The sequence below is a fragment of the Papaver somniferum genome, chromosome 4 (assembly GCF_003573695.1).
Source record: "Papaver somniferum cultivar HN1 chromosome 4, ASM357369v1, whole genome shotgun sequence".
Classification (NCBI taxonomy): Eukaryota; Viridiplantae; Streptophyta; class Magnoliopsida; order Ranunculales; family Papaveraceae; genus Papaver; species Papaver somniferum.
Window position 1 is genome coordinate 70404415 of NC_039361.1, and position 72089 is coordinate 70476503.

At 39.4% G+C, this 72089-nt stretch overlaps 1 protein-coding gene across 1 annotated transcript in view; it reads right to left on the reverse strand.

Annotated features, from left to right (window-relative positions):
* The window catches only part of LOC113272668 (glycine-rich cell wall structural protein 1.8-like), a 792-nt gene extending 198 nt beyond the window's left edge, over positions 1-594 (reverse strand). Inside the window, exon 1 of the mRNA XM_026522475.1 lies at positions 1-594. This exon is cut by the window's left edge and continues 198 nt beyond it. Coding sequence (XP_026378260.1) covers positions 1-594 — 594 coding nt within the window.
* Between the last annotated feature and the right edge of the window lie 71495 nt (positions 595-72089).

The window sequence follows — 72089 nt, forward strand, 5'->3', positions numbered from 1 at the left end:
ACTGATATCGCCGAAGAAACCGAAACTACCACCATCTCCACTACCAGTACCTCCACTTTCAACACCATAGCCTCCACCAATGCCAGGACTTCCACCTGCACCACCATAGCTTCCATCAAAGCCAGTACTTCCACCTACACCACCATAGGCGCCTCCACCAATGCCATTACTTCCACCTACACCACCATAGCCTCCAACAATACCACTACTTCCACTTGCATCGCCATAGCCTCCACCAATGCCAGCAGTACTTCCATCTGCACCACCATATCCACCAGCGCCAGCATTTCCACCAAAATCATAAAACGAACCACCACTGACACCAGAGTAATAACCCCCAGCCTGACTCATACTAGATTCATTAATGGGTGAACTGAATGGCTTACTTAATCCCTTACCAGCCTCACCACTACCACCAAAACCAGCACCGGCACTATGAGAGAGACCCTGAGGTTGGTAATCATCTTTGGCAGTGGTAGTACTAGCACTATCAGTGTTGCTAGTCATTGGTATTCCTCTCCCTCCTTCAACTTCAGCACCATAGAATAAACCTACAACAAAGATTATGATGATCATGAGAGAAAAGAACGACATCTTTCTATTTGTCTCCATTGGAAACCCTACCTCTCAACTTTTTTTTTAATCTCACTCGCCTTCTCTCTTATCTTTGCCTTACTGGTTCTTCTAACAATGCTTACACCATTGCATTTTATAGAGTCTCAAGGTATCTTTTGAGTTCTGCAATGGTGATGTAATAACCACATGTAAGATTCAGTATTCATTAGTTTGGTCCTACGCATTCAAAGCTGCGAAAGAAACTTGAAGGCGTTGTATGATGTGAATAGAAATTTTCCTTTATTTGGTTGCTTGATATATATGAACTTTGATGTCTAATTTCATGCAAATACAACTACATATATATTTCGAAGAAAGTAGCCCTTCACAGAGAAAGAAAACAACTGGAATTGTAAGTGAAAGATTAATTGTGCGACGATGATGTTCACCTAATTATCTACTGTTGTCATAATGGATTGATTAAGAGTATAAGTAAATTGATTTTATTTTCTTTATATCAGTATATTGGTTTTGTTTATAGATTTTCTGTATTCAATCATATGAAGTTTGCTCGAATTAAACCAGCGCTCTGGAATGTTCCAGTTCTCATAAAAACACATTCGATTCATTTTTCTTGAAAATCATCTTCATAATGACACTCAAAGTTATACTCCAACATCACAAATCTTCTTGAAGTTTTATAATTTTGGTGATTACGTTTAACCTTCTTCCCATTTAAGCATTTTCTGTAAAGCCAAGCATATGGATGGAGTTAAGTCACTTTAATAATTGCATACTTGTTGTGTTTATGTTCTACATCTCATCATTTTGACTATATGATTGCAATGTATGCAAGTGAAATTGATTGATTTGATGCGTTCCATAGGGTTTATGAAAATTGAGTTAATGTGTAGCTGAAGTTTTGCCGCAAGACAGTGACATGTAGCGTCGGCCCATTGGTATTTGGGAGAGTATGTCAACAACATTTCTTTGTTGTTTTCTGACTGCATCGTGTATTCCTCGTAGACAACATTCTCTTCCATCCTTTAAAACATAGATCATTGATATCCTTCCTTCCTAGTTTGCTGTCTAGCAGGGCCGGTCCTGAAATTTTTTGTGGCCCCAAGCAAAATGAAGCCTCCAATCCTACAATAGACAAGCCAAAGTTCCTTTACTTTCTAGAATGCCTAATCCGTATACTTGTATATTGCTGATTCTGCAGACAAAATGAGACCATAAAAGTAAATTATCTACTCACGTTAGTTTAAAAAAGATTATGTACGGTTAACATCGGAGAAATTCGGTCAATTGCCCATATATTTTTAAAACATGGTTCTAATAGACGAGTAAAAATTAGTATGGTTGAAAGGGACACCAAAAAAAGTAGCAAAAGTGAATCTGGATTCATTCTGACTTAAACTTAAAAAATAGCGCGGGTGAAACTGGATGCATCTTGATATAAATTAAAAAAAAATATATTTGAAAATGGGTAGGACAAAACTGTTTACATCCCGACTGTTTTTACATTCTCGTAAACAGTATTAAATTTAACATGTCTTTTTCACCAAAAAATTATTGTTATTGAGTTAATTAACCAATTTTGTGTTAACATTATTACATAATATTTTTTTTGATTATTTTGATGCGCAAAACAAAATTGAATTAGACGTTTATTCATTTATAGTCTTCTGCAGTTATTTTAATTATGACATGAAAATTTCAGTTTATAGTCCCATGGTCTCTAATATAGGCAATGTAAATTGTTCATGTCAATTATAAACTTACGCATTGACTGATACAAGACTTCCAACAAAACAACGCCTCGAGTACATGAGAGATTTTGCCTCTTCATCCAGGGAGTCTGGTTGTTTAGTGAAAAGTAATTGTTCTCTCGATGGGTATCTAATTTCTCTGTGAAAGGGGATCTTAGTATTCTACCTGGAGTTAATGATTTGATTTTCTCCATCCCTGTGGGTTTTCTGTTAATTGTGATTCGGTGCTTTGGTACTATGGATCTGATGATTGTATGTCTAAAGAAAGGTGACGATCTTCTCCGGAAGAATTGGTACCCAGCTTTGATGGCATATCTCCTTTTGGTACCCAGCTCTGAGGAATTTTCCAGCGACCTGTGGAAGAAAAGTATCAGTGTTGGCCTGTTGGCATATCTCCTTTTGGAGCTTGGTTTCATCAGATCGCTTAAAGAAAAACTTCTACCGAGTTGTGGGTCAAGTTCCAACGATCCAAGCTCACCCGTACGTGTGCGGGGTGTTACTGTTACTTTTGTTACCGTTATTGTTCGATGGCCTAATCACTGTTATCGGATTCTACTCTGGGGATTATGGTTGCGAGATTCTAGTCACGAGATTCTGTTCCTCATGCAAATCACTTGTCACGTCGTGTATGTGTGCGTGTTGTAACTTTGGGCTTAGTCCTGTTTATTTATTAAAAAAAAGAGTACATGAGAAATGAAAAAATAAAAAACTAAACAAAAACCAGTTTCATTATGATACAATGGAAATGTCATTCGATGATGATGTTATTGATATGAGGTCAAATAAAAAACTAAACAGAATCATTATCCTACAATGATAATATCAACGAATGATGATGCTATTGATAAATTTAATAGACTAGCGAAACAAGTTATCGTGGAATCACAAGCGATGAGACGAAGTTTGTTTTTTATTACTTTTCTATCTTGTCTATCGGAGATATAAAATCTCGAGCCAATTATTTCAATTGCACCCAACATGATAGAAACAACAAGATCAGATCACGCAACTACAAAGATAATACTTGGGTCTGACTTCACAATCCTAATGAAGTCTTCAAGTCGTTAACCTATTGGGTCTCGAGAAGTAACCTAAGGTTAGATGAGAATCGACTCTAGTTATGCAACTAGTAACACACAGGAGGTGTGGGGATTATGTTTACCAGTTGCTAGAGTTCTCCTTTATATAGTTTTCAAATCAGGGTTTGCAATCCAAGTTACCTTGGTAACAAAGCATTCAATATTCATCGTTAGATGAAAAACCCTATTCAACCAACCTAATTAATATCTTTCAACCGTTAGATCGAACTTAGCTTGTCACACACAAATGAAATGTACCCTCATTTAGGTTTATGTAGCCGTACCTAAACTGTACACCATGTTGGTTCACAAATAGTTAATCAAGGTTAGCCATATGATTACTCTTATATCAACCTTATTCATCTTAACCATAACTAGTTCAAATGACTCAAATGAAACTAGTTAAGAGTTGTTCAATTGTTTATAAAAACAAAATTGAAATCAAATCGGTTTGATTCACTTGAATCAATCATGAACATTATAGCCATGGTTTGCAAAGATTGCATTCCTTATGATTTAAATGTTTAAGTTCATGGACTTTACCGATTTGACAAAGTAACCAGCTTAAGTATGCGTACTTAAGCAACCGGTTTTTGAGTTTGTAAAGTTTCCAATCTTAGCAGGAATTTTCGGTTCAAAAACTTCCGCTAGTATGCGTACGGGTGCGCATACTTAAGGTGACTGGTTTGTGAGTTTTGCCAAAACCAAACTCAGCAGAAATTCTCGGTTTGAGAACTTCCGCCAGTATGCATACGAGAACGCATAGTTAACCTGTCTCCTTCACCAAATCCGTATACACACATATGCATACTCTTGGCTTCCGGTTTATGGACTTATACACTAATGTGCGAACACACTATATGTGCTTATATCCAAATATGGTTACATAATCAACTCTTTATTTCAATCATTGAAACATTCTTCTATAATGTCAATAGCCGTTTTCACACACTATCAACATCAAAGCAATTTTCAAGATATTGAAATAATCATTATTGAAACCTTCCAAGTCTTACACCAAATGATTGTATCACACAAACCATGTAAGATGTTACTCGACAATTTTCTCATGATATAAGATGAACTTGGTCGAAGCGAAAGCTTACCAACACATATTTCGAGAAATATGTAAGCGAGATATACTCAGCTCGAAATGTCAAATGTGTATAGAGAAAACTATATCGTAACACAACTTATGTCTCAATATAGGAGATAGTAGAAATAGACTTTCCAAGTGATAGATAATTTCAAGTCTCCACATACCTTTTGTCGAACAAGTTCCACAAGCTCCCCTTAGTAGTTCTTCGTCTTCAAGAGATGAATATCGAGAGATCTAAGCTCAACTACACTATCTATGTCCTAGTCCGAGACATCTACAAATAGGCTAGAAATCAAGACTTATAGTTTTGATCACTAACATTGACAAACATGCTTGAGATAGCAACGCATGCGAGTTTGACCAAGCAATGCTCAAACAAACTTAGCTTGTTATACACAAATGAAATGCACGTTCATTTAGGTTTGTGTAACTGTAACTAAACGTGTACACCTAGTTGGTCCAATGGTAGTGTTTATGGGTGAAAACTGTTTCTATGGTTTTTGGTAATTTTGAGTGTGTGTGGATGAGAAACGAATCTAAACCCTAAACAAATGCACTGCATGGGAGTGCTTTTGATTCGAGAGATCAATCTATAGAATTCTGGCCTAAACCAAGAAATGACCGTTCCAGACTTGCTTCGGTCACAAAGTGAAGGAGATGGGGTTGATCTTAGGGAGGGAAGCGAAGAAGGTGTTGGTTGTTTATGACTTGTATCAGAATGTTGAACTGGCTTGCACAATGTAAGCTATCAGTTCTGGGTATTTTCTGGATACGTTGATTATAACACTTGGTTTTTCTGTGTTGTTTGGAAATAGGTGAAAGACCTATTTATACAAGTCATTGAGCGCAACCCTCATCTCATAGGAAGTGGAGGAGGTGAAGTGATAGAGTAGTGGGGTCGTGTATGAGTGGTGATTGTCACACGATCACATTTTTTCCCACTTCCCTCATCATTGTTAACCATCCACCTTTTTCTGACACGTTCTTGTAATGGCGCTGTAAACCGCCAGACCAATACCCCAGTAAGTATCCCCCAGTTTGTGACATGCTTGATGTCTCGAATGAGTGGATCGTGGGACCCACAGGAAGTAGCATACGGTGCTAAGTTAAATAACTAAGTTATTTAAGAAATCTATATTCATGAAATATCGTGTATGCTCGATGCATATAATGCATCAAAAAAATTAACATGTATGAAACATCGATGTTTTAAGGCTTCACCGAATAAGTCGTGGATTAAGCGTCTTAAAATAGCATCACGTCCAACCATCTTCGAGTGATCGTTTGGAGGCCGCATGTACAAGCCATCTCCTAGTCCTCCATTTGGAAGAGTGGTGGACGGTGATCATCGAGGTATTTCATTGGTCGTCTAGCTTTCAACCTAGGTTGTCCGACCAAGCTGTCAAAGTTGGACGGACGAGATGGTTTACGGCATAAATCTGCGACCGTTGATGGAATTTTAGGGTTTTTAAGAGGTGTGCAAGCATCCCTCTTTGGCTTGATCGAACTCAAGCATGGGCGTTAATTTTGGTGGGACCGGTAGGTCATGCATGAAGGCGGCATGTTGTTGTGCACGCCTGTACCTCTCCGTCCCATGAAGGCTCGTTTTGAGCCACTCAATTTGACTGGAAAAGATGAGTGGCCGTGATCGATTTGCGACAGAAATCCATTGCCGCAAAGGATTTGGAAGTCGTGTGACATGCCACTTTGGAACGCGTGTTTAGAGGTGCCGAGTCCTAGTCTGCCTAGGACGGCATGCCACATGCAAAGGTGGGCCCATCGTGATCACGTTGACACTCTCGGTACCTCTTAAGTCTATATCTACACCTTCCATCCAAGCTGGCGAAGATGGATGGTCGTGATCAAACTACGACATGTATGCAACGACGCAAACCTTAATTAAGGTTTTTACACAGTCACGCACGCATGACTTTGGCCAAACGGTTTGGCAAGCCACTCTTCTCCTTTGGAGAAACCGATCATGTGGGGCCCACTTTGGGCTGACGGTGAACATATGTGCACCTTCCTGATGGTCCTAGGCGCGATCTAAGCCATCCAAATATGCTGTCTAAGTTGGATGGTTGTGATCGTTTTAAGACACTAGTAGAATTTCCGCGACTTCTTAAAGCATCACGCCAGCCATGTTTCGAGCAAAACGTTCATTGCTCCATGGCATTGTCTTAAGAAAGCCGATCGGGTAGGTGAGGAGCGGGCCCGCCAATGTGTACATTAGCGCTTCATTGATCAATCGCGGGACGATCCAAGTCGTCCAACTAGGCTGGCGAAGTTGGACGGTCGCGATGATTTTGAGACTGTTTTGGACAGCCTTCGCTCGTTCGAGCCTTTCCCAAGACAGTATGGCCACCCTATTTTAGGGATGGCGTTAGGCGGGCGTTGGGAGTATAGTGTGGTGTTCGATCGGCTAGGGCATAAGCGGGCCCGCCGGTGGTCATCATGGTGATCGCCTGCTCCTGCTAAGGTTCGTCTAGGCTGGTTAAATCATGGTCAACTTGTGTGGCCGTGATTGTTTCTGAGACTGATACGGACAGTCCATATTTCCCTTAGGAAATTAAACATGCTCGATCGGGCTAATTAAAGCGCGCCGACACGATATTCTCTTCGTTAGAGAATGGTTTGGCCTATACGGGTATTTCGTGCACATCTCGATATTGACACTTGGAGATTCATGTTACTCTGCTGAGAGTAAACACTCAGTCATCATGCTGCGCCAACAATGAGAGTTCGCACAGGAAATTCTAAGCAAATCATGCATTAATTAATAATGCTATAAATTCACAGAATATTTGGGATTGTTGCTACATGTACCATTCTGGGCGAATTTTGTATATTTATTGAATTGCTTCAAATAAATAAAGCGGAGAGGTTTTCTGCGCTCATCGCTTATCAAATGGCTTTATCATTTGCAGGATGTCAGCATATTAAATTTGGTTTTATAATTTTATCCCTAAACTAAAATCCACCATCAACATTAAGTCCCCTGCCTAGCACGTAATAATTGCACTATTGTGGGGTAGGCATTAGATGGTGACAAAAAAGATAAAACTTATGAGATAAAGTTAGATGTTACCAGGATAGATGAGTCTTCCTGTCATTGGAATATGTCACGTTCAAGAGGCGTACAGGTGAGCGTTGAAGCGTCTTCCTCTGAAGAGAGCATTGAAGATGCTTCTTATGGCGAGCGTTGAAGCGGCTTCCTATGGAGAGAGCGTTGAAGCGTCTTCTTCTGACGAGCGTTAAAGCGTATCCCTCTGAAGAGAGTATTGAAGAAGCTTCTGGAGCGAACGTCTAAGCGGGTCCCGGAGAGAGCGTTGAAGAAGCTTCTTATGGCGAGAGAGTTGAAGCGCCTTCTTCTGGAGAGAGTTAAAACGCCTTCTTCTTCTGGAGAGAGTTGAAGCGCCTTCTTCTTCTGGAGAGAGTTGAAGCGCCTTCTTCTAGAGAGTGTTGAAGCGGCTTGTTCTTCAGTTTGACTTCCCCTTGCTAATTACATGCTTCTTAATTGACCCTCTCTCTTGTGTTGAAGAAGTCCTTGACTCCGTAGTGGTTGTTGCTATGGTGAAGCGCGGGCATTAGCAGTCTTCATATAGTGGTAGATCTTGTCTCGTTATTAGAGGGAAAAGCTAATGATGGAACCGATAGCTTCCTTGATGTTGCCTCATGGAATGAAAAATAGGGAGACAGTCCCCTGCCCACGAGTATCTACTGAGTCTTCGACTTGATAGACGTTGTCTCGCTGGGTTCATGAGGCCGTATTTACTTATGCATTGAGTTTCATAGACTCCAGGAACAACACTGGTATTTGACAATACGTCTTATCTCTTGAGTATATCCTCGTCTTTGGGCATCTTGGAATCATAATGATAGCGTGCTTGCATCTCTCTAAATTTGCTATCTTTGAGATGGGCAGTGCTAAGCAGTCCCCAGTCACACTCCTTTGTCATTATCATCTTTGGATCGTGTCTTTGAGGAGTAGGGAAGTTCCTTCATGCGAATGACTTAACTAATAGGTTCTGCAAATATGATGAAACTGGAGAATCTGTATGTACCTCTCAAGTCCCAGGTGCAATCTCCTTTGGTAACGCAACTACTTCTTCTACGGGAGACGAAATTCTGAAAGCGTCTCTCATTGATGCTTCTACCACCGATACGGATATGTAATATCCTGGATGTTGTTTTATCATTGTGGCAATCGCGCATGTGGTACTGGAGTTGGAGTTGGCGATTTTGGATCCGCAGGATGTTGTATCTCAGTGGTTTTCCTCTTGCTGCTTCAGCGAAACTGCTTACAGAAGGATGAAGGTTGTATTGCCTGTTGGTGAGATGTATGCTTCCACGAACATCATGAGGCTCTTCATTACTGGCAGGCTTGTTCTTTCTAGCAGGGCAGGTGCTGTCGCAACTGAGCGTTTAGCAGCTTTACGGAGTTCAGAGGATGTCTGAAAGCGCAGGTTCTTCGACAAAGCACGATAGACAGGTACCATCCTATTATTGCACAATTACACCACTTGTTGTTCAGTCACATTTGGATTGTGACCCTCCAGTGCATGTGACCTCTTGACATAATCATTTGGATGTTTGTTGTTTCGCTGAAGCATTCCTCTTAAGTCTGACAGAGTGATTCATCCAAGCTGCGGATTCTTTCTCGATATGATGATGCGGACATCGCTATCTTCTTGGGGATGCTTCCTTGAGGTGTCGGCTCCAGTAGATCTGAAGATGTCCTGGGCCCGCTCTCGTCGGGGCTGATATGATAGGAGAACCCTTTCTGATGATTTGGAGACGACAATATTCGTTGAACCTTCCGAAACGCTTCCTGTTTTAGTGCGGTCCAGACGAAACTTTCTCCTTCTTCATCAAGGGGGTGAATGAAGCAATGAGCTGGGCTAAACCAGGTATAAAACGTCAAATGTAGTTCTCCTTGCCCATGAAGCTTTGTATATCCTTCACCATTAATGCAGGCGGCATCGTGAGGATAGCTTGGGTCTTGTATGGGTCCGCCTTGATCCCCTCAGCAGTCACCTGGAATCCCAGAAATTTGTCTGAAGAAACACTGAAAGCACGCATTTCAAAGGGTTCATCTTCAATTTGGCACCTTTCGAACATTTGCCGTAGGACTCCTGTGTGGGCCGCCCGAGCTTTTGATTTGACTACTATATCATCCACGTAGTCTTCAACTTGCTTATGCATCATGTCGTGGAAGATTGACGTCATAACGCGTTGATGCGTTGCACCAACATTAACCAAATGGCATTACAGTATAATAAAAATTTCCGAGAGGAGTTCGAAAAGCTGTCTTACTCGCATCATTCTCGTACATCCTTATCTGATTGTAGCCGCTATATCCATCCACGGAGGAGAAAACGTCGTGTCCGTTAGTGGCATCCACTAACATGTCGATGTTAGGTAGAGGAAAATCATCTTTGCGGTAGCATCTGTTCAAGTCTCTAAAATCCACGCAGCACCTGATTTTTCCTTTTTACCGGAACCACATTAGCCAACCAGGTTGGATAATGAATGGGTTTTATGAAGCCAGCAGCTAGCAACTTCTGAATCTCAGTCTTGATTTGCTCTTCTACCTCGTGCCTGAACTGCCTCGGAGATTGTTTGACCGGCTTGGACCCATGTATGATATGTAGATGATGGGTGACCAGTTTTTCACCTAAACCGGGCATTTCTTCATACGTCCATGCGTACGAGCTTCATGCGTTCATTCGTACACAAGTTTGAGCTGATGGAGATAGGCCTAGGAGATTCCTCATTCCCGATGTTAACGACTTCAAGCTCATCAGTGGTGGAGTTGGTGCCATCTTGAAGTTGTCGTGGAGCGTCTAGCACTTCTTCTTGTGGCCCGTCGTTGTTGTAGCATTCCGTTGGGCGGAGAGACTGGGTAACAGTCTCCCCTGCTAATTGCTAACATCGGCGTCGGTATACGGTTTTCCTTCTCTGGTCACGGCTTGCCACAAAAGTTCATTCCCTATTAGTATGAGCGTGGGTCGTGGCTTCACACGATGAAGAAGAATTGGGATTCCTTGTCAGCGAAGATGCATCATGGGGCTTAGCCTTCAATGATGCAAGTTGGTCCTCCTCCTGGATTGACGCCCACATGGGGAGTGGGATGCAATGAATGTTGTCTGATCCTTTCAGCGGAGCTTCTCTTGGTTCAAACAATTCCACTCCACATATTGGTGCGTAAGGAGACAATGATGCGGGAATACGAACGACTTCTTTATTCAGCATAGTCTTCAGGCACTGGTGATACGTCGAGGGGACGATCCTATTTTCATGAAGTCATGGCCTCCCCAACATCATATGGTAGTCCGGCTCCTTTTCTATGACTTCGAATTTCACCCTTGATCGGACTGTCCCTACAAATAAGTTTAGATTGACATACCCGTACGTGTTGATTTGGTTTCTTTTAAAGTCTGTCATCGTGGTAGGCTGTCGCACGATCTTGCTTGGGCGAAACTTGGCCGTCCTGAGGGTCTTGAGAGTAATCACATCCGAAGACGCTCCCGTGTCGATGAGGGCCTTCTTGAACTCTGAATCCTTGATGCGTGCAGTAACGTGTAAGCCCCGGTTGTGACTTTCTTCCGCCATCATGTCCTCTTCTGTAAATGTGACATTGTTCACAGACATCTCTAGTGGTGTTTTCGAAGCTTCTGGACGCAAAGGAGTTAAATGCACGTCTAGGGATATCTGGTTGATTGCAGCAAACGTCTCCACCCGCTGATTCTTCGAGAGGTGTAAAAGTTTGTATAAACTTTCCACTAGAGAAGCCGCTTCCTGATCCACCGGCCTTTGGTTCATAGTTAAACTATTGACCTAAGGAGGATTTTCCGTCGTCCGTTCCACCATTTCTGCTCCTAAAATTCTCGTCACGTGTACCAAGCAGGTGAACAAGTTGTCAATCGCTCCTTTTATCCGGTCCACATTTCTTGCCAAAATTTCTTGTCTCCGTGCAAGTTCAGCCAGAGTTGGGATTTCTCCATCAGTTGAAGCGACAGAGATAATGGGGGTATTGAAATATGAAAATTCGTTATAAACAGAATTGTTCAAAGGAGGGTGAGAAACATTACCATTTGAGGAATTCTGGCTGAGATCCGTCGCGGTAGAATCATCCCTGAGGCCAACCATCTTTTTTGAAAATCTTGAGATTGCAACCGAGAGATTAATCTCCCACTGTGGTCGCCAATTGTTTATGGGTGAAAATTACTTCTGCGGTTTTTGGTGATTTTGGGTGTGTGTGGAAGAGAAACGAATCTAAACCCTAAATAAATGCACTGCAAGGGAGTGCTTTTGATTTGAGAGATCAATCGATACAATTCTGGCCTAAACCAAGAAATGATCGTTCCAGACTTGCTTCGGTCACAAAATGAAGGAGATGGGGTTTATCTTAGGAAGGGAAGTGAAGATTGTGTTGAGATTGTGAAGGTGTTGGTTGTTTATGACTTGTATCAGAAAGTGAACTGGCTTGCACAATGTAAGCTATCAGTTCTGGGTATTTTCTAGATACGTTGATTACAACACTTGGTTTTTCTGTGTTGTTTGGAAATAGGTGAAGGACCTATTTATACAAGTCATTGAGCGCAACCCTCATCTCATAGGAAGTGGAGGAGGTGAAGTGATGGAGTAGTGGGGTCGTGTATGAGTGGTGATTGTCACACGATCACATTTTTGCCCACTTCCCTCATCACTGTTAACCATCCACCTTTTCCTGACACGTTCTTGTAATAGCGCGTTGCACGCTGTAAACCGCCATACCAATACCCCAGTAAGTATCCCCCAGTTTGTGACATGCTTGATGTCTCGAATGAGTGGATAGTGGGACCCACAGGTAATAGCATACGGTGCTATAAGTTAAATAACTAAGTTACTTGGCTTAACCGAATAAGTCGCGCATTAAGTGTCTTAAAATAGCATCACGTCCAACCATCTTCGAGTGATCTTTTGGAGGCCGCATGGGCGAGCCATCTCCTAGTCGATCATTCTATGTGGAAGAGTGGCGGACGGTGATCATCGAGGTATTTCATTGGTTGTCTGGATTTCAACCTAGGTTTTCCGACCAAGCTATCAAAGTTGGACAGACGAGATGGTTTACGGCATAAATCTGCGACCGTTGATGGAAATTTAGGGTTTTTAAGAGGTGCGCGAGCATCCCTCTTTGGATTGATCGAACTCAAGCATGGGCGTTAATTTTGGTGGGACCGATCGGTCATGCATGAAGGCGGCATGTTGTTGTGCACGCCTGTACCTCTCCGTCCCATGAAGGCTCGTTCTAGGCCACTCAATTTGACTGGAAAAGATGAGTGGTCGTGATCGATTTGCGACAGAAATCCATTGCCGCAAAGGATTTGGAAGTCGTGTGACATGCCACTTTGGAACGCGTGTTTAGAGGTGCCGAGTCCTAGTCTGCCTAGGACGGCATGCCACATGCAAAGGTGGGCCCATCGTGATCACGTTGACACTCTCGGTACCTCTTAAGTCTATATCTACACCTTCCATCCAAGCTGGCGAAGATGGATGGTCGTGATCAAACTACGACATGTATGCAACGACGCAAACCTTAATTAAGGTTTTTACACATTCACGCACGCATGACTTTGGCCAAACGGTTTGGCAAGCCACTCTTCTCCTTTGGAGAAACCGATCGTGTGGGGCCCACTTTGGGCTGACGGTGAACATATGTGCACCTTCCTGATGGTCCTAGGTGCGATCTAAGCCATCCAAATATGCTGGCTAAGTTGGATGGTTGTGATCGTTTTAAGACACTAGTAGAATTTCCGCGACTTCTTAAAGCATCACGCCAGCCATGTTTCGAGCAAAACGTTCATTGCTCCATGGCATTGTCGTAAGAAAGCCGATCGGGTAGGTGAGGAGCGGGCCCGCCAATGTGTACATTAGCGCTTCATTGATCAATCGCGGGACGATCCAAGTCGTCCAACTAGGCTGGCGAAGTTGGACGGTCGCGATGATTTTGAGACTGTTTTGGACAGCCTTCGCTCGTTCGATCCTTTCCCAAGACAGTACGGCCACCCTATTTTAGGGATGGCGTTAGGCGGGCGTTGGGAGTATAGTGTGGTGTTCGACCGGCTAGGGCGTTGGGAGTATAGTGTGGTGATCGCCTGCTCCTGCTAGGATTCGTCTAGGCTGGTTAAATCATGCGATCAACTTGTGTGGGCGTGATTGTTTCTGAGACTGATACGGACAGTCCAAATTACCCCTGGGAAATTAAACATGCTCGATCGGGATAATTAAAGCGCGCCGACACGAGATTCTCTTTGCTAGAGAATGGTGTGGCCTATACGGGTTTTTCGTGCACATATTCACACTTGGTGATTCATGTTACTCTGCTGAGAGTAAACACTCAGTCGTCATGCCGTGCCAACAGTGAGAGTTCGCACAGAAAATACTAGGCAAATCATGCATTAATTAATAATATTATAAATTCACAGAATATTTAGGATTGTTGCTACATGCACCATTCTGGGTGAATTTTGTATATTTATTTAATTGCTTCAAATAAATAAAGCGGAGAGCTTTTCTGCGCTCATCGCTTATCAAATGGATTTATCCTTTGCAGTATGTCAGCATATTAAATTTGGTTTTACAATTTTAGCCCTGAACTAAAGTCCACCATCAAGAAGTAGTTAACCAAACTGTTAGCCATATGAGCACTTTCATATCAACCTTATTCATCTTCACCATAACTAGTTCAAATGACTCAAAAGAACTGGTTAGAGAGTTGTTCAATTGTTTATATATCATAGAAATATATAATACACAATCGAAGCAAAAATTAGTTTGATTCACTCGAATTGATTCATGGACATTATGACCACGGTTTGCAAATATGCATTCCTTAGTTTACATATGTCTTAGTTCACGAATAAACCGTTTTTAGAGAATAACCCACTCAAGTATGCATACCGGTACGCATACTTAAGTACCCGGATTAAGTTTGTTTTCAGTTCACAAACTCCAGCAGATATTCACGGGATGTGAACTTCTGGCAGTACGTGTACGGGTACGCGGACTTAGATTACGGACATCCTGAGCCAGTAAAGTACGAATACTTTTATTTCAGGGATTTTGGACTTACACAAGTATGAGTGCACATACAATGTTTAGATCCATTCAAGGTTATATATTCTAAACTCTCATTTCAATCATTGAAACATTCTTAGAGGATGTTAAATAGAGGTTATTCACACACTATTTTACATCAAAAGCGATTTTCAAGATATTGAAACAATCAACATGACTTTCGTCGCTTATAAAGATGAACTTGGCCAAAGCGAAAGATTTCCAACACATATTTCGAGAAATAGATAAGCGAGATAAACTCGGCTAGAAATAGCAAATGTGTATAATTGAAGTCTATATAGCAATAAGACTTTTTTTATCAAGATAGGAGATAAAGTAGATAGACTTTTGAGTGATAGAAAAGTTCAAGTCTCCACATACCTTTTAGTCGATGAAGTTCCACCAGTTCTTTGAGTAGTTCTTCGTATTTATATGATGAACTTCGTGGAGTCTAGAGCTCAACTACACTTTTTATCCTAGTCCGAGACTTAGCTATAAGTAGACTAGAAATCAAGACTTATAGTTTTGGAAACTAAACTTGACAAACAAGCTTGAGATAGCAACGCTTACGAGTTCGACCGAGCAGTGCTCTAGAAATCTCCCCATTTGTCAATTTTTGTGACAAAATTATCAATACATATGGAATACAAAATAAATAAACTTTGCAGCTTCTCTTCCACATGCATGGTCTCCTTGGTTCTTCAATATTACTCGAAATCTTCGTCACTTCCAGTGATTCCGAAGATATTCAAATCAGCATCATCGTTGTTGAAGATCCGTAGCCATACCAATGAGAAAACAATAGCTCTCAATCATTGTTATACAGTGTCATAGTATTATTACACAGCATCAAAGTTCAATCGTATCACAACTTCGACAACAATACTATGGTGATATATATCACTCCCTCTTAGTCAATGCTTCATCTCACATAAAAACCAATCCCCCTTACATAATGATCCCGAAACCATATGTATTTGTAGTGTGAACTACACATTAATTCTCCCCCTTTTTGTCAATAAAATTGGCAAAGGTACGAAAACTAGTGGGATCCTAATGAAATTTCCATAGAGACACTTCATGACCAAAAAAAAATAACGCATATCAACTTTTTAGATACAATCATATAGCCGAAACTAAATGCATTCATCAAGGAGTTTATAAAGATATAAGATAACCCCTATAATATTCCATAGCGGCACTCCCCACAAAGATTTGGCAATTAAGAACAAGTTCAATTTAGAACTCTCCCCCATAAAATGTCATTCCCGAAAGAACAACAAGAGCAACCTTACTTTCATAAGAAAAGAAGCATTTCTTTGGACATAACAAATCACATAAGAATATGAATTTGTATCCAAAAACTCAATTAAATTAACCACAAGAGAACCCATGATTAACTTAATCGTAAATGCTCAACATAAGAGAACTTACGGAGCCACACAATATATACATAAAAAATATGGATTAAGTAAGATCAATACTGCGGAATAAACAAAGATTCATTATATCTTTCATTACTATTTGCACAATGACATACAATAGACTTAGTTTTTGTAAAAAAAGTTCATCCTTTCTTCCATCAATATGTGCATAATGACATAAAAGGCTTAAATTTCGTTTGTCAAAAGTTCATTTAATCTTTTATCAATACTTGCATTTCGACATATGAAAGACTTAACTTTTGACCATATACGGGACAATCATAGTTCACGCACGCAAACACACATATCCCATAACAAATTGCAATATATAAAACCATAAAGATTAGTACTGCAAAATCATCTTCCAAATAAACTTTAGAATATAAACAAATAAATCTAAAAACATTGAAGATGAAAATCGTTGGACATAGCTATGTGTAATCACAATAATGGATATTCCAAACTCTAGTTATTCTTCTTAAAAACACAACAATAAAATTCTCATAAGAAATTTTTCTTAGACATTGAGACCTCTGAAAAATTCTTTATCGTCCTCGAACTCCTTGTCGTCAACAACCATGGGAACATATGGTTCGTGAAGAAAGGAGTCAATTCCAACAAACCTTCTAGGCTGATGATGTCGAACCAAGGCCTTCTGAATTTCAACAGTTCTTATAACAAAAGCCTTTATTTGTCAAATCTCCTTTCTTGTCTCCTTCAACTCTTCAATAACATCAGAAAACTTCTGAGAATTTGAATGAACATCTCTTGGCTTCCTCACATTCCTTTTTTTTCTTTTCAAAGTTGGAGGTATCGAAGATTTTTATTTTTTTTCATGATTGACGGCTTAACAATCATATTAACATCTTTTCCATCAGAAGACATGATGCTTGGAGTATCCATAAGCGTACGGATTTGTGAGAGGAAATCACAATTTAATCTCAACAAGCAGTCTTAAGTTAAAAAGAGTTTCAGGGAAGGAAAAATATATGTTGGGTTACGAAACCTTTAAACACACAGGTTCGTGTACACACATCTCTCAACCCTATAAAAGGGAGAATTGTTTATTTTAACCCTCTTTTATTGATTAACCAGAGTCCTTTCCAATATCAATTAGATATGAAAAGTGGCATGAATTCCAGACCTTACAACGCTCTCAGAGCAAAAACAACCAAAATAAAAACAAAACAACTAAAGATTTTTCTTTTCTTAAAGCCCGAGGTGTGCAAAATCTTGTCTCTTTTAATCAGGCACATGAGACAAGATGCACTAACCAACACAATTTAAGTTGTGTTGTGATGAACAACAATCTGTTCATCATATCCCTTTCGATCGGAATTCATAAAACCCTGTTTCTCATGGTTTTTAGACCATATATTTCTTTCCAATGGTCTTTTCTTATCCTTGGAAACTAATTTCATTGACGAAGATAAAATATTACATACCTCTGCGGTCTTTTGAACAAGTTTAAGCTTGTTTGCTAATAGATTTGCTCTTCGTTGAAGTTTGTTGATATGTCTCAATTTGTGTTTGTACTTGTAACACTTTTACGGTTCATGACCCTTGAGAGAAAAATATGAGCATGTCAACCTGGACTATGATTCAGGTATCCGAGATGTGCAAGCTACTAGACACAAAGTAGGATCTGAAAAATTAGATAGAGAGTTTCCAACAGAAAGGTCAACTTTTTCTTCCAGATTGGTTGAGTTATATTCTGAAAGAATATCAAGATTGGTGTATGTATTGCTACAATTATCAAAATAAATATTTTCACAAAGAAGTGCAACACTTGATTTTTCGTCTTCATTAGATTCATAGTTGTCAGACATTTCATCAAGAGTTGCAGCAAGACCTTTGTTCCCAGTGTATTTCTTTCGATTGGGACACTCATTTGCAAACTGACAAAAACCTTCGCACTTAAAGCACTGAGGATTATCCTCGTCATCAGTCTCATCGTTATCCTTATTTTTAGGAGGAACACGATTATGGGGTTTATCTTAGAAATTAAAGCACCGCAATTGCACCGAAATTTTGTAAGCCTAAACGATTGATACCAAACAATAAAGAAAGATAACAATAGTTTTTCTTAACCGGAAACAATTTAATCCCACACACAAACAATGGAATGAACATCAATTGTACCGAAATTTTGTTAAGCAAAAACAATAAATATACGCAATAAACTCAGGCTTTTCTTAAACAGGAAAACGATTAACTAACAAAGTCGTTACCTCAAATTTCACATCCTTTTCTCCAATAATGTTTGCATTTTCTTCCCAGGGAGATTTGATACCGAAATATTATTATTTTTATCATCCTTATGTAAGACAAATGAATCAACAACAACCAACCTTTACTAGAGAAAGGTTGAAAACCGGTTTTAACTTTTGCGAGCAAAAGTTGAAAACCCTGAAACACATATGCTTTTATGCTAAACCAAATGATTCAACATATTGTGACTTTTTCACATATTGTTTTAATCAGAACCCCTCATGATCCTTTGATAAAGCCTACCAACATGGGATAGAACTTTATCCTGCTAAACCAAAAAGTCATCCAAACCATAATGGTTCACATCATATGAGATCGAATATTAAGGCCATGAAAACCGACATCAAACATCCCATAATCATACATAGCAATAAAATAAAGCATTTAAGCACAAGCTATGTAATCGAAAAAACTATCATAAGAAAAATTATAAACCAATAATTTTATTCATAATAAGATAGTTTTATTCATAATAAACCTAATACAATCATTGGAAGAAATCAAAAATTGATGTCTATTTTTTCCTTGAACAAGAGTTTAAACTTATTCGTCCTTGTTATCCTCTGTTTCTATGATTTCACCAAGGTTTTCTTCAAACATTTCAAGATTGGTAGAGTAAAAACTAATCATTTGAAGATCACGAAAATCTCTATAAGATGCCCAGCAAACAACATGAAAAATAATTTCCTTTTGAGCAACAGAGGATAGTTCCTTCAGGAGTTCCTTTCTTCCTATCAGTTCAAGAACTCCTTCACATAGGCTTGTAGCGCTTACTTCAGTAAGAGAGGGAATGATCTGATATGAGCACAAATTAGAACAGATTTCGAATATTCCTTTATTAGAGGAATCCAAAACACTTTCCACATCCTGGATACAGTATGCTCCCACAAATTCGTTGTATGATCTCTTATTCAGTGAAAAGGATTATATGAATTTTTATAGTTAATAGATCATGAAATCTACAGGAGTATATCAAATCAGATATATCATTCTTTAGGTTTTTCATATTGAAAACCATGAAATCTTTCTCAAAAGGAAATAACTGGAATTACCCATTTTAAACAAATTTCTATAACCCAGGAGTGCTTGGGCACAGAGAAATTTGTTCTTATGTAACAGTGCATTATTTTTTACTGATCTTCCTCTTCCATATCTTGAGATATGATGTGTCATCATAATCGAAGAATGGTTCAGAGACTTTTCCTTTTACAGGATGAGAGACAAATATTCTCCGTTTAAAATCATTTTTCTTATGCCCCTTTTTAAAACATTTTGGTATATACTGGGTAGACCAGGAATCAACATAATAGTCCTTTACTCCGTATGATAAAAGAGTCGAGGAACAAAGTTTATTTTTCCCAATTCCTTTGAAACAAAACGAAGAGCATTTTGGATTTTACGAATCTTGCACATCTTCTGTATATGATTTTTACTACCACACAAATAACAACGTTTGATATTATGACAGTTGTAATGTTTGTTGTTACCTGTTTGTGAAAGGTTGTTGAACGTTCCTTTATCTTTATGTACTCTTCTTGGCTTCGATCTTCTCTTTTCTTCATCACCTTTCTCCTTCTGGTATGAGTGATCATCAATCGTTTGTTTGTCCCTATAAGTTTCTTCACAGCTGGGTTGAGCACCTTATTTTGGAGAATCCTCTGTTTCAGTACACATGGATTGACAAACATTATTTCATTATTAGGAACTACAGTTTTATTGCCTTCATATCCTAAGCCACGTGTGTCTCCACGAGTTCTTCCTGATTCCAACAAAGAGGACAAGTTGTTTGAACTCGCATTAATTTTTATCATCTTAGAGATTTCCTCTTTTAATGAATTATTTTCATCAAGAGTAGAGTTAAGAGTTTCATCTAAACAATTTATGTTGGAAAGAATATTGTTTTCTTTTTCCTTGAAGCGCTCATGTTGAGAGTTCAATTTTACTTTAGTGTTGTCAAGCTCTTTTTCCAGAAGACAAATCTTTTCTCGAGATTTTTCCAGATCTTTTCCACAAGTTTCTACATGATGACGTTCAATATTCATCCTTTTTTCGTAGTCACAAACTTGTTGTGTGATTTCTTCTTTTAGCAATTTATGCTCTTCATAGATAATTTCAAACTTTAATGTTAAATCTCGTTCTCTTTCAAGTGTTGAAAGAAGTTCATTAGAGCAGAAAAGAAATTATTTACTCAATTTCTTTAGTTCAGAAGTTTTCGCACTTGATCTTTCATTAGAGATATCAATAATAGAGGTCAAAAATGTCTCATTAGAGATCTCATCAATTGAGCAATCTGAAATTGAAGAACAATCTCCTTTTGAGCACATATCTTGTGATACGTTAATTGAGCCTTTCTTTAGTTTTCGCTCTCGCTTAACTTTGCTTTGGCACATATCTTATAGGTTGGATCGCACCAAACACATATTGTTAGATCTTTTCGTGTTTGCCTGCTCTGATACGAATTGAAAAAATGAGGGTACCCAAATATACCTCAATCTAAAACTTTTACACCTATAAGTCGTTTCTCCGAAAGTGATTGTATATAGACCGAGTCGAGACAATACAACTAATCGATTCACACTCCGCGTGATCGTCTATGGATACAAGATCGAAACAATATGACAACAAGATAACTTGCGTGATTGACTATGGATACAAGATCGAGACAATACAACAACGAAGTATGTTTACTTGATAAATAGTTCGGACTTAACCAAACACAATAGGATTACTATCAAGTAAATAGGAATTAACGTTTGTGTATTTTACTTCTAATTATAATAAAACAATTATAATTACGGAAATAGAAAAGTAAAAGACACAGCAAGATTTTGTTAACGAGGAAACCACAAATGCAAAAAAAACCCGGGACCTTGTCCAGAATTGAATACTCTCAGGATTAAGTTGCTATACAAAATCAAGAACAACTTCGTATAGTTGAGACCAAGCAACTAAACCTATAGTTCACCTAGTTCCGTATGTATCTCTGCACCTCCAACTTGTTAATAAGTCACGCACTTGGAACAATTCCTTTGGTTCGTAATCCAAACAGTAAAGGAACAAAAAATTTGTTTGGTAACAACTCTTTTCAACCAAGTGATATGAGTTCGACAAAAGTCTCTTCCGTTTATCCCAATAAACTCCTTTGTCAGGTCCTTAGATCTATCCAATAACAACTACCAAAGTAATTGTCAAGATTTTGCAATAAATACTTTGAATCACAAAGAATTGTATTTATGCCGATCTACTTAGCTAATCAATCCAATCTACCACAAGGATAAACCGATTATAGTTGGATCCTATTTACCCGAAACAAGTATTGTGCACACCAAAGATTATGAACCCGAATCAGAAATCTTCTTCGTCTTCAAATCTTCTTAGATCTTCAATAAACACCTGTTCACAATCAAATTGAATCTCTTGTGATCAATCACACACAGAATGTAGTCTGTTAACAATGGATTATCATAAGACGTCTTTAGATCTATGATAAGTGCATAATTCACATGATTTTAATAATTATTCCATGCTTGCTTTAGTTAGATTTCTTGCATATTATCCTTGTATTACTCTTGTTTTCCATTTTATTTGTTATTTAGGTGAATCATTCAAAGTCAATGGAAAAGGCTGCAAGAGATATATAAAGTGAAGTTCTCCAAAGATCCAAGTGTCTAAAGCCGAAAGAAGTGGAAGAAGTGCGACGAAAAGGAGCAAAGAAGCTCGAAAACATAAGAAGGACTAGAATACTAAGTTCAACTCATCCAAATTCGGGATTTCTTATCACCATCTTGAAGAGAATTTAATTATGATTATAATGTCAAAAGAATGAGGTCATTCCGAGTTCGGACGAAGAAGTTACGACCAAAACAGTTGAGACGAAAAATGGCAATCTACAACACCACTTTCGTCCTTGCTTTAGCAAGGCCGAAAGTAACCATATTTCGGGCAGAGATGATGTATTTTAGACCCCCACTTTCGGTATTGGTAAATCAATACCAAAAGTATACATATTTCAGGCAAAGAAGGTGTTTTTTAGACCCCAACTTTCGATATTGCATTGGGGAATTTGATAATGCCGACTGAGACAAGCCTATTGGGTCCCTTTTGACGTATTTTGACTTCCAAATCAAGTAAAATTGGTCCCGGATGGATTCTAATACCTATATCTCTTGAAAAGTATATAAGAGGACCTTCTAAACATTAAGAGAGGGTCTTGGACATTACTTTGCAAAGCTTGGAGAGGAGAAACAATAACGGAGGCAAAAGCTAGGGTTTCGGAGCGGTTCTCATCAATCGTAACGATATCTCTTTATTTTTCTTATATATTTAACAGGATGCTCCTACATCTATGAGTAAATAAACCCAAAATTGATTGAGGATGAATTCTAAGTTCTAGACAAAATTTGAGTTATTATATTAATCTATTTTGAAGTTCTTCATATGATTATCGCTTGTTTATACGATTATGAATGTTTATGATTAGTTGGTAGATTGTTTAGGTGGGCAACTGAATTGATTTATTGATTTAATCTAATTCTAGTATTGAGTTAGGAGATAAGTAATCGTCGAATAATTCGTACACAAGTAGAAAACATAAGACCTTGTAGAGGGATTCTGTGGAGCAATTGTGTGTATAAACAATACTAAAAAGTGGACCTTGATCTAAGAGTCTAACTAGTAGGATCAACCTATAAATTCATAAAGCTTAAAGCATTCGATTGGGTTACACCTTGAGTGATCTACTACTTGGTGGCTCTGTTGAATAAAATCTGGTAGTCGAGAACTTCCGTGTCCAGTGACTTAAGGGATTTAGAGGATAGCACTGATCTAGCTGCTTTTCTACGGTTGGTGATAATATGTACTAAGGATGAACGGATTGATATAATAACTTGATGACGGTTTAGTAACAAAGAAGGATTCCTCGATCATCTCTCTCTCTCTATTGCTTACAACTTAATCTTTTAATTGCTTTGTTTATTTACTTTAAAATCTAAAAACCAAAACCCCCCATTTGTGACCTTTTTAACAACTAAACTCCCTGATCTTCGTGGAATGATCCTTGCTTCCATTATATTACCAGTTAATTGTGTGGAAATAAGTGATTTAATTTGATTGCACTCACGACACGCATCAATCTACAAACACTCTAAAGATCCCTGTCGAAACTTCGATCTAGTTTGAATGAATCTTATATCAGAAGAGAAGATTCTCAAGCATAAACAAACTAGGTGCAATCAAAGTTCAACAACCGTTAGTCAATCAAATCCATCGAAAACTAATAATAAACCGCAATTATCTAGTTTCCCACCAACGGTACTAATAGAGCTTCTCAATCTCAAAGAAATCTTTAATCCGAGCGGCCGTAAGATATTTCGCCTAATTAGGTTACTTTCCTCTCCGAATAGGTGGCTCCACCAGTACATCACAACTAGGTAATTTTGTTGGATCTGAGGATTAGTTTGCTTGAAATGCAAACTTTGATATTTATAGACCAAGGAAGTTTGGACACCAAGGAATTTCCAAAACCGAAAATATTCTCAAGATATGAAATATATTTCCAAATTCGGTTTCCATAATTCCTGGAAATGCTTTGTCCAAATATTGACCGAAATCTCTTAGAAAATCTCCAACTAGTAAATGCACATTACTAATTTTTATTTTCCAAATATAAAATTAAAAACCTTAATTAAAAGATTCTCAATTTATTTTCGATCCGGGATTCTCCTTTAGCTATTAAGGAATATCTTTGAACAATAAAAGATAAGTGTTACTGCACATGTTCAAAGTATGTCGACATCTTTACTTTGTAAGTCCTCTTTCATACTTACAATATTGGAATCGATTTGAAACACTTCCAAACAAGTTTATAATTGGTTCATCTGACTTCCAAGAACTATATGATTGATTATCCTATCAAATCACCAAACATGGGTTTCATGGTTCTACCTCCATGTGGATACTAGAATTAGTCACGCTCGTTACCAAAACTTGGTTGAATAGGTACTAGGATCGGTTCCCACATATATATGGTATCTAACTTGTATTTGTTGCACATGTCCATAGGATCGATTTCCAATATCTAAAAACGTGTTGCACATGTTCATAGGATCGGTTCCCAATAACTAGAAACTTGTTTTACCTCTTACAAGGATCGATTCCCCTCTTCTGATCGGTTGCACCTCTTACTAAGATCGGTTCCCCTTTGCATAGAGTTGGTCATACCAATAAACCAAATCGATCATACCATCTCAGGTGATTACTTAAGATCGTTTCACTAATAAAAGTCATACCAATACAAAAGTCAGGACTTGTGAATAGTTTAAGCAAGTCATGAGCGGTTATACTAATCAGAAATATTTGTAGTTTAAAATATATGCAATGAATAACAATACCAATACGCCTAGCAATTTCCCTTTCGATTCACAAAACAAGTTCATGAATTTACTTCTTTTAAACGAAAGTAAAACCTTGTTTCCTAGGATGAAATCTTCACCTCATACCCATACATAATCACAATAGCATTCAAACGATTATGTCGATGTCTTATATACGAAGTTCAAAAGATAAGCGTTATACTTCGTATTGTATTCCTTAATACTACGTCTAACTAGAGTATAATCATTCATAGCTTCGCAATTATGTTTTCCATATGCACGACTAGAAAGATACGTTAGGGAATGAAACAGTTCAAGTCAAATATTACTAACCTCAAGTGGAAGGATGATGTTTCCGTTATAGCTCCGTACTTCTTCACATTCTTCAAGTCTTCACGTAATACTTGTAATGTCTCATATCTAATACTTTCAAGCTAACCTATACGAAATTGACTCTAGTACATAATCAAACGACTCTTTAAATGAGTTTTGGTTCACTAAAATATGACAACCAAACTTGACATACCAACGCTTGGTGGGTTCAACCGAGCTATGCTCTAACATTTTCCACCAGGTTAGAGCATGCTTCTGCAGCTTCAATCTCTCGAAAGCAATCTTTTCATTTTAACCATATTCAAAGAAAGAAAAATATGTCTCTAGACATTCAATCCAATCATCCAACTTGTTAGAGCATTGCTCGGTCGAACTCGCCTGTGTTGCTATCTCAAGCATGTTTGTCAATGTTAGTGATTAAAACTATAAGTCTTGATTTCTAGTCTATTATAGCTAAGTCTCGGACTAGGATAGAAAGTGTATTTGAGCTAAATAACTCCAAGGAAATCATCATACAAGACGAAGAACTACTCAAGGAACTGGTGGAACTTCATCAACTAAAAGGTATGTGGAGACTTGAACTTATCTATCACTCAAAAGTCTATCTACTTTATCTTCTATTTTGAGACAAAAGTCGTTTTGCTATATAGACTTTGATTATACACATTTGCTATTTCGACCCGAGTTTATCTCACTTATATATTTCTCGAAATACGTGTTAGTAAGCTTTCGCTTTGTCTAAGTTCATCTTTACCTAGTGACGAAAGGCATGTATGTTTCGATCACTTTGAAAATGGCTTTGACGACAAATGGTTTGTGAATAACAATTATATAACGTCCTCTAAGAATGTTTTAATGATTGAAATGAGAGTTTAGATTATATAATCATTGATGGATATAAGCATTGTGTGGTAACACATATATGTATAACTCCTTATTCCTTGAACTTAAGTATGCGTACTTTGTTGATCAGGAAAAACCGGAACAAGAGATGTGAACTTAGTCCCCGAATTCAGTCCGCGAACCCAGTACGCGTACTGGCGGAGGTTCTCATCCCGAGAATATCTGCTGGAGTTTGTGAAATCCTTCCGGGAACTTAAGTCCGCGAATGAAGCCCGCGTACTTGAGTTAGTTATATTTAAAGACGATTATTTGTGAACTTACATTTATATTAACTAAGGAATGCAATTTTCAAACCGTGGTTATAAAGTTCATGAATCGATTCGAGTGAATCAAATCGTTTTTGCTTCAACTGTGTCTTGTATACTTCTATAAGATTTATACAATTGAACAACTCTCTAACTAGTTCATTTGAGTCAGTTGAACTAGTTATGGTGAAGAAGAATATGGTTGATATGAAAGGGCTCATGTGGCTAACCATTTGGTTAACTATTGTTGAACTAACAAATGTACATGTTTGGGTACGGTTACACAAACCTAAAATCGTGCATTTCATTTGTATGTAACAAGCTAAGTTTTCGATCCAACGGTTGAAAGATATTAGCTTGAATCTAATCAGTTTTTCATCTAACGGTGAATATTGAATGCTTTGTTACTAAGCTAACATTGATTGCAAACCATGATTTGAAATACTATATAAGGGAGAACTCTAACAACTGGGAAACCTAATCCCCACACCTCCTGTGTGATACTAATTGTATAAGCTAGAGTCGATTCTCCTTTAACCTTAGGTTTCTTCTCGATACCCTGTAGGTTAACTACTTGAAGACTTCATTGGGATCGTGAAGCTAGATCGATACTAATTTCTTGTAGTTGTGTGATCTGGTCTTGCTGATTCTATCGTGTTGAGTACAATCGTAACGATTGTCTTAAGATTAATATCTCTGATAGGCAAGATATAAAAGTAGTCACAAACATCTTCGTCTCATCGTTTGTGATTCCACAATATCTTCTTTCGCCGCGTCGATTAAGATTATTGTGAGGTGATTGATAATACTAGGCTGTTCTTCGGGAATATAAGTCTGGGTTATCAATTGGTTCATGTTCACCTTGATTTATCAAATGACGGAACAAAGCATGTAGGTATTTCTGTGGGAGACATATTTATCTATTATCGTAGACTTTTCTGTGTGATACAGATTTGTTTATTAAAGTCTTCGACTTTGGGTCGTAGCAACTCTTAGTTGTAGGTGAGATCAGCTAAGGGAATTAAGTGTGTAGTATCATGCTGGGATCAGAGACGTAAGGAGCGCAACTGTACCTTGGATCAGTGTGAGATTGATTGGGGTTCAACTACAGTCCATACCAAAGTTAGTTTGCAGTAGGCTAGTGTCTGTAGCGGCTTAATACAATGTGTGTTCAATCTGGACTAGGTCCCGGGGTTTTTATGCATTTGCGGTTTTCTCGTTAACAAAATTCTGGTGTCTGTGTTATTTCTATTCCGTATTATATTTTGTTATATAATTCAAATATCACAGGTTGTGCGTTAAAATAAATCAATTAGAATATCCAACCTTTGGTTGTTGATTTACATTGATTGACACTTGAAAATTGGTCTTTGGTACCGTTCAAGTTATTTCACATAATAATCAGGCTCACGGATTTCTATCTGTTCGATTTGCTGATTACATTGTGAAATAGAGATATTAGACCTCTTTGATATACTTTATTAAGATTGAGTCTAGTTGATTCTCTTGAAAGTATATTGGAGTTAGTCCATACAGATTTTTAATCGAAATTTTGGGTGAAGTTGTTGGATTAGAAGAACACGTTTTTCTAATCCAACAGAATCATATTTCATCAACACTAAACAGATCACATGGCATACCAGTAGCCGTTGGATTAGAAGAACACGTTTTTCTTTTTGCACATGCAATCCCGCATGTGTGCATAGTTTGACCTGTTAACTAGGATGGATGGAAAGTGTAACTGTGGGGAATTTGTCCATAACTTTTATTTGATGGGGCATTTTCCCAACAGGGCGTTGTAGTATAGGGAATTTTCCCAACCATCCAACATCTCATGGCAGTTCTCACTGTGAACGTATTCACCTGAAAGCGAGGTATTATTCACTGCTTATGCTCCCTCAATGGTCATATCTCTACCTGCAATTGAAATCACTTCCTCCACCACTATTTTCTTCTTAGTTATGGTTGCACATTCCTTGTGAAGGATACGTCTTATAACATCATCATATGTTTCTCCTTCCTTCCCAGCTTGCTTGTCCAAAGAGAGTGCTAGTGGATCAATACCCTGTTGTGGATGATATCCATAAGCAACCCCACATAATTCCTTAGTAATTGCGCAATTGGGAATCTCACCTTGCAGCACAAACTGATCGCAAGTCTTTACACTCTCTCTTGAGTAACACATGTCCATTCTAAGGTTTTCTGGAGAATCTTCAGTCACTGTATTCCTCCCGATCTTAGAGAGAATTCGACCTCGGATTCTACTTTTATAATTTCTGCACAAGTTTCCTTGTGACAAAAATGTCTCTTGTTATACATGTCAAAACTCAAACCAATACTTTCTTGCCTTTCCATAGCCTGAAAAACAGGTGCGAAAAGTCGTCTACCATTTTCCTCACAGCCATAGCATTCAATTATTATCGTTTTTTGGTAACACACGACCAAAAAAACAATAAAAAAGTACAACATCACGATAACAAGACAAATGCCATGTATACTTCTTTGAGCATCATAATACGAAGCCTTAACAGAAGAATAAACAATTCTAGGAACACTAATAGAAACTGGCAGACCTGTGTGTGAAGAATATGCCAGCGCTAAGCAACCTCCATTCCATGAACCTCCGTGTCGTGAACCATCTCCCTCACTTGGTAAAAACTGCTCCAACACATCCATAGATGCAATGGCAGGTGTTAGACATTCAGTTGTCCATCTTCTACCTTTTGTTGCAGGCCATCGCACAACAATGTCCTTCATGCGATAGGCTGTCATATGACTCGTGTTGCTTCTTTATTCTTCTAATACATCTGTAGCTATTGTTATCCTCTGGGAGTTCGAGAAAACTCTCCCCCGAATCCTACTGATATAATTCTCTCTACAGGTTTTGTTATGACAAACCATTTCCTCTTGCTCATAAATAGCTTTCATGGGTTTAGGGAAATATCATGAAATCAGGGAATTTTCATGGGATGAGGGAAATAATAAAAATAATAAGGAACCATGAGGTATGGGGACCGGCCAGGGTCTAGGGCATGCCCGGCCGGCTAATGAGCTTGGCCCACGACACCTTTCCTAATTTTTATTATTTCTTTGACTTGAGAGAAATTTCATGAATTCAAGGAGTTTTTTCATGAATCGAAAGATATTTTCTCAAATGAAGAGATTTTCATGAGATCAAGGAAAAATAATAAAATATGATAAAATATAAAATTGGGCGTGGGACTGACCACGGCACGACCGGCCGCCCGGTGGGCCCAGTCCCCTAGCGCCTTGATTAGCATTTTATTATTTATTATTCTCTTCCTATTTTGCATAGGTTCATCATTCCTTCGTGTTTTGTAATGCTCGTCCGTGCATTCAGGTGCTCGTTTGTGCGTTATTGTTGAATACACTTGCATCATTCTAGCCGGGGCTTACTCGATAGTTGCTCAGATGCCCGTACGTCGAATATTTATCACTAACCCCTGGAATTCTGCTGAGAAGAACCACGAATTGAAGTGACGAAATATTACGAGGAATCGTAGAATATTGTTGAATATTCAGTTAACGGTTGGAGAAAATTAATTGATGGCTCTATACTAGCAGGCATGTTGTCTAGGAGCATTAATTATCTGAGATTCCAGAGATATGAGCTTGTTGAAACGTCATATTTCTCTTATGTAGTCAGGGAAAACCTTGTTGGATCCTGAAGACGTTATTGCTCTATACTAGCAGGCAAGCTGTCTAGGAGCCGTCCAATCTTTCGATTCTATATAGAAGTAATTACTGAAATTGCTCAGTATTCATGAGATGTGTCGTTTCCTCAGCTGAGAGACTACACATCTTCGTATACTCTGAGAGACATCATTCTCATTCATAGATTTTATGGCATGATCTTTCATGCTTCAATGAGAGACATGAGCCTCAATACTCATCTGATTGCCAGATCAGGAGCATGTATAATTATGGTTTTACAATTTTAACCCTTGTCGAAAATCCACCATCTACAATCATCAACAAGAGGAGCATCACAATTTGAAGGAAAGTTGAAGACGTTCAAGGTTTACAAGAAGCGGTATAGAAATGAGAAGATTTCAGATTCAAGTAAAGCAACAAGACAAGGAGCATAATTTTTACAAGTTGAAGACTATGTACAGCGAAGATTATCAAGATGAGAGTTCAAGAAGTTTATGATATCGAGACATACAAGTTGTGAAGAATCAAGCGGTAAAGTACTTACACCATGGCCTATGTACTTGCATTTTTATTTGTATTTCATTTTCTCTTATTTCTGAAAAAAAAATGAAAAAAAAAAAACAAGAGAAAATTTTGTTAGGTTTATTATTAGTTTTATTTTGTTTTGTTTTCATTTTGTATTTGTTTTATTTTTCTTGTCTCATAAATAAAAAAAAAGAGAAAAAAAAATATAGAAAAAAAAAAGAAAAAAAAAGAGAGACAAGAAAAATTCATTGTATCAATATTTTGGTTTGTGTTAGTTCGTTTTTGGTTTTGTATTCATTCAATAAACCCAATGGAAGAAGAAATATCCATAACGAAATTTCAAGCAATAAGGAATTAGAAGAAAGAATCACATTGTCAAGATTCTACGAAGTTCAAGAGTTATCATCAACAGTTGAAGAACGAAGACGTTTCTATGGACGCTGTGAGAGTGGTGCTAACTGCATGTCGAACAGATAGCGAGGTAAGTAATCATATTCTCACATTCGTTAAGTGGTTGATTTCCTTTCTTAGAGATCGTCAGAAAAAAGGTTTTGAAAAATGATAAAAGATGTGGGTTTTCAAAATAATTCGGAGGGTTTTGCCTTCCTACCATTCAACGTGTCGCAGGATTCTCTCTTCATTCCTACCTGGACACATGTGTGACTCATAAAAAGCTATTTATTATTGAGAGAAACTTCATAAAACCTTTTCTTGTGAGGCAGAGTCGAGACTTTTGATCACTCCGAACCCGAATTTCTTTCGAGAAGGGATGGTTATTTCTCTCTCAACTTTTAAGGATGAGATTGTGTTCATATATATGTCTAACTTCTTATTACTAGTGTGCAGAATTTCTATGTCTTCTTAGCGCGTTGGATGATATCATTTCGGAGAACTAGTAAGTTGGAAAAGTAGGTTTTGTGGGTATATCTCTAGTAAGACCTCACAAGACTATAACTCGTCCACTAGGGACACCTAGGGGTTCAAAGGCTTGTTATACATGCTAAGTGTGACCGTAGCCTCGACGACACAGATTGTACGCATGGTGTAGAAATTGTTTTGTTTGATTTGTTCGAGGACTAGCAAAGTCTAAGTGTGGGGGAATTTGATAGGTGTTGTAAAACATCTTAATTATTATCTATTTTTATGCTTTCTTTGCAAGTTTTCATGTAAATTATGTATTTTAGGTTTGCTTTTGAGTTTTATAGGTGTTTTAGAGTCATTGGAGCAAAAGAAAGTGTAACTCGTTAAAATCCTGGATTTCATCTCATCATCTTGGGGAGAGAGAAAAGACGAAGCCAGTGGCGAAAGAATGTGGCCGTTCCGACGTCGCACGAGAAAGTTATGAACTGACAGTACATGTAAAGGGGTGCCATTTCAGTTGGCCCTTATCCAGTAGTACATGGGTGGCTATATCAATCTTTACTCCTGCACAAAACCTGAATTTCAGAGAAGATTTATTTCTTCTATCATTAGCTTTCTTTTACTCCACCTGAAGTTCAGAGAGATAAAATGGTGCGGCTGCTGTCTGAGAAATTGTTGGCAGTGGTAAGCATCTGGATCAAATTCAAGGAGATGAGGATGTGAAATTTAAGCTCAGCTGGGAGGATGAAGAACATAAAGAAATTCTGAGTTTGAAGAGATGAGATCAGGGTTTTGTAATTTTGAACCTGAAGTTGAGATATGAGAGAAATCGAGAATGAATCCGAAGAGAAAGGGGTTTGAGATGAATTAGAATATGGGTGTTTCTCAGATTCAAGTTTACATTGAAGAAGCTATGGTGCTGATGTTCAATTCATAAGAAGGAAATTAGGGTTTGAAGCTGTTGTTGTGGACAGATGAGAGAAATGGAATCTGGTTGCTATTGAGAGTCAAGAAACCAGAGATGATTCTGGAAATGAGACCGAGAAGATGATGCTGCTCTATCTAGGTTAGAGAATCATGATAAGAAGAAAATACTGATGATGTTGATGTGAACCAGAGAAGAAAGGGGTCTTGAACACAGAGATGACGAACTCAGATGAAGAGAAGGATTAGGAGAAGAAATTCAAGCTTCTTCTGTTGAATCCAAGATGGGTATTTGTTGAATTGAACATTATATGAGGTTGGGAGCGAATCTGAGTTGAGCAGTGAAGAACATTGATTGCAGGGTTAGATGAATGTTTAGGACAGGGGTTCGTGTGTTAATATTCAACGGTTTACTGAGACTGTAAAGTCTGTCATGTTCAGGTGGTGGATGCCTGTGATTGATTAGACAAAACTGGTACTGGTAGTCTGTGAAAGAAGATGAGAATTGTGACCTGAGCAAGTGGAGTTGTTACTTCAGTGGAACAAGTGGAGCAGAGACTGAGAAGTGAGATTTGAATTAATGCTTGATCTCATGAACGAGATTTGGGTTCTCTGTGACTGATATGGAGAATGGAGGAATGGATTTCTTAGATGTATGCTTAGGATATGAAGCAGCTGATGGCCTGATGGCAGAGGAGTTGGTGCTGTAAATGGAATAGTTGTGGTGATTGTCATGGGAGAGCAGAGGTTGTAGTTGCAGTTTAGCGACTGGTGGAATTACAGGTTATGCCTTTGGTGGAGATTGTGCTGAAGTTATAGATGAATGTGTAGGATTACTGCATAAGAAGAACGAAGTTGCTGTTGTTGCAGGGAATTGCAGATTGTGGATTCTGGTGGAGTCATGAGCTGAGTTGATGGAAGTTGAAATTGCAGAACAAGGGATGGTGTTGCTGATTGAGCTAATGGGAACTCATGGAAAAGCTGGTGGTGGTATCTGGTTGTGGTGGATGCAGTTCATGCCATGAAGATGCTGTTGCTCAAGAAGGGTATGCGCTGGTTCTGTAATGAGCTGAAATGCAGAGATAAAGAACAAGGTTAAGAGGGGCTGGAGCAGATGTTGCGGCTGAGATTGTAGGAGCAGAATTGTGCAATTGCAGTTGCAGGTGCCGTGGCTGGGAATTTACAAAGAAGAATGTTGTTCATTACAGGGAATGGAGTGAGTAATGATGCTGAGCAACACAACGGCGCAGCTGAACTGAAGCTAAAGGAATGATGTTGTGTTGCAGAAAGGATGCTGTTACAGAAATGTAGAAGTGGTTGTATGCAGTGCTCAGGTTGCAGAGCTGAAGTGCAAGAATGAAGCATCAAAATGGCGCATGAATGAACCAGCCTGTGCAAGATGGCATTGGCCTAGCTGAGTTAGACTCTGACTCAGACATTACTTATCTGACTAGCAGCTGATTCATCCTATGACTGAGTTGACCAGATGACTCGGTTGTGACTCAGTTGACTGGTCTTGCTTTGACCCATTTGACCGGTGTTCAGTTTGACTCTTACCAGTCACCTGAAGATGATTTCCGACTACTTGCCGGCCAAGTTCCGGCGATGGGACCAATTTTCCGGCGACTGTTTTTGGACAAAGATTTTATATGGGTATTTCTCACATATGGGCTTGGTGGATATCTTTGTATTAGATTTTGGAGACTTGATCCAGTTTTGGAAGGGAGAAAAGCTACAAAAGGAAAAGTCTTCTACAACTTTTGGGATTACGTAATATACTTGGAGCTTTGGAGGAGAGCGGCTATTCTACTAGGGTTATGTTCATCTTCTTTTATTCAATTACTATATTTGTGATGAACTCCATAGCTTTGAGTAGCTAAATTAATATTATTGGTTAAGGATGTAGTCCTATTTCTAAAACTTGTGCTTGAGTTATGTATTAGTTTTCTCTCTTGATTATCATTCAAATCTCTACTGTTTTTAATAATCACATGATCGATGTATTGTGATAGGACTTAAATGTTTGGTTAGTTAAGTGGCCAATTAATTGAACTTGCATCCTTGTCCATAGCTAGTTTAGGGTTTTTCATCGAGCGATAACCCCAAATACAAGTAGCATGATATGATTACGGTTTGTAGTGACACACTCTTGTAATCATATGTAGAGTTTGACCCTTGTCCGAATTGTCATGCGCAATGTATGACAATTGCATTGATTAGCCAATTTCTGAAACTTAATGCTCCTAGGAATTGAACTTAATTAGCGCAAGGCGTTAGGTTATTCTTTAAGTAGAATTCACATACGCATCTCTAATGTGTGTGCTGATGAACTTAGAAAATTAATAGATTTATCTTGCTCTCTTGATACTCTAGGCTTTTGATGATAAAAAGATCAAATTCTAATTCTAATCATATATTAAAGTACATGTTTAAGATTGAAGATGAATTCCTTGACCAATATCTTCCTCTCATTGATTATTTTCTATAATTTACTTTGCTTTTAATTTACTTTTATTGCTTTGCTTAAAATCAGAAATCCCCCCCAATTGGTTACTTTAGGAAATTGAATCCATAATAACTACAATTGCCTCTCTGTGGAAACGAACTCTTTCTTATCATATACTATGGGAAAGTGAAATTATTTTTGACGCATACGACAGCGATCAGTCCATACAGATTGTCGAACGAATTATTGGGTGTGGTTGTTATACCCCCGCTTTTTCAATTGGTATCAGAGCAACCAAACACGCTAAGACCTCATAAATCTGTGTTTGTAACAATCTGACTCTAAGGACAGAAGTGCTATCTCTAGAAACGTACCGCCAGCCTTCGATGGCTCTAATTACTTATGGTGAAAAATTGTTATGCGTGTCTTTCTTCAAGCACGTCATTTCCAATCATGGGTTCATGTTGTTAATGGCTATAATCCTCCAATGGTTACAGTAAAAGGTGTAACTATTCGAAAGGATATTGGTGAGTATGATCCTGTCGAGATTCTCGCTGCAAAGCAAAATTCTGACGAATTAAATGCTATCATCCATGGCATTACCCCAGATATTCAGCACCATGTAACTACATGCAATAAGTCTAAAGAGGCTTGGTATATCTTAGAAACCGTATTTGAAGGGAATACTTCTGAGAAAGAAGATGGGCTTCAAAACCTAAATTCTGACTGGGAAAACCTGCTTATGGCTGATGAAGATTCATTTGATGAGTTTAATCACAAAGTATCTGAAATTGTTAATGCATCTTTTGCATTGGGTAAGACTATTCCTGAAAAGGGCATTGTGATGAAAATTCTCAGATCATTGCCAGCTAGATACGATTCTAAGAAACATGCCATCCTTGAAGGAAATAACCTTGAAACTCTTTCCAGAAATACTCTTGTTGGGAAGTTAAAGATCTTTGATCATGAGCATATATCCAAATCTGGAAAGAATATTGATTTTAAAGCACAAAAGAACACTAAATTACTTGACAAAAGTAAAAGTGTTGGCAACTCTGGGGATGATCATATTGAGACTGATTCATCAGATGAAGATCTTGACAACTCAGTCTCTCTGATCACAAGACAGTTTACAGATATTTTTTTGAAGAGAAGTAAACGGTTCACCAGAGATAAACCCAGATCATCAGTTAAACCTCATGATCGTGTCCCTCCTAAGAACAAGGATACTGTCGACATTGATGATGAGGATATGCCACAATGCTTCAAGTGTAAAGGTTTTGGTCATTTTACTAATGAGTGTCCAAATCATAGAAAATACACTGGAAACAAAGGTCTTGCTGCAACTCTTGATGAAATGTCTGATCACTATGATTCAAATGAAGATGAAAAATCAAGTGTTGCACTCCTTGACGAAAATATTAATTTTGGTAATCGTAGCAATACGTACATCAATCTTGATATTCTTTGTGGATAAACTTCTTCGACCACTTTGGAGAATAAAATGAATTTTATTATATCTACTGAAAATTATATCTCACATGTTTCAGGTACTTCAATTTGTTTAGCAGCATGCTCAGCTATGGTGCCTGAACTATCCTCCATATTGGCATATTCTTATTGCTATTAAGGTTCATGAACTCTCTAATTGTTTCAAGTACAAACATAAAGTAAGATATGTCAAAAAACTTCAAGGGATAGCAAATCGATTAGCAAACAAGCTCAAACTTGTTCTAAAGTCGAATCTATCTGAGGTATGTAAATTTAACTCATCTCCGAAGAAGTTAAATTCTAAAGAAAAAGTTAGACTTCTACAGAAAAAAACTAGGTCTAAAAGACCTATGAAAAATGGAACTGAGAGATCCATAGAGAAATCACATGGTGAACAGATTATTGTTCTCCCCAACACATATTAATTGTGTTGAAGGTGCATCTTGTCTCATGTGCCCGAATTCAAAGAGACAAGAGTTATGCACAATCGGGTTTTAGGAAAATAAAATATATTTTTAATTTTTTTGTTTTCTGGAATTCTGTTGATCTTTTCGTATCCTCAAATGGTATTGAAAAGGTTTACCCTGTTTGATCATTAAAAGAGGGTTAAAATCGATAATTCTACCTTTTTAAGGGTTAAGAGTTGTTTCTACGAGAATCCTACTCTCTCTGTATACAGGTTCCGTAACCTTACATTCCTTTTTTCCTTACCTGAAAACTCTCCTAATCAAAATATTGCTTGTGGAGCTAGTTTTGTGTATTTCTCTCACAATCCCATATTTGAATGGAGACTCCAAGCATCATATCTTCTGATGGAAAAGATGTTAACATGATTGTTAAGCCATCTATCGTAAAGGGAAAAGGTAAATCCTGAAAATATGGGGGTCTAACAACCACACCCAACAATTCGTTTGTCAATATGAGAGGACTTACTCCAATATACTTTCTAGAGAATCAACTAGACAGTCAGACTCAATCTAGAGAAAAGTATAACAAAGAGTTTAATATCTCTTACTCTTAATCCAATCCGCAATCAGCAAATAGAAATTTGTGAGCCTGATTGAATATACGAGGAATTACTTGAACGGTACCACAGACCAATGTTCAAGTGTCAATCAATATAAATCAACAACCAAAGGTTGGATATTCTAATTGATTGATCTTAACGCACAACCTGTGATATTTCAATTATATAACAAAATATAACGCGGAAAAGAAATAACACAGACACCAGAATTTTGTTAACGAGGAAACCGCAAATGCAGAAAAACCCCGGGACCTAGTCCAGATTGAACACCACACTGTATTATCCCGCTACAGACTCTAGCCTACTACCAATTAACTTCGGACTGGATTGTAGTTAAACCCTAATCAATCTCACACTGATTCAAGGTATAGTTGTGTTACTTACATCTCTGATCCCAGTAGGATACTACGCACTTGATTCCCTTAGTTGATCTCACCCACAACCAAGAATTGCTACGACCCAAAGTCGAAGACTTGATAAACAAACTTGTCTCACACAGAAAAGTCTATAGATTAACTAAAGTTGTCTCCCACAGAAATACCCAAGAGTTTTTGTTCCGTCTTTTGATAAATAAAGGTGAATAAGAACCAATTGATAAAACGGACCTATATTCCCGAAGAACAGCCTAGTATTATCAATCACCTCACAATAATCTTAATCGACTAGCGAAACAAGATATTGTGGAATCACAAACGATGAGACGGAGATGTTTGTGACTACTTTTCTATCTTACCTATCGGAGATGTAAATCTTGAGCCAATTATTTCAATTGCACTCAACACGACAGAAACAAAAAGATCAGATCACGCAACTACAAAGAAAATAGTTGGGTCTGGCTTCACAATCCCAATGAAGTCTTCAAGTCGTTAGCCTACTGATAAGATTTTTTTGAAGTGTTGTAGAAGTAGAGTTCGTTAATACTTGCGAAGAATAGTTTTAAAGGTTTAAAGAAAATAATAAAAGAGAGCTACTGGGACTAGGATTCCACCGAATTCATATCATAAGGCTCAATTATTCATTCTCAACAATTATCGCTCAATAAAAATAACATCGACTCTTATTTTTCCAAAGTAGATTCTCAAAATATTAGTTATAAATCGTAAGCATGGGACATCAAACATTTAAGCAAGCATGACCCATCAAATAAAATAATAACTAATTAATTCAAATCATAATTCTATTTTAATTAGTGCAAAAGTCATATAGAAAATAAAATAAATTTACCCATGTATGAAATTCGGATTCCTTCGTCGACCCAGTGTAGAGGTCTAGCTCATCATATTGTAGACACTCTTAAAATATTATTTTATTGCTCGAAAAGTGTTTACAATGGTGAAAATGAAGAAAAATTAAACGCAACTATTTTGCTCTTCCAAAACTCCCCCCTCTCCCGATACCTGTTTGGTCCTATTAGCACCCTATTTATACACAACAACCCATTACTCAAACATCTTTTCAAAATATTCTTCCATAACTCCACCAGATCTTCTCTTTAATGAAAGATGTCTCAGGAATAATTTCTTTCTCCATTTATCACACATTTTCCTCTATTTGCTAGAATAAAATCCTGGGATTATTATCTTTTTTTATTTATAAATAAAACCACAGATTTTCTTTCTTCTTTTCAATAAAAACAAACTTATCAATATATTATCTCTTTTAACTTCAAGATATGAAAACTTCCTGTATAATAGGCAAGAATATATCTTTTCCTTAAATCTTTGAGATATCCAATAAATTATGTGAATCTGTTTCAAATGAAGAAGAAGAGGGTGCCTCTATCCATTTGTTGGGTGTCCGTATCTGAAATGATGGGTGCCTTTATCAGTTCCTCTGGTTGCCTTTAACACTTTTTCGAGCTATTTTTCCAAAAGAGCTTATTTCCTTGAAAAGACTTAAAACAAGATTATTAGTGATTAAATTAGTCATAGTGAATGTAGTTATGGGTGAAAATGCGTCACACTTGCGTGCTCATCACCTACAGGGGCTCGATAGGAACCTAAGGTTAAAGGAGAATCGACTCTAGTTTATGCAACTAGTATCACACAGAAGTGCGGGGATTAGTTTTCCCAGTTGCTAGAGTTCTCCTTTATATAGTTTTCAAATTAGGGTTTGCAATCCAAGTTACCTTGGTAACGAAGCATTCAATATTCACCATTAGATGAAAAACCTGATTCAACCAAGCTAATATCTTTCAACCAATAGATCGAACTTAGCTTGTTACACACAAATGAAATGTACCCTCATTTGGGTTTATGTAACCGTACCCAAATGTGTACACCATGTTGGTTCACAAATAGTTAACCCAGGTTAGGCATATGATTACCCTCATATCAACTTTATTCATCTTAACCATAACTAGTTTAAATGACTCAAATGAAACTAGTTAAAGAGTTGTTCAATTGCTATATTATCGTAGAATTATAAAAGAACACAATTGAAGCAAAATCAGTTTGATTCACTTGAATCAATCATGAACATTATAGCCATGGTTTGTAACGATTGCATTCCTTATTATATAAATGTTTATGTTCATGTTCAAAACCGATTTTAGAACTTTAACCTTCAAGTATGCAAACGGGTACGCATACTTGAAATACCCCTACCAAGATTGAGTTACGCCAGTACGCAAACGGGTACGTGAACTTCAAATCCCAGCAGAAATTCTCGATGAACTTGTACACCAGTACGCAAACGGGTACGCATACTTAGGTTCCCGAATTTCTCAAACCAACCGATACGCGAATGGGTGCGCATACTATGGTTCCCGGACATAGATTACACATGTGCAATAGTGCACAACATGACATATCCAATAATGGTTAAGTGTTCTAAACTCTTATTTCAATCGTTGAAACTTTCTTCTATAAGTATAATAGCTGTTTTCACACACTATTAGCATCAAAGCTATTTTCAATATATTGAAATAATCATAACGAAACATCTAAGACAACACCAAATGATTGTATCACACAAACCATGTAAGATATTATTCGGAATTTTTCACGTGATATAAGATGAACTTGGTCGAAGCGAAAGCTTGCCAACACATATTTCGAGAAATATAAGAGATATACTCAGCTCGAAATCTCAAATGTGTATATAGAAACTATATCGTAATATGACTTATGTCTCAATATAGGAGATAGAGCGGAAATATACTTTCCAAGTGATAGATGAGTTTAAGTCTCCACATACCTTTTGTCGATGAAGTTCCACAAGATCCCCTTAGTAGTTCTTCGTCTTCAAATGATGAACCCCGTGAAGTCTAAGCTCAACTACACAATCTATGTCCTAGTCCGAGACATCTATAAATAGGATAGAAATCAAGACTTATAGTTTGATCACTAACATTGAAAAACATGCTTGAGATAGCAACGCATGCGAGTTCGACCGAGCAGTGCTATAACAATCTCCCCCTTTGTCAATTTTACTGACAAAACTATCAATACATATGGATTACAAAATAAATAAAAATTGTAGCTTCTCATCCAAATTCTTGATCTCCTTGGCATCTTCAACATTACTCGAAATCTTTGTCACTTCCAAGTACTCCAATGATTCCAAAGGTTGTAAGTTTAGTATCATCGTTGTTGAGGATCCATAACGATAACAATGAGAAAACAAATGCTCTCAATCATTGTTATACAGTGTCACAGTATTATTACACAACATCAAAGTTCAATTGTATCACAACTTTGACAACAATACTATGGTGATATGTATCACTCCCCCTTAGTCAATATTTCATCTCAACATGAAACCCACTCCCCCTTACATAATGATCCGTAAACCATATGTATTTGTAGTATGAAACTACATATTAATTCTCCCCCTTTTTGTCAATATAAATTGGCAAAAGTATGAAAACTAGTGGGATCCTCATGAAATTTTCATAGAGATACTTCATGACCAAAAGAGAATAACATACCAACTTATTTAGATGAAATCATAAAGCCGAAGCTAAATGCATTCATCATGGAGTTTATAAAGATACAAGATAACCCCTATAATATTCCACCTCCGCACTCCCCACAAAGTTTTGGCAATTAAGCACAAGTTCAGAAAGAACTGTCCCCCATAAAATGTCATTCCCGAAAGAACAACAAAGGACACCTTGCTTTTACAAGAAAAGAAGGATTTCTTTGGACATAATCAAATCACATGAAAACATGAATTTGAATCCAAAGTATTCAATTGAATTAACCACAAGAGAACCCATGATTAGTTCAATTGGAATAAACAACTAAATTAACCACAAGAAAGTGATCAATTCAATTGGCCATGCTCAATATAAGAGAACTTACGGAGCAACGCAGTATTTGCACAAGAATGTGGATCGGAGAAGACCAATAATGCGGAATAAACAAGGATTCATTCTATTTTTCATCACTATTTGCACAATGACATATAATAGATTTAATCCTTGTAAACAAAAGTTCATCCTTTCTTCCATCAAAATTTGCATAATGACATAAAAGGCTTTAACTTTTGTTTGTCAAAAGTTCATTCTATTTTTTGTCAACACTTTCATATCGACATAATAGATATAACTTTTGAACAAGTATGGGACTGTCACAGGTTCACGGACGAAAACGATATATCCCATAACAATTTGCAATACATAAAATCATAAAGATTAAAATTACAAAAATCATCTTCCAAATAACTTAGAATTTAAATAAATAAATCTAAAAACATTGAAGATGAAACGTTGGACATAGCTATGTATACTCACAATAATGGCTATTCCAAACCCTAGTTATCCTTCTTAAAAACACAAGAATAAAATTTCATAAGAAGATTTACTAGACAAAAAAAAAACTTAGACATGATCAGCAACCAAGGAACGAACAAAAGCTAGTTCATCAGATGCTTTCTTTATCTCCTTTTTCAGAAAATCCATATTCTTTGATGCAATCTCAAGCTGTTCACAAACAACCTCAAAATCTTGAAGAAGATTTCCAACCAATTGAACGGACATCTAGATTGGAAGATCTTTTTCATGATCAATTGCTTTATAACATACAATGGATACGGGTTCTTCGTAAGTTCAAAAGCATTGGCATCATCATATTTGTCTTCCATTGTGCACAACAATCCAAGAGAGACTTGGCGTTACCGAACCAATATATATATATATATATATATATATATATATCAAACAATGACTTTTACATATATATATATATATATATATATAGTTTCACATAATAAAACCTAGGGCTACTTGAAAATGATTGATGACAGTTTTGGTGCACAGAGTTCATGGTTATGCCCCAGGGATCAACGGTCACGGAACTAAAGGAGCAACCATTTACCAACAAGTTCTGAAGCTATGACAGGAATGTTGGTTCAAGATTGAACATCAACTTTCAAATAGAAGAGCATCAGACGAACAAAAAGGTTGTCCGGAGCAAGGCTCAGGGAGGAAAATCAAAGCCAAGAGAAAAACAAAGTACAACAAGGGCCAATTGTCAAGCAGAAAGTAGCTTCTTGACAGTTAAGTGTATCTTCTTATTGGTATTGTAGAGGATACACTTACAGAAATTAGTCAAGTTGTAGGGTGATGAACATGAAGTTCATCAAGGGAACTAACACATTCCTTTTTACTACCTTGACTTAAATCAGAATTCTTATGCACATTTCAAAATAATTTTCAAGGTAAGAACATACATTACCTGAATCGGCTGCTTTTCTCGCTTTTTTGATCTTGCGCTTGAGACTATTGATATTGGTCTTGAGTTCCGTAACACGATTGTTGATGTGAATGTAGTCAGGAACATCTACTTGAGGAGCAATATCATTATTGACGGAAGGAGAGAAGTTTGAAGAATTTTTCTTTCTTCGACACTTTTTTCTTCTTACAGGTCTTTCAGAATTATCAGTCATCCATATAATATTGTTCTTTTTACAGTTGTAAATAGAAGAAATTTTATGTCCATAATCAGGAAATGGCCCATTACAGCTCTTTTCTTGATTGAAGAATGAATTTCTCCCCGAACGCTGAGGAGCATGTTTGATTACTTCTTTAGACATCCAAATGAGAATGTTGTGAAGTTTTTCATTCCGTAAACGAAGATGATATCTTCTTTCAATGTGACCTTTCTTTCCGCAATAATAACAGTTGACTGGAATGTTTTTATCATTTCTCAACTGAGTCGTTCTTGTAGACTGTCGAACTCTTCTTCTATATACATCTGCGGCTGTAGGTTGAAGAATGTCATTTGCCTTAACAAAGTTTATCTTACCAGTACTTGGAGCGTGTATACCTTTATAGCCCTGACCACGTGTATCACGATGTTCTTTATATACTCCAAGTATAGAAGATAGTTTTCTAGAGCTAGAATTGAATTTTTTCAAATTCTCTTCCAAAACTTTGACCTTTTCAAGAGTAGCACAAAGATTAGTCTCCAATTTTTTTTCTCGGGCAAGAAAACCTTTTCCATGACATTCAAACAGTTTTGTTGAGAGTCATATCTTGCTTCAGTTTCTGCAAGTTTTTCTTTCAACACACAGAGATTTCGACGAAGATCATCACATTCAGAATTTTTTGAATATATATCCTCGTCGCGATTTTTAAGAGTATCTTGTAGCAAGCTATACCCATATCATACCCTTTAAAGAGTTTTCTCAATTTTATGTTTTCGATGCAGATAGGAGTTAGAAATTCAGCCAAACAAGATGTTGATTTTCTTTTCTTTAGAAGGGGATCAAAGAGAAGGATGTACTGTGAGACTTCTTCTTCAACATCTTGTCCTTCTTCTAAATCACTTTCATCAGAAAGTTCATCTAATTTCTCATCAAGACGAGCTTCCCAGCTAAGTGTGGGTTTAGATGATGAAGGAGATGTGACAGAATTCTCAGGAAAATCAGGATTTTTAACCAAACATTCCTGAACTGGTGATGTGTGATTATAGATAGAACCCATGTCCATATCAGATCGCTACAAACACAGACTTATGAGGTCTTTAACGTGTTTGCTTGCCCTGATACCAATTGAAAATTCGGGGGTCTAACAACCACACCCAACAATTCGTTTGGCAATCTGAGTAGACTTACTCCAATATACTTTCTTGAGAATCAACTAGACAGTCAGACTCAATCTAGAGAAAACTATATCAAAGAGTTTAATATCTCTAACTCTTAATTCAATACGCAATCAACTAATAGAAATCTGCGAGCCTGATTGAATATAAGAGGAATTACTTGAACGGTACCAAAGACCAATGTTCAAGTGTCAATCAATGTAAATCAACAACCAAAGGTTGGATATTCTAATTGATTGATCTTAACGCACAACCTATGATATTTCAATTATATAACAAAATATAATGCGGAAAAGAAATAACACAGACACCAAAATTTTGTTAACGAGGAAACCGCAAATGCAGAAAAACCCCGGGACCTAGTCCAGATTGAACACCACACTGTATTAAGCCGCTACATACTCTATACTACTACCAATTAACTTCGGACTGGACTGTAGTTGAACCCTAATCAATCTCACACGGATTCAAGGTACAGTTGCGTTACTTACGTCTCTGATCCCAGCAGGATACTACACACTTGATTCCCTTAGTTGATCTCACCCACAACTAAGAGTTGCTACGACCCAAAATCGAGGACTTGATAAACAAATCTGTCTCACACAGAAAAGTCTACAGATTGAATAAATATATCTCCCACAGAAATACCCAAGAGTTTTTGTTCCGTCTTTTGATAAATCAAGGTGAACAGGAACCAAGATAAACCGTACTTATACTCCCGAAGAACAACCTAGTATTATCAATCACCTAACAATAATCTTAATCGACTATCGAAACAAGATAATGTGGAATCACAAACGATGAGACGAAGATGTTTGTGACTACTTTTCTATCTTGCCTATCGAAAACATAAATCTCGAGCCAATTATTTCAATTGCACTAAACACGATAGAAACTACAAGATTAGATCACGCAACTACAAAAAAAATAGTTGGGTCTGGCTTCACATTCCCAATGAATTCTTCAAGTCGTTAACCTACAGGGTCTCGATGGAAACCTAATGTTAAAGGAGAATCGACTCTAGTTTATGCAACTAGTATCACACAGAAGTGCGGGGCTTAGTTTTCCCAGATGCTAAAGTTCTCCTTTATATAGTTTTTAAATCAGGGTTTGCAATCCAAGTTACCTTGGTAACAAAGCATTCAATATTCACCATTAGATGAAAAACCTGATTCAACCAAGCTAATATCTTTCAACCGTTAGATCGAACTTAGCTTGTTACACACAAATAAAATGTACCCTCATTTGGGTTTCTGTAACCTTACCCAAACGTGTACACCATGTTAGTTCACAAATATTTGACCGAGGTTAGCCATATGATTACTCTCATATCAACCTTATTCATCTTAACTATAACTAGTTCAAATGACTCAAATGAAACTAGTTAAAGAGTTGTTCAATTGCTATATTCTCATAAAATTATACAAGAACACAATTGAAGCAAAATCGTTTTGATTCACTTGAATCCATCATGAAAATTATAGCCACGGTTTGCAACGATTGCATTCCTTATTATATAAATGTTTATGTTTTTGTTCAAAACCGATTTTAGAACTTTAACCTTCAAGTATGCAAACGGGTACGCATACTTGAAATACCCGGACCAAGATTGAGTTACGCCAGTACGCAAATGGGTACGCGAACTTCAAATCCCAGCAGAAATTCTTGGGCATGAAACTGTACGCCAGTACGAAAACGGGTACGCATACTTAGGTTCCCAGATTTCTTAAACCAACCGGTACGCCAACGGGTGCGCATACTATGGTTCCCGGACATGGATTACACATGTGTAAGAGTGCACAACATGACATATCCAATAATGGTCAAATGTTCTAAACTGTTTTTTCAATCATTAAAACTTTCTTCTATAATGATAATAGCCGTTTCCACACACTATTAGCATCAAAGCAATTTTCAAGATATTGAAATAATGATAACGAAACATTCCAAGACAACACCAAATGATTGTATCACAGAAACCATGTAAGATGTTACTCGGAAATTTTCACACGATATAAGATGAACTTGGTCGAAGTGAAAGCTACATATTCCGAGAAATATGTAAGCGAGATATACTCAGCTCGAAATCTCAAATGTGTATATAGAAAACTATATCGTAATACGACTTGTGTCTCAATATAGGAGATATAGTAGAAATAGACTTTAGACTTTCCAAGTGATAGATGAGTTTAAGTCCCACATACCTTTTGTAGATGAATTTCCACAAGCTCCCCTTAGTAGTTCTTCATCTTCAAATGATGAATGCCGTGAAGTCTAAGCTCAACTACACAATCTATGTCCTAGTCCGAGACATCTATAAATAGGCTAGAAATCAAGACTTATAGTTTTGATCACTAACATTGAAAAACATGCTTGAGATAGAAACGTATGTGAGTTCGACCGAGTAGTGCTCTAACAAATCCCATTCCTCTACAACTTTGAAGAGAATAAATGAAGAATATGAAGAAACCAAGGGCTAACCCCTCAAATCTTCAGAAATTTTCTGGTGTCCTTAAAGAGTTGAAAGAAACAAGGATGGAGATGCAACAAATAAAGGCTATTGTTCAAAGATCTCTTGAAATTTAGAAGGCCCTGGTTCGACATCAGTCAACAAGGTTTGTTGGAATTGACTCCTTTCTTTATGAACCTTATGTTCCAATGTCTGTTGACGACAAGGAGTTCGGGGACGATAAAGAATTTTTCAAGAATCTTAATGTCTAGAAAACTTCTTATGAGAATTTATTCTTGTGTTTTAAGAAGGATAACTAGGGTTTGGAATAGCAAATATTGTGATTACACATAGCTATTGCCAACTATTTTAACCTTGCAATATTTTTAGATTTATTTATTTAAATTTTAAGTTATTTGGAAGATGATTTTGTAGTATTAATATTTATTGGTTTTGTTAGAGCACTACTCGGTCGAACTCGCAAGCGTTGCTATCTCAATCTTGTTTGTCAATGTTAGTGATCAAAACTATAAGTTTTGATTTCTAGTCTACTTATAGTGATGTCTCGGACTAGGATAGTTTGTGTAGTTGAGCATTAGACTTCACAGCGTTCATCAATTGAAGACGAAGAACTACCAAGGAGAGCTTGTGGAACTTCATCAACAAAAGGTATGTGGAGACTAAAACTCATCTATCACTTGGAAAGTCCAATTCTACTCTATCTCCTATATTGAGACAAAAATCGTATTACTATATAGTATTCGATTATGCACATTTGAGATTTCGAGCTGAGTTTAACTCGCTTACATATTTCTCGAAATATGTGTTGGTAAGCTTTCGCTTCAACCAAGTTCATCTTATATTCTTGACGAAATTCAAAAGATGATCATGTGAAAATCGTCGAGTAACATCTTACATGGTTTGTATGATACAATCATTTGTGTAGACTTGGAATGTTTCGTTATGATTATTTCAATAACTTGAAAATTGCTTTGATGTTAATAGTTCGTGAAAACAGCTACTGTTATCCTCTAAGAATGTTTCAATGATTGATATAGAGTTTGGAACACTTAACCATCATTAGATTATAAACATAGTATGTGTTCTTGCATATATGTGATCCATGACCGAAGCTATAGTCTGCATACCAGTATGCATACCTGTTAGTTGTGAAATTCCGTGTACCTAAGTATACATACCCATACACGTACTGGCGAAGGGTTTGGGTCCAGAAATTTCTGCTGCGTTTGGAAATATGCGTACCCGTTTGCATACTGGCGAACCCAAACTCAGACCGGCTACTTAAGTATGTGTACCCGTTTGCGTACTTGAGTGGTTAAAGTTCTAAAATCGGTATATTCATGAACTAATACATTTATATAATAAGGAACTTGCAAACCGTGGCTATAATGTTCATGAATTGATTCGAGTGAATCAAACCGATTTTGCTTCAATTGTGTTCTTGTATACTTCTATGAGAATATATCAATTGAACAACACTATAACTAGTTTCATTTGAGTTATTTGAACTAGTTGTGGTTAAGATGAATAAGGTTGATATGAGAGTGTTCATATAGCTAATCTTGGTTAACTACCGTTGAGCCAACCGAGTGTACACGTTTAGGTATGGTTACTAAAACATAAATGAAGGTACATTTCATTTGCGTATAACAAGCTAAGTTCGATCTAACGGTTGAAAGATATTAGCTTGAATCTAACCAGTTTTTCATCTAACGGTGAATATTGAATGCTTTGTTACCAAGGTAACTTAGATTGCAAACCCTGGTTTGAAAACTATATAAGGGAGAACTCTAGCAAATGGGAAACCTAATCCCCACACCTCCTGTGTGATAGTAGTTGCGACTAGAGTCGATTCTCCTCTAACCTTAGGTTTTTCACAAAACCCTGCAGGTTAACGACTTGAAGACTTCATTTGGATTGTGAAGCCAGACCCAACTATTTTCTATGTAGTTGCGTGTTCTGATCTTACTTTTACTATCGTGATTGAGTATTATCTTTGCTAAGATTTGCTTGAGATTTATCTCCGATAGGTAAGATTAAAAGTAGTCACAAACATCCTCGTCTCATCGTTTTTGATTCCAAAATATCTTGTTTTGATTCCATACGATAAAGATTATTGTGAGGTGATTGATAATACTAGGTTGTTCTTCGGGAATATAAGTGCGGTTTATCAATTGGTTCCTCTGCACCTTGATTTATCAAAAGACGGAACAAAACCCGTAGGTATTTATGTGGGAGACAGATTTATCTATTCCAATAGACTTTTCTGTGTGAGACAGATTTGTTTATCAAGTCTTCGAATTTGGGTCGTAGCAACTCTTGGTTGTGGGTGAAATCATCTAAGGGAATCAAGTGCGTAGAATCCTGCTGGGATTCATAGACGTAAGGAGCACAACCGTACCTTGATCTGTGTGAGATTGATTCGGGTTCAACTACATTCCAGTCCAAAGTTCATTGGTAGTAAGCTAGTGTCTGTAGCGGCTTAATACAGTGTGTTGTTCAAAGCTAGACTAGGTCCCGGGATTTTTTTTTTTTTACATTTGCGGTTTTCCTTGTTAACAAAATTATGGTGTCTGTGTTATTTCTTTTCCACGTTATATTTTATTATATAATTGAAATATAACATGTTGTGCGTTGAATCGATCAATTGGTAAATCCAACCTTTGGTTGTTGATTGCAATTGATTGATCCTTGAACATTAGTCTTTGGTACCGTTCAAGTTATTTCTCTTATATTCAATAGGGCTCGCAAATCCCTATTTGCTGATTGCAGATTGAACTGAGAAATAGAGATATAACCTCTTTGATATACTTTACTCTAGATTGAGTCTGACTATCTAGTTGATTCTCTTGAAAGTATATTGGAGTGTGTGTATTCAGATTGGCAAATGAAATATTGGGTGTGGTTGTTATACCCCCGCTTTTTCAATTGGTATCGGAGTAGGAAAACACACTAAAGACCTCATAAGTCTGTGTTTGTAGCAATTATATTTCTGTGGACCTAAGAAGTATCTCACAAATTACGTACATAGAGATGTCTTCCAAAGTTTCTGATTATGCCAAAAATCTTGGGTTTCCTCAAAGGATAACTCCATAGTAGATTCTTCCGAATCCTGAGGGAAAAACAAGAAGTTTGACATCGTGTCAGAATCAGAAATGGAACTCACCATATCATTAAAATAATCTGCTGATATCATTGATTTTCAAGATTCTAAAATCAAGACCCTTGAAGAAAAGAATGACCATCTCATTGATGAATTCGATAAATCTCTTGAACGTGAACTCTATTGCTTTATTGAATCTCTCTCACAATATCTAAAAATTGGTTCAAGAAACTACTCTTCAACGTGAAAAGATTAATATGCTTGAATATACTGTTAGAGAAGACTCAATTAGAAAAGAACGTTTAATCAATGCTCATTCATCAGAAATAAACAGTCATCATGTTGAAAAAAAAAGAAACTTGTTGCATCTCTTTGATGTGCCGAAGAATAATGTGACACCTTGAAAAAGGAAAACTCTATTTTGATGAGTAAGTCATCCTATGTACCTCTTTCTGATATTCACAAAACTTTACCAAGCGTGAAAAAAATTCCCTTTGAGGAATTACCCGATATGAATCACTTGCAAAATTTGCATGTGCCAGAAAAGGTTATGAGTCAAGGAAATTATGTTTCTAATCCACGATGTTGTTCCTTCTGTGGGAAAAAGAATCATTATGCTCTTCATTGTTTTGCTAGAAAGAAACAAATTTTCGATCTTCATAATTTGCTTCTTTTTGCAGTCCACGGAGTAAATTGTCTGGAGACACCTACAATGAATATCTTTCCTATAGAAAACCAGAACTCTTATTAAAATGATCTCTCTTCAAGAAAATGTCACAGGTTGCAAGTTCTTCTTAATGGTATAAACTCTTGTGCCACTAATGAACACATTCCCTGTGTTTATAAGAATAAGTATGGCAAGTCTAAGTTGAGAAGATGGAAGTCCTTCAACTATTACTTTCTGGAACCGATCTCTAGAGGTCCTAGACTTAGTCCTCAGAAAAATACTTCAGATGGACTTTTAAAAGGGTTTATGACAAATTCTTGCGGAATAAGTTATAATCGATGGAAAAAAGGGAATACACGTTACAAATGCACAAAATATCTGTACAACTCTTCTCTCATACTTCATAGTGAGATTACTTCTCACTCCTTTACCTAATCCCAAGTAATCTCATCCTTGTACCTTTCTTGAGAGTTGCAAGGATGATGGTTGTGGGAGTCTCAATATTAGTTGTATGTTTTTATGCGTTTTTATGTTAATTGTCCGAGTCATTCGATCCTGCTGATTGTTTCTCGTGATCTAATCTGAAGTGAATTTTTCTAAAAATTATTGAGCAAGTTTAACAGACATCGTGTTTCCCCTTATTTGATTTTTTCTAAATCCATCCTTCTTCTGTGACCGGTCCATGAACGACCGTGTCCTCTTCTTGTGAGTTCATAGGGTTTCCATAACAAGAGGTTCATTTTCCTGTTCACAAACATATATATATTCTATATTGTGTTGTTTCATCTCTAACAAAAATTATATGGAGAACTCTTCAAGATCTCAAGATATTGTAAGTCTTGACATGGAGGAGGACACTCAAGGACGTAGTTCAGTTCAAGAACTTGTTCTGAAGATGATGCTTGCAAGGAAAGAGCACAACTCATGGATTATTGATGAATCTGTCAAGGATTTAACTCGTTTTCAGGAAGATTCAAAGGTCGAGTTTCCAAATCTTCACTTGCAAATAAATCATCTTTTAGATGGACAGACTAGAATCCTTGCTAAACAAAAGATCTTGATACGGAATCATAAGAAACTCATCGTGCACTGCATTAAGGCTAGACAACTTCCTCGTGTTGTTGATCATAAAGTTAGTGTTCTGACTCATGAACATGGAGTTTCCATGGTCAAGAGAATCAAGGAAATCAGCGACACCTTCTATGATGGATTCATTGAAAGGTATGAAGTTATCAAAGAACAATATTCTTTGTCTAAACCATCTGGGGTTAGCCCAGTTGGCCAGGAGTCTGACTCTAAAGTAGGAGGTCATCATTTCGAGTCTCCGCTCAAACATTGGAGATCTCGTGTAATTACTACTAACTTACTATGGGGAAGGGGGACGAGTTTTCTCAGGGGTAGTAAGCCGGTGGCTACGCTGCCCAAGGGGAAGGACAGATCTATGCCTAGTTTCAAAAAAAAAAAACAGTATTCTTTGTCTAGGAAATTTCTTATGATAATTTATTCTTGTTTTTATGAAGGATAACTAGGGTTTGGAATACCCATTATTACACGTAGCTATTGCCAACGTTTTCATCTTGTAATGTTTTTAGATTTATTTATTTAAATTCTAAATATTATTTGGAAGATGAGTTTTGCAATATTAATCTTTATGGTTTTGTATATTGCAAATTGTTATGGAATATGTTGTTTACGTCCGTGAACCTCGACTGCCCATATATGTTCAAAAGTTAACTTTATTATATGTCAGTATGAAAATATTGATAAAAGATAGAATGAACTTTTGACTACAAAAGTGAAGCCTATTATGTCATTATGCAAGTATTGATGGAAGATAGGATGAACTTTTGTTTACAAAGATTAAGTCTATTATATGTCATTGTGCAAATACTGATGAAAATTAGAATGAATCTTTGACTGTTTCGCCGTATTGGTCCTTCCTTGATCCTTATCTTTATGTAAATAAAGTGTGGCTCCGTAAGTTTTCTTATGTTGAGCTTAGCCAATTGAATTGATCATTTTCCTTGTGGTTAATTCAATTGAGATTTTTGGATACTGTTTGAGGGTAAAAACTGGTTATGTTGTTTTTGGTAAATTTGGGTGTGTTGATGAGAAACGAATCAAACCCTAAACAAATGTACTGCACATGAGTACTTTAGATTCGAGAGATCAATCTGTAAGACTCTGGCTTAAACCAAGAAATGGACGTTCCAAATTCTATTCGGTCACAAAGTGAAGGAGAAGGGTTGATCATAGGGAGGGAAGAGAAGAAGGTGTTTGAGATCAGAATGTTGAATTATGAAGGTGTGGCTGTTTTATGACTTGTATCAGAATGTGGAACTGGCTTGCAGGTTGTAAGCTATCAGTTCTTGGTATTTCTGGATACTTGTATTGAATCACTTGTGTTTTTTGAAATAGGTTGGAAATCCTATTTATACAAGTCATTGAGCGTACCCCTGATCTCGTAGGAAGTGGAGGCAGTTAAGTAGTGGAGAATGGGGTTGTGTAAAAAGTGGTGATCACCACGTTTCTATTACGAGGGAAAACTGGGCATACTTTCACCCACTACCCCATTGTTGTTAACCATCTATCCTTTTCTGATACTTTCTCGTAATGGTCGTGTTGCACGCCGCATGCTGTAAACCGCCAGACCAATACCCCAGTGACCATCCCCCAGTTTGTGACACGTTTGATGTCTCGAGTAAATGGGTGAAGTCGTGATACTCGCCGCCAAAAGAAGCACATAGTTCTTTTAGGTCAAATAATAAAATTATTTGTAAAATTGATATTTATAAAACATCGCTTATAATCGATGTATATAAAGCCTCGCTTTTAAATAAGCAGCTGAAAATAATCGATGTGCAGGAAACATTGTTGTTTTAGAGTTCGTTCAAATTAGTCGCGAATTGAACGTCTTAAAAGGGTAGCGTGACCGGCCACCTTTGGGCGGTCTTTTGAGAACCCTGTGTGTGACCTACCACTTGGTCGATCGCTCCTTGTGGAGGAAGGTTGGCCGACGATCATAGTGTTACCTTGTCGGCCTCCTAAAAATAAATCTAAACCATCCGACTAGGCTAGCGAAGTTGGATGGACGAGATGATTTGCGGCAGTTGTGTACTGCCGTTGGATTATGCAAGCAGCGTGACCAGCCTCTTTTGGGTGATCGTTCGAAGGCCATATGTGCAAGCCATGGCTTGGACGATCGTTCTTCATGGAAGAGGGATGGACGGTGATCATAGTGCCACGCTGTTGTCCATCTAGAATCCGATCTAAGAAGTTCGACCAAGCTGACGAAGATGGACGGACACGATTGATTTGTAACAGTGAAATTGTTGCGGGGTAAGCACTAGATGGTGACAGACGAAAAATATTGAAAAGATGAAATAGGTAGATATTTCCATGGAAATCCAAATCGGCCTTCAGCAGCGGTATTGCGCGGCCAGTGGCTTTCGTAGTAGCGTGTTGCTAGCTCATATATGGGTATGAGTTTGGTGCGCCCAGCCATCTATTCCCGTTCATGGAGCAATAAGGAATCCTTCTTCTGTTCAAACTCTAGAAACTCCGTTCGTATAAAAAAAAAGGGTATCAACCCTATTCTGTATTTTGTTGCTCGTATGGCTCCATGCTTTCGTCTACAGCGGCCGTCTCCTCTTCGTCACTGTCAGCAGCTCGATCACAAGCGTGCCAATCGTCAGCGGCAAGGTAAGTTCATCTTGTCTTCGTATTTTAGATGCGAGTGTAATATCCATGAGTAGTTGATCAAACTTGGACATTTAGATTGATGTGAATGACTTTCTTTGTTAGCGGCGGTAGAGCGAGAATCAACGGTAACAAAGAAATCTCCAATAGTTATAATCAGCATCAAGGTGGGACAGGAGAACTCAAGGTAGGTGTTGTTTTTTATTTTGCGCATGTAGCCACCCAACAGTAATGTGTAATAAGGTTATGACTCTAGAAGAATGAGTATCTAACCTCTCCAGTGGATTTCAAAGTTTACCAAACTCCATTGCACTCTTGGGGTGGATGAATGAAACATATGTTCGGCAATGATCATGTCAGGGATAATCTTGGAGAGTGTAGCTGCGTTGTTGATCCGTCCTTGACTTTAAGTTATTTAGTGCCTGGACTGCCGAGCCACAATTAGAATGTTCTTTAAACTCCTGAGCATTTACCGGAATGAAATTGTATTTATTCCGGATCTTTAGCTTACGGGCTTATTCTTTCCTTTCTGATTGCGATGATGATATGCTTGTAAGGCTTGTACGGGCAAAATCTTCCGGAGCCGTTGAGTGAAGTAGACGAGCTGAGAGATGTTCTGTTTCCGACGTGCTGCTACAAAGTCTTCAAGGAATCCGTTCCAAGTGACATCCTTTGAATCATCTTCTGAATCTTGAATTGTTGTATGGAATGGGATGTGATGAGCAGTCCCCAGTTACACTTCTGTTTGGTTACTAGAGCTGTAATTTTTGAGCCGTCTTAGGAATACAATGCGCTCTTGCAAGGAGTTGTAGATGCGTGCTATATCCAATGGCGTGGCCGCATATGTGAAAATATCTTTGCGACGTACTTTTGGAGTCTTTGATGTACATGTACGGCTTCATGTTGATAATACTGATATCAGAGATAACCTGGTTGAAGGACGTCAAGGCATCATGTGCTGGCAGTCCCCAGGTGTAATTATCCCGAGCCTATTTTTTCCTGAAATATGTACTTTCACTGCATTTGCTAATGAGGTGGTTGACGAAATGACGAAGGCGACAATCTTTTGGATTTGTCGCTTGTTGATCAATGGGCGGGAGTCGCTCTTGATAGATCTGTATTCTATCTAAACTTTTGGTAGCCCACACATCCCTTCCATAGGAAACTGTAAATCTAGAAATACCGAATCTGACTTTGTCGGCGATGTGGTTGTTGATGCGCAACTTCGTGCAGGCCTTGGGTAGGCATCACTGAGTTCTGAGTAGGTGATATGGCATGCATGATGCGGTTGTTGTGCGTGGCTTGCTGAGGCGCGACTTTCCTCTTTGATTCTTCACCGACAACAATGCTTATGGATGGCTGAGCCAAATACTGCTTGTTGGTCAGGCGCCTTCCAGACAGGGAGGTGATGATATCCTTACGCTACATCTTTGAAGAGTGGTGACCCTGTCACGGTTTCTTGGATGACCGTCCCTTTTGAGTTGAAGAGTTCTTTGACAGTGAACGGATTATGTGTTGAGCCTCAATCCCCAAGTGTGGTTTACGTGATTTTATCTTGTATGGTCGGTGGGTTTACCATAATAAATATATCAGCATCTTGCCTCCATACTAGTGACTCTATTACTTCCTCCATGGGAAAATAAAATATGTAAAAGTTCGGATTACCTTTATCCGTAGTTGTTGTCGTTATGGTGAAGCTCTGGTTGGTATCAACAAACGAGCAACAGCGGTTCTTGGCAGTAGTTGTGATCATAAGAGACTGGCAGGGAGAGGCGTGGTAACTAAGGGAACAAACTTGGAAGTCTTTATATAGTGGTAAAGATCGTATTATTATTATAAGGAGAAACTAATGATGGAGCCGATAGCTTCCTTGATGTTTCTTCATGGAATGGAAACGAGGAAGACAGTACCCTGACCATGAGTATCCACTGAGATTTTGACTTGATAGATGTTGTCACGCTGGGTTTATGAATAAATAATTTGGATAAGAGTTGGATTTGAACGCAATGTTGATGAGGATCGTACAAGTTACTGATCATGAGGTCGTCTTTGCGTCTACGTTGTGTTTCATAGACGTCCAGGAATATCGCTGGTCTTTGACAATACGTATGCTCTCTTGAGTATGTCCCGTATTTGGACATATTGGAATCATAATGATAGCGTGCTTGCGTCTCTCTAAATTCAGCATCTTTGAGATGGGTAGTGCTGAGCAGTTCCCAACCACACTCCTTTGCCTTTATCATCTTTGCATCGTGTCTTTGAGGAGTACGGAAGTTCCCTCATGCGAATGACTTAACTAACAAGTCGTGCAAATATGATGAAGCTCTTGACATGGAGAGTCTGTATGTACCTCTTAAGTCCCAGGTGCAATCCCCTTCGGTAATGAAACTACTTCTTCTACGGGAGACGAAATTCTGAGAGCGTCTCCCATTGATGTTGTTGCCGTCGAGCCAGATATGGTATATCTTGGACGTTGTTTTATCATTGTGACAGTCGTGCATGTGGTACTGGAGTTAGAGTCGGCGGTTTTGGACGCGCAGGATGTTGTATCTCGGTGGTTTTCCTCTTGTTGCTTCAGTGAAACTGCTTACAGAAGGCTGAAAGTTGTATTGCCTCTTGGTGAGATGTATGCTTCCACGAATATCACGAGGCTCTTCATTCCTGGCAGGCCCGGTTCTTTCTAGCAGGGCAGGTGCTGTTGTAGCTGAGTGTTTAGCATCTTCACGAAGTTCAGAGGATGCCTGGAACCGCAGGTTCTCCAACAAAGTACGATAGACGGTACCATCCTATTGATGCATGATGAGTGCTAAAAAGTGCATATTTATATATATTTTTCTTGACATTTAACTCATCTTTTGTGCTCTAATTCTCCATTTTTAACCCATATTCTGTATTTTCATTGTTTTCGAGAATAAATCTTTTTATTAATTAATTTTGCATTTTTAGGTACTAAATAAAGCATGGTTATCTCACGGAGCGAAAAGAGCAAAGGTACGGCAAAGACTCCCGCTAGGAGGAAGCGAAGAATGATGTTTGCAAGAGCCGGATCAACGAGAAGTGGGCTTGAAGAGGAAGAATTGTTCTTAAAGAAGATATGGGCTTGGCATACCCAAGGCCCAAAACCCTTACCCAAATCCATTTCCATTATCCATACCCATTTCCATGAGAGCCGTCAGATTGGATCCATCTTGTCATCCAACGGTCGCCTCATCATTGTGCATCAAAATCCGAAGCTCCTGTCAAACACCATAGTACCTAACTCCATCTGAAACTGTCAGTTTTGTTGTATCTCATAATCCAACGGTCGCTACATACCTCTCCATCGTAGCCGTTCGATTCAATCTATATGGGATCATCCAACGCTCTTTACTTGCTGTTCATCAAAGTTCGCTACACCCGCTTCACACCCTAGCATCCAAAACCATCGACTTCACCCAAACAAGTTCTTCTTCCCCAAATCTTTTTTCCCCAAAAACTCTCTTCTTCCCCCGACAGTTGCAGTCGAGCTCTGCTCCTGCCTCTCTTCCATGTCCACTGCCACCCTGCCATCGCCACTTCCTCCACTGTCACCAAACACCACCTACACGCCGTAGCTACCTCCCCTACCTCTATAGCCATCTAACTCATTTATTTTTCACCACTGAAACCCTAGGTGATAAATCAATAAATTAGGTGAGGCTATAAGACGCAATTGAAGACATGGAGAGGAGCAGAGAAGAGAGAATAGGCATGGGTCGACATCAATTCAGGGATTAGGTGAGTGGACTTTTCAATTCAAAAATTAGGGTTTGCAAGTTAGGGTTTCGAAATTTGGGGATATTTTGTAAAACTATAAAAGGCAACTGATGTGTGATGTAAATGCTTATGCTGGGTTAGCAGCCAGTGTCCAGAACTGTTATGTTCTGTTAATGTTTTTTTTTTTGAGTCTCTTCAATTTGTGCTGTTTCATGCACTGTTCCTGTTAATCATGTGTTGTTCTTGTTAAATGTGTGTTGTTCCTGTTAATGTGTGTTGTTTAAATGTGTGTTACTGTTTTGCCATTGTAGTTGTGTTCCTGTTAAATGTGTTGTTCCTGTTAAATGTGTGTTACTGTTTTGCCATTGTAGTTTAAATGTGTGTTGTTCCTGTTAATCATGTGTTGTTCTATCTGTTTTCTCATGTTCTGAGTTCACTAGCTGAGGCTCAGATGAAGCTTTAGTGCAACTGTCTGATAGTGGAATGCTAGGTTAGAGCCTTAGTGCATTGTTTTGATTGAGCAATGGGAGAAATTAGTGCTCATAGCAAGCTAATTCTCTTTCCATTCCATTTGTATGCTTAGGATCATAAGTTGACCTTAGCTGTCACTTAGTTCCATTAGGAACTCAACCTAGGATCACATTGTCTGGCTAGGTCACAAGGTGGATTCATAACCTAGTTGTGATGTTTACTGTTTTGTGTGAATGTTAGGCTAAAGCCTTTGAAGCATTGGATTGATTGAGCAGTGGGGAGAAACTAGTGCTCACTAGTGACTGTGAGCAAACTGGTTCTCTTCCCACTCTAGTTGTATGCCTAGGCTCCCAACTTTGCCTTTCATTTTTTGTATCTTGTTCTTTCTTCACTCTTGGCCTTTCATAACTGTTTTGTGTCCTGTTCTTCCTTTGCCTTTGGCCCTTGGCCATTGCCTTTCTTTTGTCACTGTCACTGCCACACCATCACTGCCTTTGGCCATTGGCCACTGTTTTCTTCATTTTCCACTGTCCATTTTTCCTATATCAATTTTCACTGTTCTTGGCTTAGTGCCACCATTACTTCACTGCCATCTCTTCTTTTCTCCTTGCCTTGCTACTCAGCTGCCTTGGCCACTGCCCTGCAACCCTACTGCTGCTGCTGCTTTCCTTCCTCTTGCTACTGCTGCTGCTACTTCTTCTCCTGTTGCTGCTCCCAGCTCCTGTTGCCTTCACTTCTCCAGCCTTGCTGTGCTCCTGCCAGGCCCAGCCTTGTTTGCTGCTACTGCTCCAAACCCAGTTCAATACAGCCCAGGTTCAAACCATACCCTAAGCCCAGTCCACTGTGGACTTAACCAAAGCCCAGGTGAAACATTAAAGCCCAATTCACAGTCACTGTTAAGGCCTAAGGCCCAGTTCACTGTTACCAAGCCCAGTTCACATCAAAAGCCCACTGAGCCCAAAACCATTTCATTGTTACAAAAACCCACTAAGACCAAAGCACAATTAGAAGCCCAGTAGCAATTTAGAGCCCAAATAGCTAGAAACTCCAAACACTCCCAATCTCCGTGGATCGACCCGTACTTGCACGAGCTACAACCGACGACCGTGCACTTGCGGTATTACTGTAGGCCCGTTTTCATTTCACTTCAATTTTATACGCTTTCCCGGGTCCACCAATGCATAATTCCACCAATCGTTATTCAGTCATACTTGGATCGTGACAATCCAGTGCCTGAATTCTGAACCTCTTGACATAATCATTTGGATGCTCGTTGTTTCGTTGAAACATTCTTCCTAAGTCTGAGAAGGTGATTTTCTCAGACACAAAGAAATATTTCTTGTAGAAAGCGGTGACCATCTCACACCAGTTGGATATGTTGTTTGGTGTGATGTTGTTTTACCAGGTGTACGCTCTTCCGCTAAGCGACTTTGAAATTCTTTCAGGCGGAGGACATGATTGTATTCGTGTTCTCCCAAAGATTCCAGAAAACGAGAGATGTGTTCACGAGCGTTACGTACCATCGTAAAGGAAAAACTGAGGATAAGAGTATCCTCTTGGGAGAGGTATTATTTGCACATTAGGAGGATATAGAGGTTGATGTTGGTGCATGTCTACCGGGTTTTCTCTGCCTCAATTTTGTATGAGTCGCTCCAGATCCTCACGTGTGATGAAGTTGGACGACTGATTCCTTTATCATGGGCGTTCAGGAGCAATACAAACTTCTTCATCTTTAACGGCACGCCCGTTGAAGTGTTTGCGCCAGGAGTGTTAAAAGTACTCCTTATTGGATCCATGGGTTGATGTGGTTGTTGTGTAGCCGCTCCGTTAGTGACTTGAGGAAAGTAAGTACCTCTTTCTGAGTTGTATCCATGTCCGTCTGGGTCCTTAGAGAGAACTTCTTGTCTTTACATCAAATCAATAATGGTAATAGGGGGCTGGCTTCCTCTAGACTCTCTTCCTGATGGAGGGGATGTTTCCTGCGCCGATGGTGTTGGCGGTAGAAGTTACAGTGCCATGAGATGTGTTGGTCGTGCTAGTTTGGTTTCCTTCAAAATCTATCATCATGGTAGGCTGCCACACAACTTTGTTTGGTCGAACCTTGGTTGTCCTGAGAGTTTTAAGAGTAATAACATTCGAGGACGTACCTAGGGATATCTAGTTGATTGCAGCATATGTCTCTGTTTGTTGATCCTTCGAGAGGTGTAGAAGTTCGCATAAACTTTCTACTAGAGAAGCTGCTTCCTGGTCTACCGACTTCTGGTTGGTAGTGAAACTGTTGACTTGAGGACGATCATCCGTCGAGAGATTTGGACGTTCCACCATTTCTGCTCCAAAAATTCTTGTCACGTTGTTGATGGTGGTTTTTAGCTTAGGGTTAAAATCGTAAAACCTTGCATCAGATGTGATGTCACTCTGCAAGGAAGCGGTGCCGCGAGTACTGACCTCTCCGCCGACATATTTATTGAGCTGCTCAATACACTTTTATCCATAACACTCTGTAAATTTCGGCACCTCGCCAAAACGAGACTCACTGAGTACTTTCCTGTGCTATGTTCCCAGCAGAACCCTTAATCGGTATGGCAATGACGGATTTATGTTCACTCGCAGAAGAGTACCATGAACCACCAAGTACCAAAGTTAAGGCCATTGCACGAAATGCTCAGACAGAAAGCACAGTGCATTCTGTAGATAAAGATTTTTGTATGGCAGCATACAAAATCCAGCTAATTATTGTGAGAACTCGCAAATAACTCATAAACCCAATTTGAAAATTAGGGTTTCGCGCTCCGCATAGTATACTGGACCCCGTTGGTCGAAACCATGCTTAAACAAGCTAGGCAACCGAATCCGCCACAGCGCGATAAAAGTGCAGCCGCGCCCTAGCATGCCGGCCCTCTTTCCATCGACCAATCAGGTCATTTCAAATCCTCCACCGCGCGTTAGAAGTATGGCCACGCCCTAGCATGCTGGCCCCACTTCCAGACAACCAATCGGGTTACTCCAAAACTTGCCAAGACCTCAAAAAGGTCGCTATCCTAAGTTGGCTTCCCAAAACACGCCAGCTTCCCAAAAACACGCTAACTTCCCAAATACGCCAGCATGCCGCGCATGTCGCACGTGCCAGGCACGCATGCCAGACGCCCTTAATAGGCGCGCATGCCAGACACGCTTACCAGACGCGCATTCCATACGCGTTTTCCAGACGTGCTTCTAGCCGCGCATGCCAGGCACACATGCCGCATGCGCATGCCAGGCACACATGCCGCACGCGCATGCCAAAAAACATGCGCAATCCATGCCAGTCACGCCACCACGCCTCTGACCAAAAACGAAAGGTAGCCACGATCAACGGCTGCCCATCCTGCTGAGATGCAAATCTCAGCCGTACAAGTTTGCCACCAAACTTATGGCAACTTTTGGTCGCAATGCCAAATTCCATGGTTTATGCCAAAACCTCTAACTTGGCCGCGCCTAAAAAATGCGCCAGCATTTTGGCCATGCCGCCATGCCACAGCTACTAGCACGTCGATATGCCACGGCTACTGGCATGAAACCATGCCACAGCTACTAGCACGTCGCTATGCCACGGCTACTGGCATGTCACCATGACACAGCTACTAGCACGTCTCTATGCCACGGCTACTGGCACGCCACCATGCCACAGCTAAGCACGTCACTATGTCAAGGCTACTGGCATGCCACAGCTGCTAGCACGTTGCTATACCACTGTTACTGGCATGCCACCATGCCACAACTACTAGCACGACGCTATGCCACAGATACTGGCATGCCACCATGCCACGTCTACTAGCACGTCGCCATGCCACAACTACTAGCACGTCGCTATGCCATGGACATTGGCATGCCACCATGCCACACTTAGCAACCTGCTACACGTTTTTCACGAAAACATTCGAGACATCAAAACATGTCACAAACTGGGGGATACTCATCAGGGTATTGGTCTGGCGGTTTACAACATGCGACGTGCAATACGCCCGTTACAAGAAAGTGTCATAAGCGTGAGGCGGTTAGTAAATACAAGAAGTAATGGTAAAACATTTTCTTCATTATGGAAACATCAATTCCAGGCGTTACCCGTTACCGCTTTCTTCCATTACTCAATCGTTTCCACTTCTTACGAGGCCAGGGTACGTTTCGTTGCGACTTATATAAATAGGTCTCACCTATTTCTACCAAAGAACAGGTTTTGGCCAGGAGAACAATACACATCAAGAAATCACCTGGTAGCTTTCTATTCAGCTCGCCAGTTAAACTTTCGGATACAAGTCGCAAAACACCCACACTTCCAGAATCAACTATTCTTGCCTCAACACTTTATTCACTTCCCTCTCTAAGACCAATCCTTCTCCTTCACTTTGTGACCAAAGCAAGCCTGGAACGACCATTTCTTAGTTTAGGCCAGGATTGTACAGATTGATCTCTCAAATCAAAAGTACTCCCATGCAGTATATTGTTTAGGGTTTAGATTCGTTTCTCATCCGCACTCACACGAAACGACCGAAATCAGCAAAAATGGTTTTCACCCACAAAAAATTGGCGACCACAGTGGGAGATTAATCTCTCAGTTACAATATCAATTTTCAATTCCCGATTTCATTCTTCAACCCAAATTCTAAGATGGTGAAAGCAAACGATCCACTCGGGGATCAATGGCTCGGTCACCAAACGGCTTAGTTACCAGTTATCACACGAAAAGGAGTGACTGGAGACTTCTCGCGGTCAGGACGGCGTCGCCTATAAAACTATGGCGGACATGTCTATGGCTAGGGTTTGCACCAACACCAGAAGAGCAAACAGAAAGAAGAAACACGGAGATACGTACCTGGAATATGTTCGCCTGCTCTATTGCTACCACTCTGCCGTTAGTACCAAGACATGGAAACAAAGCCAATAATACGAGCGGTAACAGCTTGCGTCCTTCCAGTGCCGGCAGCTTACATCTTTTCCAGTGCTAACAGCTTGCGTCCTTCCAACGCCGGCAGCTTGCATCTTTTCCAGCGTTAACGGCTTGCGTCCTTCCAGCGCTGGCAGCTTGCATCTTTCCAGCGCCAGCAACTTGCATCCTTTCCAGCGCTGACAGATTGCATCCTTTCCAGCGCTAACAGCTTGCATCCTTTCCAGCGCTAATAACTTGCATCTTTCCAGCTCCAACAGGTTGCATCCTTTCCAGCGCTAACAAATTGCATCCTTCCAGCGCTAACAGCTTGCATCCTTTCCAGTGCTAACAACTTGCATACTTTCCAGCGCTAACAGCTTGCGCCCTTCCGGCGCCATCTTTTCGCTCCACAGCCATCCAAAGTCCAGCGCCATCTTCTCCGCTCCACAACCAGCCAAAGCAGCGCCATCCTCACCCTTCGAAACATCGCCATGGCTCCAGCACTCCGTGATCAAAACCGCGCCATCTCTGGACGATACACCTACGATAACGAGAACCAGAGCCGTTTCCGCCACTCCAACGTTTCTTCAAGTATGACAGCTCCAACCGTCACCAGAGCCTCTGCTACTCCACCATCAAGGCAAGAGACTAGAGGAGCCGGAAGAAGCCGACCTACTTTTACCACTGTGGAGTTGATGGAAAGACAAAAGGTTCTCGTAAGGCTCAGACAGACGTGTCTATAACTTAGAAATACACTGACGAAGCGGCCACCATAAGAGTCACGTCAACCCAAGAGGGAGCTTACAAGGAATACTTTTAACATTCGGCGCAGGCACTTCAGCAGGACGTGCGATTATAGATGAAGAGGCTCGCGTTGCTCTTGAACGCCCAGTAAAAGGGAATCGGCAATCCAATTCCATCACACGTAGGAACGACCTCTCCAAAATCGAGGCAAAGAAAATCAGCAACCCTTCTGGGTTCACAGAGACCCTCTTCCCATCAGTAGCTACATAATTTCTTAGGACTCCATCCAAATCGTGCAATCCATGATAAACCATTTTGTGAGATTCTGTATTTCTACAGGGCAGATCGTCAAGACATACTCGCAGCCCTCAACCGCACTGCATCAGGAAAGCAGCTGTTTCCAGCCAGGGAAGCCATTCCCGAACCCCAACCTCTCCTGGAAGAACGATTGATAGGCGGAATTGGGGACTCCTAACCACTGTTCACTTGAAGGATGTCAAGTTTGACAACATGCTGATTGAAGCGGCCTCCGACTTCAACATTGTAGCTGTCAAGGATCTGAGAGGTGCAAGGGAGAATCGAACAGAAGAAGCGTATTCTTTCCCATAAGGATAAAAACTCTACTTGCCGACCAACACCATTTGTGACGTCTTCCCATGCCATATCGTATCAATTCGTTTTTTCGGAGTCAAGGGTTAATGGCACCCTCACTAAGGTTTTCTACAGGAGCCGCTTCAACATTCTCTCGGGAAGCCTCTCCACTTATAGAGCCAGAAGCCGCTCCGCTTTAATGTTTCGCTCTGGAAACCTCTTCGACATTCTCTCGGGAAGACGCTCCGCTTCCAGAGATAGAATCCGCTCCGCTTTAATGTTTCGCTTTGGAAACCGCTTCAACATTTTCTCAGGAATCCGCTCCGCTTCCAGAGCCAGAAGTCGCTCCGCTTCAGCATCCTCTCCATAAACTGCTCCAGGATCCAAAGTCGAAGCTTCATCGTTTTTCTCCATAAGCTTTAACGTCCTCTCCAAGAGTTGAAGCCGCTTCAACGCCACACTCCTTCCTTCCAAAGTTCTTGTCTGTAGCCACCACACTCCTCCCTATCAAGGATCGTGATCACAGCCAGCCAAGGATCGCAGTTGTGGCCGCTTTTTGATCCATCTCGCCAAACCTCGTGGTCATGGAAACTTTACTCGCTTATGCATACAGCCGATCCCTTTGCTTCCATGGATGCCCATACAATTCTAGCCAACCTATTTTGGTTCCCACACGGTGTAGTCTCTTCTGATCACATCTGCTGCCAATAACTGTTGTTGCTCGTTTGTCGATACCAGCCAGAACTTCACCATAGCAACAACCGCTACAAGGGTAATCCGTACTTCTCCATGTTTTAGTTTCACATGGAAGAAGTAATAGAGTCACCACTACGAATGCGAGATGGTGATATCCTTATCATGGTCAACTTACCGACCATACCGGATATAAGCATGTAAACCACACCTGGGGACTAAAGCCTCCTTCGTGTTTAGAAGCTTAAACGCAGTCACCACCTTACCAGCGAATGCATCAGAAGCACATCTTCCACGAGAAAATAGGCTCAGGATAATTACACATGGGGACTACCAGAATGGGACGCCTTTACTGCTCTCAACCAGGTTATTTCCGATTTCAACATCATCAATGTCGAAGTTTTACAAGCCGTAAGAATTTCTCAACATGAAGCCGTACACGTGCATCAAATTCCCCAAAAGCACGCCACAGAGATACATTCACATATCCGGCCACAACATCGGATCTAACAGAAGTATAACTGGGCACTTCTCACTGCATCCCATTTCATACAATAGTCCAAGATTCAGAAGATGGTTCAAAGGATGTCATTTAGAACGAAGTCCTTGAGGACTTGATAGCAGAACATCGACAATGGAACATCTCTCAACTCATCTACTTCACCCAATGGTTGTGGAAGATTTCGACCATACAAGCATCCACAGTATATCATCATCGCAATCAAAAGTCTAGGTACCAAATAACCTAAAGTCAAGAATGAACCAACAACGCAACCAAAATCTCAAAGATTAGCCCTGACATTATTTCATCCATCCATCCCAAGAGTGCAATGAAGTTTGGTAAATTTTGAAATCCACTGTCAGATACTCATATTTCTAGAGTCAGAACCTTATTACACATTCTGGAGAAGATCGATGGAACTGTTGGGTGGATACATGCGAGAGCACCTACCTTGAGTTCTCCTGGCTCGCCTTGATGCTGATTTGGATATTGCTTTGTTACCATTAATGATCGCTCTACCACCACTAACAAATTACGAAGAGGAGCCAGATATTGCAGATGAAAGCACGGAACTGGACGAACAACAAAAACAGAAGAGGGTCGATACCCCTTTTCATAAGAACGCAGTTTTTAGAATTTGAACATAATAAGGATTTATTACTTCCATGAACGGGAATAGATGACTGGGCACACCACACTCATGCTCCATAGACGAACAAGTAGTGTGCCAATATCTCCGCTCCATGACCGAACCAACAGCGCGACAGCACGAGAAACACCAATCGCTCAACATGCAACTCCCCATGACTCTAGCACTCTGTGGTTAAGTTAGCGCCAACGCTCCAGTATTCCATGATCCACCCTGCAAGCCTTTCAAGTGTCATTTCCACCATCCCATGGACTGAAGCCATTAGCGTTATCATCACCGCTTGGTAGACGACTTCCAGCGCCAACAGTCCGTGGGATGGTGGAAATGGCACTTGAAAGGCTTGCAGGGTGGATCACGAAATGCCCAACAGTCCGCGGCCAAGACAATGCAAGACGCTCTTACCAGACGCGCATGCCAGACGCGCTTACAAGAAGCGCTTACCAAGCCGCACAATGCCCGCGGCTCTCATTCCAAGCCGCTCCAATCCAAGCCGTGTCCATGCCGTGCCAAGCCAAGTCGCGCCCAAGCCAAGCCGCGTCCAAGCCGCGCCCAAACCAAGTCATTCCAAGCCGCCCAATGCCAGCGTCTCCGTTTCAAGCCGCGCAACGCCAACGACTCCCTTTCGCGCCAAGTCTATGCTAGAGGATCCCTTCTAAGTTGACGCCAACAGTCTACGTCTCAGCCAACAGCCATCTCTACCACCCCGCGGCCCATCCAGCAACACAGAATTTACGCAAAGCCACTAATGCAAGAATTATGGATTCTCTTTATCTCCCGAAAAAGGTTAGTCGGATCTGCCTGACCATCTTTTCATAACTTTCCGTTTCGATCTTGCCTTCGTCTGTCACCATCTCATGCTTACCTCGCAACAAGGCCCATGTTCCGAGCTAAGAAGGGGACTTAATGTTCATGGTGGTTTTTTAGCTTAGGGTTAAAATCGTAAAACCTTGCATCAGATGTGACGTCACTCTGCAAGGAAGCGGTGCCGCAAGTACTAACCTCTCCGCCGACATATTTATTGAGCCGTTTAATACACTTTTATCCATAACACTCTGTAAATTTCGTCTCCTCGCCAAAACGAGACTCACTGAGTACTTTACTGTGCTATGTTCCCCAGCAGAACCCTTAATCAGTATGGCATGACGGATTTATGTTCACTCGCAGCGGAGTAGCACGACCTCCAAGTACCAAAGTTAAGGCCATTGCACGAAATGCTCAAACAGAAAGCACACTGCATTCTGTAGATAAAGATTTATGTATGGCAGCATACAAAATCCAGCTAATTATTGTGATAACTCGCAAAGAACTCATAAACCCAATTTACAAATTAGGGTTTCGCGCTCCGCGTAGTATACTGGACCCCGTTGGTCGAAACCATGCTTAAACAAGCTAGACAACCGAATCCGCCACATCGCGCTAAACGTGCTGCCGTGCCCTAGAATGCCGGCCCTCTTTCCATCGACCAATCAGGTCGCTTCAAATCCTCCACCGCGCGTTAAAAGTATGGACACGCCCTAGCATGCTGGACCCACTTCCCGACAACCAATCGGGTTGCTCCAAAACTTGCCACGACCTCAAAAAGGTCGCCATACTAAGTTGGCTTCCCAAAACACGCCAGCTTCCTAAAAACGCGCTATCTTCCCAAAAACGCCAGCATGTCGCGCATGCTAGACGCGCATGCCAGGAACACATGCCGCATGCGCATGCCAAAAAACATGCGCAATCCATGCCAGTCACGCCACCACTCCTCTGACCAAAAACAAAAGGTAGCCACGATCAACGGCTTCCCTTCCTCCTGATATGCAAATCTCAGCCGTACAAGTTTGCCACCAAACTTATGGAAACATTTGGTCGCAATGCAAAATTACATGGTTCATGCCAAAACCCCTAACTTGGCCGCGCCTAAAAAATGCGCGAGCATGTTGGCCATGCCGCCATGCCACAGTACTAAAACGTCGCTATGCCACGGCTACTGGCATGACACCATGCCACTGCTACTAGCACGTCGCTGTTCCACGGCTACTGGCATGCTACCATGCCACAGATACTAGCACGTCGTTATGCCACGGCTACTGGAATGCCACAACTACTAGCACGTCGCTATGCCACGGCTACTGGCATGCCACCATGCCACAACTACTAGCACGTCGCTATGTCAAGGCTACTGGCGTGCCACCATGCCACAGCTGCTAGCACGTCGCTATACCACGGTTACTGGCATGCCACCATGCCACAACTACTAGCACGACGCTATGCCACAGCTACTAGCACGCCACCATGCAACGGCTACTAGCACGTCGCCATGCCACAGCTACTAGCGCGTTGGTATGCCATGGTCACTGGCATGCCACCATGAAAAACGTAGCAACTTGCTACAAGTTTTCCACGAAAACATTCGAGACATCAAAACATGTCACAAACTGGGGGATACTCATACGGGTATTGGTTTGGCGGTTTACAGCGTGCGGCGTGCAATATGCCCGTTACAAGAAAGTGTCATAAGAGTGAGGCGGTTAGTGAATACAAAAAGTAATGGTAAAACGTTTTCTTCATTGTGGAAACATCAATTCCAGGCGTTACTCGTTACCGCTTTCTTCCATTACTCAACCGTTTCCACTTTTTACGAGGCCAGAGTACGTTTCGTTGCGACTTGTATAAATAGGTCTCACCTATTTCTACCAAAGAACAACTTTTGGTCAGGAGAATAATACACATCCATAAATCACCTGGTAGCTTTCCATTCAGCTCGCCAGTTCAACTTTCGGATACAAGTCGCAAAACACCCACACTTCCAGAATCAACTATTTTGGCCTCAACACTTTCTTCGCTTCCCTCCCTAAGACCAATCCTTCTCCTTCACTTTATGACCGAAGCAAGCATGGAACGTCCATTTATTGGTTTAGGCCAGGATTGTACAGATTGATCTCTCGAATCAAAAGTACTCCCGTGCAGTACATTGTTTAAGGTTTAGATTCGTTTCTCATCCGTACTCACACGAAATTACCGAAATCAGCAGAAATGGTTTTCACCCACAAACACACGTGTATTAGGAAGGTTAACGTGTATAAGTGGTGAATGCTCAGTGATTCATAGATTGAACATGTAGTTCTCTGAGATGTCAATGAATTACTAACTAGAACGACTGAGCAAGTATTACTCAACTCGACGAATTGCTGAATTTTGAGAGTTTGTCGAGCAATTGAGCAAGTACTGCTCAATTCGACGAATTATTTACTGGTGTCGTGGCCCAATAAAATATTAATCAAAAATATTGGTGAATTACCGAATATTATTAGTTTGGATGTTGATTGCTGAATCAACATTATTTTGTGTTTGAACTTTCTCAGAATGGTGATTCGTGGAGCGTTTGTTCGAAACCCTAATTTTTATCAATCCTTCATCAATTGGTGAATTGCTGAAAATTGGTCATGAGTGAGGAGGGACCGACCACATGGGATGATGAACGTCCATGGGGTCTGAGTTCTCGATTGAGCACGCACCAGGGTTCTCAGTTTGAGAGTTGGTGAAAGAACGATGATTAAATGCAGGTTTCATCATTTATTGAAATATTGTTGGATTCAGCATTAGATGATAAAACCTAGGTATGAGAGATGAGGACCGACCAAGAGAGCACGGGACCGGATCTTGGTGGTCACGGGACCAGTTGTTGGTCATTTGGAGAATCCCCCAGTTGGTTGGAGAGAGTTCGGGCCCAGTATGAGCAATTGAGCAAATTAGGTCAGAATTATGAAAACCTGTGAGACCGGCTTTGTGCAAGACCTAGGAATGACTCTGGTCGGTCATGAAGGCATGCATATGTTTCCGTGGTGTCCGTTTTTCCATACTTAGAGTTTCGGTATTTTCTGATGCGCGTTCGAGCAACATAGTGAATTTTCAGAAGAGTTTCATCTTGACTGAGAATTCTCGATTTTTTTTGGAATGAGCATGCATGCTCAATTCATCAATATTTTGAGAATATTAAAATAAAAGTGTTTTAATATTTAAAATTGCCGTGAGAGGCTAGCCAGTCGTGTGACTATGTTGGCTTTTGGTTTTTCGTGATTTGAGCAATATTCGAGAAAATATGGAGAAATCATGAATTTTTCTCAAACCCCAGGAGTTTCATGAATTAAGGAAAATAATAATTATGAAAGATCAGGGATTGCGAGGTGTGGGACCGGCCATGGCTAGGGCATGGCCGGCCGGCTAGGATGCCCAGTCCCGCACACCTTTCCCTATTTTATTATTTTTCACGAATCCTTGAAGTTATGGAGAATCCTTGAAGTTATGGAGAATCCACGAGTTTTTGTTGAAACGGAGGAGTTTCGTGAGATTAGGGAATAATAATTATAAAAAGCTAAGGATTGTGAGGTGTGGGACCGACCACGGATTAGGCATGACCGGCAGGTTAGGTTGCCCGGTCCCGCACACCTCTTCTTATTTTATAATATTATTTCGTGAATTCACCAAGTTATGGAGAATTCACGAGTTTTGCAAAAACAAGGAAAGTTGTTGAAACCAAGGAGTTTTCGTGAGTTCACGAAATAACAAAAAATAAGGAAAATAATGGGAGAGGCACGGACCGACCATGGCTAAGGCACGGCCGGCCGGTGGGCCCGGCCCTGGGCGTCTCTTATTATTTTATTAATATTTATTGTTTTCTCCTGTTTTGCGAAGGATTCCTCATTATTTCATATTTTTGGACACACGTTCGTGCATCCGGGTGCTCAGTCGTGCATCATTGTCGAGTACACTCGCACCATTTTTGTGGGGCTTATTTAGTGATGGTCCAGATGCCCGGTTGTTGAGTATCTATTACTAATCTATGAATTCAGTGGAGAATAATCCATGAAACTGAGTAATAAAAATGAATAGTTGTTCATTATTAATTTGCAGGATCAGCTGTGGATTCGACTACGAATTCAGAATACTAAAACAAGCATTACCATCCTATGGGATCGTGGATTCGACCGTAGAATCGGAGTAATTAAGATTATCTATTACCATTTCATGAGATCAGTGGATTCGATCATGAAATCGGAGTAATGAGATAGCACAATTGTTTTATTGCCATTATATGAGATGAAGCCGTGGATTCGACCATGGAATAGGAGCAATTGTTATTGCCATTCCACGGGATCAGGTCGTGGATTAGACCATGGAATGGGAGCAATTGTTATTGCCATTCCATGGGATCAGGACGTGGATTCGACTATGGAATAGGAGCAATAATAGATTATTCTGAGAATTCAGTAATGTATGTCACGGAAGGATTAATCTATTGTAGAAAATATATTAGCCAGTTAAAGCGTCACACCTATTCTGAATAGTGCATAGTCAGGGAGTCACGATGTTGTTTACGACCTGAAGGCATTAGTGTTCTCAACCTACGGAGAACCGCCTGAATCTATGCACTGTCTCTCCACATAATCAGGGAACGGTGAGTGTCACTGACGTCCTGAAGGCGTCCGCCTCCCAACTATTCTTCTATGTGGAGGTGGGTCTCTCTCCTGTAGTCAGGGAACAGTGAGTATCACATACGTCTTGAAGGCGTTAAGCTCTCAATCTACGGAGAACCGCCCAAATACTTTATTCTGCATAGAGGTCACGATGAAATTCCAGGGATCGAACGCTCACCTGGTGGAGGCTTTTCGAAAACATATTCATCATGGCTTCGTAAAATATGAATCGTTGCATGCATGAAAGCCGTG